Source organism: Aegilops tauschii, chromosome 6 (genome assembly GCF_002575655.3).
Source record: "Aegilops tauschii subsp. strangulata cultivar AL8/78 chromosome 6, Aet v6.0, whole genome shotgun sequence".
Classification (NCBI taxonomy): domain Eukaryota; kingdom Viridiplantae; phylum Streptophyta; class Magnoliopsida; order Poales; family Poaceae; genus Aegilops; species Aegilops tauschii.
In genome coordinates, this window is record NC_053040.3 from 10981389 (window position 1) to 11034298 (window position 52910).

The 52910-nt window shown below is 45.8% G+C and overlaps 5 protein-coding genes and 2 long non-coding RNA genes across 7 annotated transcripts; 1 reads left to right on the plus strand and 6 right to left on the minus strand.

The window, feature by feature from the left end:
* The first annotated feature begins 1857 nt into the window (after positions 1-1857).
* On the plus strand, positions 1858-15022 carry LOC141025676 (uncharacterized). Its single transcript, XM_073501588.1, has 6 exons — positions 1858-2191; positions 2283-2424; positions 2521-2701; positions 13710-13996; positions 14380-14779; positions 14813-15022. The coding sequence occupies exons 1-6, from the start codon at positions 1858-1860 to the stop codon at positions 15020-15022; spliced, it is 1554 nt and encodes a 517-aa protein (XP_073357689.1).
* Positions 15023-16264: 1242 nt separating this feature from the next.
* On the minus strand, positions 16265-17516 carry LOC109762850 (RING-H2 finger protein ATL79). Its single transcript, XM_020321731.4, has one exon. It carries the CDS (start codon positions 16957-16959, stop codon positions 16435-16437), a length of 525 nt encoding a protein of 174 aa, XP_020177320.1. The 5' UTR covers positions 16960-17516; the 3' UTR covers positions 16265-16434.
* A 2067-nt stretch (positions 17517-19583) lies between these two features.
* Positions 19584-22124, minus strand: LOC120966049 (uncharacterized). Its single transcript, XM_040391617.3, has 2 exons — positions 20909-22124; positions 19584-19849 (listed from the first exon to the last, which is right to left on the minus strand). The coding sequence occupies exons 1-2, from the start codon at positions 22045-22047 to the stop codon at positions 19804-19806; spliced, it is 1185 nt and encodes a 394-aa protein (XP_040247551.1). The 5' UTR covers positions 22048-22124; the 3' UTR covers positions 19584-19803.
* A 1641-nt stretch (positions 22125-23765) lies between these two features.
* Positions 23766-24937, minus strand: LOC123494573 (uncharacterized). Its single transcript, XR_006665793.2, has 2 exons — positions 24508-24937; positions 23766-24408 (listed from the first exon to the last, which is right to left on the minus strand). It is a non-coding gene; the product is annotated as an uncharacterized lncRNA (long non-coding RNA).
* Positions 24938-27580: 2643 nt separating this feature from the next.
* On the minus strand, positions 27581-30080 carry LOC120966050 (uncharacterized). Its single transcript, XM_040391618.3, has 2 exons — positions 28868-30080; positions 27581-27838 (listed from the first exon to the last, which is right to left on the minus strand). Exons 1-2 carry the CDS (start codon positions 30004-30006, stop codon positions 27793-27795), a joined length of 1185 nt encoding a protein of 394 aa, XP_040247552.1. The 5' UTR covers positions 30007-30080; the 3' UTR covers positions 27581-27792.
* Positions 30081-42604: 12524 nt separating this feature from the next.
* Positions 42605-44828, minus strand: LOC109762854 (uncharacterized). The gene is made up of 2 exons (XM_073501589.1): positions 43681-44828; positions 42605-42617 (listed from the first exon to the last, which is right to left on the minus strand). Exons 1-2 carry the CDS (start codon positions 44826-44828, stop codon positions 42605-42607), a joined length of 1161 nt encoding a protein of 386 aa, XP_073357690.1.
* A 3806-nt stretch (positions 44829-48634) lies between these two features.
* On the minus strand, positions 48635-51202 carry LOC120967284 (uncharacterized). The gene is made up of 2 exons (XR_012186964.1): positions 49922-51202; positions 48635-48862 (listed from the first exon to the last, which is right to left on the minus strand). It is a non-coding gene; the product is annotated as an uncharacterized lncRNA (long non-coding RNA).
* Positions 51203-52910: the final 1708 nt, after the last annotated feature.

The window sequence follows — 52910 nt, forward strand, 5'->3', positions numbered from 1 at the left end:
TCTGATGAATCAAAAAAGATATTGTGCTGATCAATGTATATGATGACCCATGCCTTTCAACGGCAATGGCTTCATTTTTAATGAGCCACCTTGAATGTCTGTAAACCTGCATATCAGCGATGGAGCCGCGTCGAGCTCGGGTGAGGAGGTGATCCGCCATTCTTTTCTTCGATGGCTGCTGTGGTGGTGCCGGATGCAGGTAGCGGGCGTTGGTGTCAAGCTCAGAGATGTTCTGCTATCTTTTCAGTTTTGTCATGTCGGTTTTTACATGACTTGTACTTTGTTCTTTATGATATGAATGAGACACGTATTACCATGGCAAAAAAAAAGATTGGCCACATGGCGGAAGCCTTGCATGGATTGGCTTTTCTTTAGATGATGGATTAGAGCAATTCCAACGGGGCGACCCAAACGGACGCGCGCTTTGTCCGCTTGGGTCGGCCAGGCGGATGTGCGCGTCCGCATTTTAAAATGGGTCGGCTTGACCGTCCAACGGGGAGGCCGACCCAAATGTGCCGCCGTGAAAAAAAATAACAAGTTGCACGAAATAAACATAAATAAAACATTAAAAAATCTGCGCCCGCCTGCCGCCGCCCCGCACGCTGCCCTAGACGTCATCGGCCTTGCTCTTGCCCTTGCCGTCGACGCCGCCGTCGTCGGTGAGGTCGATGAAGACCGGAGCAGGGTCAGCCCACCCGAACGCCGCCTGGTACGCTACCAGGGCAGCCTCCTCCGGCGTCTGCTGGGGCGGCGGCATTGCGGCAAGCCGCGCGCGCTCCTCCTCCTCCTCCTCGAGCCGGAGCGCCTCCGCGTCGCGTTGGAGCATGGCCTCGTAGCGCATCTGCTCCTCGCCGTCGGCCTGCTTCTGGCGGAGCCAATGCTCCTTCCATCGCTCGAGGTGGGCCGCCTCCTCCTCCGGCATCGTGGCGAAGTGGACGGGAGGCGCGCTCACCCACTCGCGGTACTGGCCCGTCCACGAGTAGGCCTCCTCCGGCCAAGTGGATGGAGGCGGGGAAGCGCTTACGCGTCGGCTCCGGCTTGGGCTGGACGGGAGAAGTGGATGAGGCCGACCCTGCCGCACGTGTGGTTAAAAAAGGATGCTTCCACTGGCTGACGCGTGGGCCCGCTGTCGGTGGTCGTCATAAATAAGACGACCGGTGACGGTTGGGTGGCCGCCAGGTGGGGACGCGGCAAACGGCGAGGACGCATTCATACCGGAAATACGCGGCGAACGGTGAGGACGCATTCCAAACGAACGCGGGCGGACGAAATGGGTCGTCCCATTGGAGTTGCTTTAGAACGCACACACGTCCACATCATCATCCGTCCGCCCTGTAATCGTAAAAAGGACTTGCTCTCTCTAGAAGCTTCATGACAAACGCTTCTACTGTGACGGCGTTGAATGATCCAACCATCGTCGCTCTCACGCATTCATACCGGGTGTGCTCATCAACAAACAAGGTCAAGACTTTATGAAATTTTATTTACTTGAGGCAAATCTTACGTGGGGAGTAAGAAGGAGCGCGGGGAGTAGGTGCGTACGCCCACGTGAGTGCGCCGTGGCTTGGGCCACATGGCGGAAGCCTTGCATTGCATGGATTAGCTTGTTCTGCGACCATACAAAGAACACACACACACGTCCACATCATCATCCGTCCACCCCGTAATCGATCCATCAACACCGTACGTAGGTAAAAACGACTTGCCCTCTCTAGAAGCTTCATCGCGAACACTTTTTACAGTGATGTGACGGCGTTGAATGATCCGGCCATCGTCGTCGCTCTCACGCATTCATGCCGGGCGTGCTGGTCCACTCAATCAATCATTCCCCTTTGTTGACAACACACGCATCGCATCATGGGTGGGTCGCCCGCCACAGCTAGCCCTTATCTGATTCGACTGATCGGCCGAAATCGGAACGGCGACCTGCCACTGCCGGGCCGGCACTGTGTCTGTCCGTGCGCAAGACGGCACCGCGCTGTCACTATCCTCCGACGCTCCTCCGGCGAGAACGACGGGTTTGGCGGCCGCCTTGGGGTCACCGGCCGGCGCGCGTGGCAGCGTCGCCGTCCGTGGACTCGACAACAGCAGCGCGCTCCGGCGCTCATGCGCCGCCTCCCTCCCTCCCTCCCCCAGCCACACCGTGTAAGGCCAACTCCACCGCGCGACCCTATCCTGTCCGTCCCCGTCCGTTTGGGGTAAAAGGGACAAACCGGGCGGCCCAGCGCGCGGGGGCAAACGGACTTTTGTCCGTTTCGTGTCCGCTTTTGACCCATCCCCAGCCCAAGTTTGCGCCGGTTTTGGGGTGAAACGGACAGCACGCGGACGGGCGGGACGCGCGCGCTTGTCCTCCCCTGGCCCGTCTGTCGATGGGAGAAACCAAAACCCCCCATGCCCCATTTGGCGCCATTTCCCCCAAACCCTCCCACGTCCCTCCCGCCGTCCCCTCTCTCCCCCGTTCATGGCCGACGCCCAGCCGAATTCCGGCGGCCTGGCCGTCGACCCGCCCAGAAAGGTGAAGAAGAAGGCAGCCAAGGCGGCAAGGAACTCGCGGTCGGAGTGCACGCCGAAGGAGATCGCCAGGTTGGACGCGGAAGCGGCGAAGAAGAGGAGCCGGAGAGCGGTCGTCAAGGTCAATGCCGCCGCGGCCAAGTTCGCCGCCGAGCGCGATGCGAAGGAGGCCGCTCGGCACAAGGCCGCGGCCGACGAGAAGGAGGACATCGTCACAAAGCGCACACCCTCCTCATGCTTGGCATGGGCCGTCCGGCCGGTTTCACTACAGCGGCCGTCGGCCCGGCGAGCACAGGCTCCTCGGTCGCCTGGCCTGCGCACTGCCAGTCGCCGACGTTGTTGGAAATATGCCCTAGAGGCAATAATAAAATGGTTATTATTGTATTTCCTTGTTCATGATAATTGTTTGTTGTTCATGCTATAATTGTATTAACTGAAAACCGTAATACATGTGTGAATACATAGACCACAACATGTCCCTAGTAAGCCTCTAGTTGACTAGCTCGTTGATCAATAGATGGTTATGGTTTCCTGACCATGGATATTGGATGTCATTGATAACGGGATCACATCATTAGTAGAATGATGTGATGGACAAGACCCAATCCTAAGCATGGCACAAGATCGTGTAGTTCGTTTGCTAGAGCTTTTCTAATGTCAAGTATCATTTCCTTAGACCATGAGATTTTGCAACTCCCGGATATCGTAGGAATGCTTTGGGTGTACCAAACGTCACAACGTAACTGGGTGGCTATAAAGGTGCACTACAGGTATCTCCGAAAGTGTCTGTTGGGTTGGCACGAATCGAGACTGGGATTTGTCACTCCGTATGACGGAGAGGTATCTCTGGGCCCACTCGGTAATGCATCATCATAATGAGCTCAATGTGACTAAGGAGTTAGCCACGGGATCATGCGTTACGGTACGAGTAAAGTGACTTGCCGGTAACGAGATTGAACAAGGTATTGGGATACCGATGATCGAATCTCGGGCAAGTAACGTACCGATTGACAAAGGGAATTGTATACGGGATTGATTGAATCCTCGACATCGTGGTTCATCCGATGAGATCATCGTGGAACATGTGGGAGCCAACATGGGTATCCAGATCCCGCTGTTGGTTATTGACCGGAGAGTCGTCTCGGTCATGTCTGCATGTCTCCCGAATCCGTAGGGTCTACACACTTAAGGTTCGGTGACGCTAGAGTTGTAGAGATATTAGTATGCGGTTAACCGAAAGTTGTTCAGAGTCCCGGATGAGATCCCGGACGTCACGAGGAGTTCCGGAATGGTCCGGAGGTAAAGATTTATATATGGGAAGTCCTATTTTGGCCACCGGAAAATGTTCGGGATTTTTCGGTATTGTACCGGGAAGGTTCTAGAAGGTTCCGAAGTGGGGCCCACCTGCATGGGGGGACCCACATGAACGTGGGTAGTGGGGGAAAGGCCCCACACCCCTGGTCAAGGCGCACCAAGATCCCACCTTAGAAGGAATAAGATCATATCCCGAAGGGATAAGATCAAGATCCCTAAAACAGGGGGATAACAATCGGTGGGGAAGGGAAATGATGGGATTTCTTTCCCCCAACTTTGCCAACGCCCCAATGGACTTGGAAGGCAAGAAACCAGCCCCCTCCACCCCTATATATAGTGGGGAGGCGCATGGGAGCAGCACCCCAAGCCCTGGCGCCTCCCTCCCTCCCGTGACACCTCTTCCTCCCCGCTTGCGCTTGGCGAAGCCCTGCCGGGATCCCGCTACTTCCACCATCACGCCGTCGTGCTGCTGGATCTCCATCAACTTCTCCTCCCCCCTTGCTGGATCAAGAGGGAGGAGACGTCCCCGCTCCGTACGTGTATTGAACGCGGAGGTGCCGTCCGTTCGGCGCTAGAATCATCGGTGATTTGGATCACGACGAGTACGACTCCATCAACCCCGTTCTCTTGAAAGCTTCCGCGCGCGATCTACAAGGGTATGTAGATGCACTCCCCTCTCTCTCGTTGCTAGATGACTCCATAGATTGATCTTGGTGATACGTAGAAAATTTTAAATTTCTGCTACGATCCCCAACAGTGGCATCATGAGCCAGGTTTATGCGTGGATTCTATGCACGAGTAGAACACAAAGTAGTTGTGGGCGGCGATTTGTTCAATTTGCTTACCGTTACTAGTCTTATCTTGATTCGGCGACATTGTGGGATGAAGCGGCCCGGACCGACCTTACACGTACTCTTACGTGAGACAGGTTCCACCGACTGACATGCACTTGATGCATAAGGTGGCTAGCGGGTGTCTGTCTCTCCCACTTTAGTCGGATCGGATTCGATGAAAAGGGTCCTTATGAAGGGTAAATAGCAATTGGCATATCACCGTTGTGGCTTTTGCGTAGGTAAGAAACGTTCTTGCTAGAAACCCATAGCAGCCACGTAAAACATGCAACAACAATTAGAGGACGTCTAACTTGTTTTTGCAGGGTATGCTATGTGATGTGATATGGCCAAAAGGATGTGATAAATGATATATGTGATGTATGAGATTAATCATGTTCTTGTAATAGGAATCACGACTTGCATGTCGATGAGTATGACAACCGGCAGGAGCCATAGGAGTTGTCTTAATTTATTGTATGACCTGCATGTCAATGAAAAACGCCATGTAATTACTTTACTTTATTGCTAACCGTTAGCCATATTAGTAGAAGTAATAGTTGGCGAGACAACTTCATGAAGACACGATGATGGAGATCATGATGATGGAGATCATGGTGTCATGCCGGTGACGAAGGTGATCATGCCGCGCCTCGAAGATGGAGATCAAAAGGCGTATGATGATATTGGCCATATCATGTCACTTTATGATTTGCATGTGATGTTTGTCATGTTTACATCTTATTTGCTTAGAACGACGGTAGCATAAATAAGATGATCCCTCACTAAAATTTCAAGAGATGTGTTCCCCCTAACTGTGCACCGTTGCGAAGGTTCGTTGTTTCGAAGCACCGCGTGATGATCGGGTGTGATAGATTCTAACGTTCGCATACAACGGGTGTTGACGAGCCTAGCATGTACAGACATGGCCTCGGAACACAAGCAAAACACTTAGGTTGACTTGATGAGCCTAGCATGTACAGACATGGCCTCGGAACACAAGAGACCGAAAGGTCGAACATGAGTCGTATAGTAGATACGATCAACATGGAGATGTTCACCGATGATGACTAGTCCGTCTCACGTGATGATCGGACACGGCCTAGTCGATTCGGATCATGTATCACTTAGATGACTAGAGGGATGTCTATCTAAGTGCGAGTTCATTAAATAATCAGATGAACTTAATTATCATGAACATAGTCAAAAAGGTCTTTGCAAATAATGTCGTAGCTTACGCTTTAGTTCTACTAAGATATGTTTCTAGAGAAAATTTAGTTGAATGTTGATAGTAGCAATTATGCGGACTGGGTCCGTAAACTGAGGATTGTCCTCATTGCTGCACAGAAGGCTTATGTCCTTAATGCACCGCTCGGTGTGCTGAAGCTCGAGCGTCGTCTGTAGATGTTACGAAACATCTGACATACATGTTTTGATGACTACGTGATAGTTCAGTGTGTGATGCTAACGGTTTAAAATTGTGGCACCAAAGACGTTTTTTGAAACGTCGCAGAACATATGAGATGTTCCGAAGACTGAAATTGGGATTTCGGACTAGTGCCCACGTCAAGAGGTGTGAGACCTCTGACAAGTTTCTTAAGCCTGCAAACTAAGGGAGAAAAGCTCAATCGTTGAGCATGTGCTCAGATTGTCTGAGTACTACAATCACTTGAATCGAGTGGGAGTTAATCTTCCAGATGAGATAGTGATGGTTCTCCATAGTCACTGCCACCAAGCTATTAGAGCTTCGTGATGAACTATAACATATCAGGGATAGACATGATGATCCTTGAGCAACTCGCGATGTTTGACACCGCGAAAGTAGAAATCAAGAAGGAGCATCAATTGTTGATGGTTAGTAAAACCACTAGTTTCTAGAAGGGCAAGGGCAAGAAGGGATACTTCATGAAACGGCAAATCAGTTGCTGCTCTAGTGAAGAAACCCAAGGTTGAACCCAAACCCGAGACTGAGTGCTTCTGTAATGAGGGGAACGGTCACTGAAGCAGAACTACCCTAGATACTTGGTAGATGAGAAGGCAGGCAAGGTCGACAGAAGTATATTGGATATACATTATATGAATGTGTACTTTACTAGTACTCCTAGCAGCACGAGGGTATTAGATACCGGTTCAGTTGCTAAGTGTTAGTAACTCGAAATAAAAGCTGCGGAATAAACGGAGACTAGCTAAAGGTGAGATGACGATATGTGTTGGAAGTGTTTCCAAGGTTGATGTGATCAAGCATCGTATGCTCCCTCTACCATCGAGATTGGTGTTAAACCTAAATAATTGTTATTTGGTGTTTGCGTTGAGCATAAACATGATTGGATTATGTTTATCGCAATACGGTTATTCATTTAAGGAGAATAATGGTTACTCTGTTTATTTGAATAATACCTTCAATGGTCTTGCACCTAAAATAAATGGTTTATTGAATCTCGATCGTAGTGATACACATGTTCATGCCAAAAGATATAAGATAGTAATGATAGTACCACATACTTGTGGCACTGTTATTTGAGTCATATTGGTATAGAACGCATGAAGAAGCTCCATGTAGATGGATCTTTGGACTCACTCGTTTTTGAAAGGATTGAGACATGCGAACCATGTCTATTGGTATATATGCGTGAAGAAACTCCATGCAGATGGATCGTTTGGACTCACTTGATTTTGAATCACTTGAGACATGCAAATCATACCACATGGGCAAGATGACTGAAAGGCCTCGTTTTCAGTAAGATGGAACAAGAGAGCAACTTGTTGGAAGTAATACATTTGATGTGTGCAGTCCAATGAGTGCTGACGCACGCAGTGGATATCGGTATGTTCTTACGTCACAGATGATTTGAGTAGATGCTGAGAATATTTACTTGATGAAACACAAGTCTGAATTATTGAAAGGTTCAAGTAATTTCAGAGTGAAGTTGAAGATCATCGTGACAAGAGGATAAAATGTCTGTGATATGATCATAGAGATGAATATCTGAGTTACGAGTTTGGCACACAATTAAGAAATTGTGGAAATTGTTTCACGACTAATACCGCCTGGAACACCATATTGTGATGGTGTGCCCGAACATCATAACTGCACCCTATTGGATATGGTGCATACCATGATGTCTCTTATCGAATTACAACTATCGTTTATGGGTTAGGCATTAGAGACAACCGCATTCACTTTAAATAGGGCACCACGCAATTCCGTTGAGACGACACCGTATGAACTATGGTTTAGAGAAACCTAAGCTGTCGTTTCTTAAAAGTTTGGGGTTGCGACGCTTATGTGAAAAAGTTTCAGCTGATAAGCTCGAACCCAAAGCGGATAAATGCATCTTCATAGAATACCCAAAACAGTTGGGTATACCTCCTATTTCAGATCTGGAAGCAAAAGTGATTGTTTCTAGAAATGGGTCCTTTCTCGAGGAAAAGTTTCTCTCGAAAGAATTGAGTGGGAGGATGGTGGAGACTTGATGAGGTCATTGAACCGTCACTTCAACTAATGTGTAGCAGGGCACAGGAAGTTGTTCCTGTGGCACCTACACCAATTGAAGTGGAAGCTTATGATAGTGATCATGAAACTTCAGATCAAGTCACTACCAAACCTCATGGGACGACAAGGATGCGTACTACTTCAGAGTGGTACGTAATCCTGTCTTGAAAGTCATGTTGCAAGACAACAATGAACCTACGAGCTATGGAGAAGCGATGGTGGGCCCGGATTCCGACGAATGGCTCGAGGCCATAAAATCCGAGAGGATCCATGTATGAAAACAAAGTATAGACTTTGAAAGAACTACTTGATGGTCGTAAGGCTGTTGGGTACAGATGGATTTTAAAGGGAAGACAGACAATGATGGTAAGTGTCACCATTAAGAAAGCTCGACTTGTCGTTAAGATGTTTTCCGGCAAGTTCAAGGAGTTGACTGCAATGAGACTTTCTCACTCGTAGCGATGCTAAGAGTCTGTTAGAATTATATTAGCAGTTACTGCATTATTTATGAAATCTTGCAGATAGGATGTCAAAACATTGTTTCCTCGACGATTTTCTTGAGGAAAGGTTGTATGTGATACAACCAGAAGGTTTTGTCAATCCTGAAAGATGCTAACAAGTATGCAAAGCTCCAGCAACCTTCTAAGGATTGGAGTAAGCATCTCGGAGTTGGAATGAACGCTTTGATGAGATGATCAAAGATTTTGGGTTTATACAAAGTTCATGAGAAACTTGTATTTCCAAAGAAGTGAGTGGGAGCACTATAGAATTTTTGATGAGTATATGTTGTTAACATATTGTTGATCAGAAATGATGTAGAATTTCTGGAAAGCATCCAGGGTTATTTGAAAAGTGTTTTTAATGGAAAACCTGGATTAAGCTACTTGAACATTGAGCATCAAGATCTATAAGGATAGATCAAAAATGCTTAATAGTACTTTCAAATGAATACATACCGTGACAAGATTTTGAAGGAGTTCAAAATAGATCAGCAAAGAAGGAGTTCTTGGCTGTGTTACAAGGTGTGAGTATTGAGTAAGACTCAAGACCTGACCACGGCAGAAGAAAGAGAAAGGACGAAGGTCGTCCCCTATGCTTTAGACGTAGGCTCTACAATATGCTATGCTGTGTATCGCACCTGAAGTGTGCCTTGCCATGAGTTAGTCAAGGGGTACAATAGTGATCCAGGAAGGGATCACATGACAGCGGTCGAACTTATCCTTAGTATCTAGTGGACTAAGGAATTTTCTCGATTATGGAGGTGGAAAGGGGGTTCGTCGTAAAGGGTTACGTCGATGCAAACTTTGACACTAATCCGGATGACTCTGAGTAGTGAACCGGATTCGTATAGTAGAGCAGTTATTTGGAATAGCTCCAAGTAGCGCGTGGTAGCTGCATCTACAAGATGACATAGAGATTTCTAAAGCACACACGGATCTGAATGTTGCAGACCCGGTGACTAAAACATCTCTCGTAAGCATAACATGATCAAACCCTAGAACTCATTGAGTGTTAATCACATGGTGATGTGAACTAGATTATTGACTCTAGTAAACTCTTGGGTATTAGTCACATGGCGATGTGAACTTTGAGTGTTAATCACATGGTGATGTGAACTAGATTATTGACTCTAGTGCAAGTGGGAGACTGTTGGAAATATGCCCTAGAGGCAATAATAAAATGGTTATTATTGTATTTCCTTGTTCATGATAATTGTCTGTTGTTCATGCTATAATTGTATTAACTGGAAACCGTAATACATGTGTGAATACATAGACCACAACATGTCCCTAGTAAGCCTCTAGTTGACTAGCTCGTTGATCAATAGATGGTTATGGTTTCCTGACCATGGACATTGGATGTCATTGATAACGGGATCACATCATTAGGAGAATGATGTGATGGATAAGACCCAAACCTAAGCATGGCACAAGATCGTGTAGTTCGTTTGCTAGAGCTTTTCTAATGTCAAGTATCATTTCCTTAGACCATGAGATTGTGCAACTCCCGGATACCGTAGGAATGCTTTGGGTGTACCAAACGTCACAACGTAACTGGGTGGCTATAAAGGTGCACTACAGGTATCTCCGAAAGTGTCTGTTGGGTTGGCACGAATCGAGACTGGGATTTGTCACTCCGTATGACGGAGAGGTATCTCTGGGCCCACTCGGTAATGCATCATCATAATGAGCTCAATGTGACTAAGGAGTTAGCCACGGGATCATGCGTTACGGTACGAGTAAAGTGACTTGCCGGTAACGAGATTGAACAAGGTATTGGGATACCGACGATCGAATCTCGGGCAAGTAACGTACCGATTGACAAAGGGAATTGTATACGGGATTGATTGAATCCTCGACATCGTGGTTCATCCGATGAGATCATCGTGGAACATGTGGGAGCCAACATGGGTATCCAGATCCCGCTGTTGGTTATTGACCGGAGAGTCGTCTCGGTCATGTCTGCATGTCTCCCGAATCCGTAGGGTCTACACACTTAAGGTTCGGTGACGCTAGAGTTGTAGAGATATTAGTATGCGGTTAACCGAAAGTTGTTCGGAGTCCCGGATGAGATCCCGGACGTCACGAGGAGTTCCGGAATGGTCCGGAGGTAAAGATTTATATATGGGAAGTCCTATTTTGGCCACCGAAAAATGTTCGGGATTTTTCGGTATTGTACCGGGAAGGTTCTAGAAGGTTCCGAAGTGGGGCCCACCTGCATGGGGGGACCCACATGAACGTGGGTAGTGGGGGCAAGGCCCCACACCCCTGGTCAAGGCGCACCAAGATCCCACCTTAGAAGGAATAAGATCATATCCCGAAGGGATAAGATCAAGATCCACTAGTAGAAAAGGGGGCTTTTGTCCCGGTTGGTAAGGGCCTTTAGTCCCGGTTTTTGAACCGGGACTAAAGGGTCGTTATTAATGCCTCCCCCCTGTAGTCCCGGTTCTTACACGAACCGGGACTAAAGGCCGTCCACGTGGACGTTACCAACCGGGACTAAAGGAAATTTTATGATATTTTTTTTTTTGATATTTTTTTTTGCGAATTTTTTTTATTTTCAAATTTCTGACTTATTTTAACCTCTAATCTCTAATCACCACCCCTCATCACTGCTCAATTTATCCTCTAATCTCTAATCACCCCTCATCATTCCAAATCATCTAACTTCCCGGACGGTCACCCATCCTCTCACTACTCCAGCCTGAGCACGCTTAACTTCCGGGTTCTATTCTCCCTCGTTTCCAAGTCTGCACTTGTTGTTTTCTTGACAATAGTAAGATGTCAATTCCATTAACCCTCAGGAATTTAGCTTGAGTATGAAGTGACACATTTCACTGTTTGAGTATGAAACTATTGTTTTAAAAAACAATAATTATTTAGTAACACTAATATTTCTGGAATAATTAGTTTGACCATTGTTTGACCACAGTTTGACCAGATTTGACCAAAATTCAAAAAAACTGAAATAATTATTTAGTAACACTAATATTCTAGAATAATTAGTTTGACCATTGTTTGACCACAGTTTGACCACAATTTGAAATTTTTTGAATTTTTTTGCCTCTCCAGATCTTAAAAGCCCCGTATCTTTTTTTCTGTTAGGTTTTTGAGGATTTTGAAAATGTTTAACCGGGTTTCCCCGTTAAATTCGGATGTAACTTTTCGAGTAGATGATTTTTCATATAAAAAACTTTTTCATCCGAGTTCGTATGCAAAAGTTATGCCCATTTTAAGAAATTCCAGAGAGATTTTGCAAATAAAGTCGAAATTCATATTTGTTAATTTTCCCAACAACTAGACCACATATCACATGGGAAACTATTTTCTTTTTTTTCTAAAACTGAAAAGGCGGTCCACGGGGGGGGGGGGGGGGGGGGTGGGGGGTAGAGTTTGATGGGCCCTTTAATAGCAAAAAGAATTTTCATAAAGAATGTTTTTGTTAGACATTTTAATAGCAAAAAGCATTATCATAAAGATTCTTTTGTTAGAAACTAAAATAACAAAATCTGTTTTTGAATAGAATCATAAAACACAGTAATAACAAAATCAAAAAATTCAAATTTGAAAACTAATGGCACTAACAGAAAGTTTATAATTTTTGTGACCTAAAAGCAAAAAGAATTAAAAAATAAAATTTAATAAAATAAATAAAAATAGCAACAGTAAGTATTTTGTTGTAAGTAGAAACAAAATAAAATAAATAAAGCAACAAAGAAAAAAAGTGCCATCTACTGGGCCACCACGGCCTGAATACGACTAGAAACCCAACCATGGGCCAGGATTCAGGCCTGCAGGTGGCCCAGTAGGACCACAGGCACACAGTGTACGGTTAGGCCCGAAAGCCTGCAATTGAGAGGAGCTCGAGAGGGTGGGCGCAGCAGCACTTATAAACCACTCTCGAGCTCTCTCAACTAGCGAGGTGGGACTAAACTTTGGCCGCGACGCGGGCAGCACATGTCCTTTGGTCCCGGTTGGTGGCACCAACCGGGACTAAAGGACTAACCTTTAGTCCCGGTTGGTGCCACCAACCGGTACTAATGGGCATCGCACCCTTTAGTCCCGGTTCGTGGCACCAACCGGGACTAAAGGGCCCAAGTGAACCGGGACTAATGCCTTAGCCGCACGAACCGGGACCAATGCTCACATTAGTCCCGGTTCGTGACTGAACCGGGACTAATGTGAATATTGCCCTGTGACGAAAGCCCTGTTTTGTACTAGTGATCCCTAAAAAAGGGGGATAACAATCGGTGGGGAAGGGAAATGATGGGATTTCTTTCCCCCACCTTTGCCAACGCCCCAATGGACTTGGAGGGCAAGAAACCAGCCCCCTCCACCCCTATATATAGTGGGGAGGCGCATGGGAGCAACACCCCAAGCCCTGGCGCCTCCCTCCCTCCCGTGACACCTCTTCCTCCCCGCTTGCGCTTGGCGAAGCCCTGCCGGGATCCCGCTACTTCCACCACCACGCCGTCGTGCTGCTGGATCTCCATCAACTTCTCCTCCCCCCTTGTTGGATCAAGAGGGAGGAGACGTCCCCGCTCCGTACGTGTGTTGAACACGGAGGTGCCGTCCGTTCGGCGCTAGGATCATCGGTGATTTGGATCACGACGAGTACGACTCCATCAACCCCGTTCTCTTGAACGCTTCCTCGCGCGATCTACAAGGGTATGTAGATGCACTCCCCTCTCTCTCGTTGCTAGATGACTCCATAGATTGATCTTGGTGATACGTAGAAAATTTTAAATTTCTGCTACGTTCCCCAACAGACGTCGCGGACCACACCCATGTCGCCCGGCTTTCCTCCGCCAAGGCACGACGGCCAGACCCGTTTCTCAGGGTCGCCGGACGTTGGCTTGTTCGCGCCGTCGACACCGCTCCTCGCGGCCGTCATCGACCTTAATGTCATGCCTGGGTCCAGCAGCGGCGGCCAGCCGTCCGTCGAGATGCAGAGCAAGCAAGCACGGGCACCGTTCACGGGCACCACGCCAGCCCCCCTGTGTGTTGTTTGACGGAATGCCAACAGCAACGGCACCGGTCGACGACCCCTTCTACAACCAGTACATGGAGAACGTGATCTTCGAGGCTGGGCATGGACGTGCCTACGACCCCGAGGAGACCCAAAGTCAGGATGGCCGCGCCCAGTACGTCCCCGATGAAGAGGCCGACGACAGTGCAGACTACGACCATGGTGACTCGTGGCATGAAGACGATGACATCTATGTCGAAGGTGATGGTGATGAAGAAGAAGAAGAAGGCAATGACGTTGATATTAGTGGCGCGCCATTGTTCATCGACGAGCTGACCCAAAGAGCGGAAGCACAAAAGAAGAGGAAGAGCATTCGCACGGGTTCATACACACAAGATGAGGACAAGTTGATTTGCCAAGCTTGGATGGAGATTAGCCAAGATCCGAGGACCGGCGCGCAACAAAAGGGCATTGTTTTTTGGACGAGAGTCCACAAAACATTCCATGAAAGGAAGATGTTCGAGCCCTACCAAATTTCAAGCAACTGTGGCATCGGCTCGATTCAAAAGAGATGATTGTTCATCCAACAAGAGTGCAACAAGTATCAAGCCGCATTTGAGAGCGTTGAAGCACGGCCCGTGAGTGGTCTCGGCGTTGGGGACACGGTATGCTCTCCTCTTCCTAGCCCTTTCCTTGCTACGGCCATGAGACTTCGGCCTTGTATATGTTTGCATGTTCACTTCTTGTTGATCATGTGTTGTAGGCATTTCAATCTTTGGAGGCATTCAAGGCCCGGCACAATGACAAGCCATTCACTCTTACGCATTGTTGGACGCTCATCAACAATTGCCCTAAGTTCAAGGACCAATACCGTGAACTACAAAGGAAGAGAGGACTGAAGACGACCAAGTTCGCCGGAGGTGGAGATGGCGAGGCGTTGAAGAGGCCGAGGGGCAAGACCAACTCCAAGGTTGATGACATACGTGATGCCTCATCCATGGCATTGCATGACACTTTGCATGGCATGATGTCTCAAAAGGATGTGAGGGACGAGAAGAAGCGGCAAAGCAAGGACGAGCAAATGAAGCAATACCTAGACCTTCAAAGAAAGAAGCTTGAGATGGAGGAGGCGACCAAGAAGAGGAAGATCGACATGGAGGAGGCCGCCCGGCAAAGGCAGCTCGACATGGAAGAGGCCGCCCGACAAAGGCAGCTCGACATCGAGGCCGACAACGTCAAGGCCAGGCAGAGGCAGCTCGACATCGAGGCCACCAATGCCGCCACCAAAGCGAAGGAGGTGGCCCTTGCGATCATGAGCGTGGACTTGTCGAAGATGAGTGACAAGATGAGGGCCTGGTTCGAGGCCAGGCAGAAGGAGATGCTCGACGCCGAAGGCCTGAACTAGGTCGTCCGATCGGCGTGGCCGTTCTTTTTGGAGGCTGGCATGGGTGCCGCCCGCCCGCTGGGCCGCTGGCAGTGTGCCGGCGAGAAAACATTCATTTTGGAGGCCGGCTGTGTTGCCGGTCGCTGGCTGTGTTGCCGGCGAAGACAACTATTCATTTTGGAGGCTGGCTGTGTTGTCGGCCGCTGGCCGATGCCGGCGATGGACGTGTAGGCCGCTGGCTTTGTTGCCGGCGTGATGAACTGGGGCCGTGAACTAGGGCTTGTCATTCGAAACGTTGCTCTTTTTTAAATAGATACGGACATGATGGGGCAAACGGATGCGGCCGCGCGCTGGGCGCACAGCCACCGCATCCCAGGACACGACCCCAAATCCCTACCCAAACGGATAGAATCCGGACAAAACGGACGTCCGTTTGGGATCGCGCGGTGGAATAGGGCTAACACTTTTTTTTAGAAAAGGAGGATGACCCCCGGCCTCTGCATCTGGAAGATGCATACGGCCATTTTATTGATTATTCTCGAGGACCGTACAAAGTATTACAACAATGTGCCTGAATCTACCATCTTGACAACATATGCCGCTACTCCTATCCAATATGATGAAGGGGTGCTAGCTGGGTCACTACCCAAATCACTCACCTCAGCCTAACATCAAAAATCGAAAGCCGAAACTCATTCGGAAGCCCCAGCCGAGCCACGAGTAGGGCTAACACCTGACACGATAGAAGCAACCTTCACGTGGTTCGGTCTGGTCTCCGTCCGGATGGAGGGACCGAGGGAGCTTCACCACACTTCTAGTACACTGCCAAGAAGGCTCGGTTGATCGGCTGGCCCTGCTGCCACACGGTCGCTTTCGCGCATTGTGTGCTGTGCCGTATCCGATCATGGCGTGAGGGTCCAGCAAGGACTCAATCGTGTATCCCACGACGGCATGGCCACGAGCCATATCCGAGCGGATTGGATCGGATTGGCTCGACTTGGTTGTAGCAGAATGAATGGCGGCCTACCCGTACCGGCCCGTCTTCGCAGGCCAACAAGGTAAGAATATACCAGTGGTATATTTTATAAATATAAAACCAAATCAAACAAAACGAGATTATCAGTATTATAATCAATCTCAGATAGCGCTAGTGCAAGTTCTTGGTGCTCTTAATTTGGCCTTGTCAGTGAGTGTGAGTGGGAGCGAGCTGCCAAATACGGCCGTGGATAAAAGAAAGACCTGGGGAGTATATGGAGCACTAAATTAACACAAAGATGGAGCCTGTTTCGAAAATCCAAATCCCGAACTCGACGGATATTTACACGCGGAACAAACTGAAAAAAGAAAAAGAGAAGAACTCGAGAGGGAGCAATCCAAACGGAGCGCGCTTGCCAACACAACAAGGGAATGTCTCGCGCGCGCGCGTGCCCGCGTCAGGGCGGCGCGGCCGGCGCGCGGCAGGTGGGGCAGGAGGGGCGGCGTGACCCTGCGGCGGAGGTGGGGACGGCGAGCCAGCGCTCGATGCAGCGCGCGTGGAAGCCGTGGCCGCACGCCGGCATGGCGCGCACGGCGTCGCCGTCCGCGAACTCGGCCAGGCAGATGGCGCACTCGTGCGCCGCCGCGCCCGCCAGCCGCGTCCCGGACGCCGAGTACACCAGCAGCGGCGGCAGCGGGGGCGGCGGCGCCGGCTCCGCCACGGCCGGCTTCTCCGGGTCTCCTTCAGCCGCGCCGTCGACGCCCCGCCCCTGCCGCTGCCGTTGCCGGCGGCGGCGGAGCAGGCACCTGACGCCGGCGTGGAGCGCGAGGGCGAGCGCGAGCGCGGCGAGCAGGGACGCGAGGATGATGGCCATGTTGCCCGCGAAGTCGCCCGCGCCCGAGTAGGGCCCCCACCTGTTGGTCGCGATTGCGGTGGCCGTCGCGTTGCCCCGGCCCGCGTGCGCGTGCTCCGGCGTCGCCATGGCCTGCCTCCCTCCGGTTCTTTCTCTGGCTGGCTGGCAGGCTGGCTAGCACGCGGCGGCGGGCAGTGCTCCGTGAAAGCGAGGCTCGCCCCGGTTCACTAGCTGGTGCTGGTGCTGGTGCAGCCGAGTGAGTGACTAGCTGGTGGAGTGGGGTGGAGTGGAGGTCGACTGATTGATTGATTGATTGATTGCCGTGGTGGTGCAGGTGAGATGGATGGATGGATTCGGGGGTCGGGAGCGTGACGTGCCATGCCCCTATCCTCCTCCGTCCTCGACCGGCTAGTGCTTGTCCCGGCACGATGAGCATGGGGTGTACGTAGCGTCGGGACCTGCTGTGCTGCTGTTTTCCAGCACACCGTATCACGCTCTCGACGCAACGAGAGGACGATGATCTTACTTACATGTGAGATGTGACCGCTGCAACAAAATCACGTGTTTGCTGGTCAAAAACATACATCATTGTCCCCCGCAAAAAAAAAGCATACATCAGCGAATCGTCGCGGATAGGGGCATGGCCGTCGCTTCGCACAAAGCAGCCACTGAGCGAACCTACCGAAAGGTTTTGTACGGGTTTTACTTATTTTATTATAAACATTCTAGAAGGTTCTGGCATGCTTTCGCTATTTTTAATGGTTTTTTTATTTTCTTAAAAAATCCAAAAATATTCGGAATTTCAAAGCTTTCGTCTGAGCTTTTAAAAGTCCATACTTACAATAAACATTTTTTGATTTGTTTTCAAGAAATGTTTGGAATTTCAAATATGTTCGTGTTTTAAAAAACAAAAAAATATCAAAAAATGTTCACCTTCCAAAAAAATTAGCATTTTCCAAAAAAATCTTAAACCTTTTAAAAAGGTTTACATTTGAAAGAAAATTAAAAATCTAAAAAAATGTTCACACTTTTGTAAAATATTATTATTTTTGTGATTTTTTCAATAGGCCAAATGAAAACAAAATAAGTACTCCGGCTGATTCATATTAATTGTCGCCGACTTATTAAGTCTGTGACAATTCATATGGATTAGAGGGGGTTCTAAAAAAAATCTGCTGCTATAGTGTAGATGAGCTCGAGCCCAAAAATGAATATTCGCCACTGAGAGTGGCAATTTGGCTATAGAGCTCATCTACACCCGCCATGAACCAAGTCAAAAATTTCTGGTTTTTTTTGCTTGGTAGATGTTTCAGTGCCTGAGATTCATGCAAAATTTTAGCTTGTTCAACATCTGAGGAGCTCTCAGAAAAAAGACAAATTCGGGATCTTTAAAAAAGTGTATTGTTCATGTACCCTTCGGATCGATTTTTTTTGCTGAGAGCTACTCGGATGCAATTTTGGTACGGACCTCACGCACTGAATCATCTACCATGCAATTTTTTTCGGACTTTTATGAATTTGTTTACTTTTTTATTTTATTATTCATAGGGTGCAGATGAGCTCGAGCTAAAAAATGAATATTCGCCACACCTTCACTTTTTTACTTGTCTCTCTTCTATACATAAACAAAAAGTGCCATGTAAGCAGGCTTATAGCCCACTAGTATACTTACTCTTATATTGTTAACTAGTAATGTAACACCGGTTTAAAGAGTGTGCTAGTCTATCTGGGATTGGGTGAGGATGGTGATGTGTCATGCAATCGGATCATCATCCTTCACTCATAACTGGATAGCTTCTTCTGCTTGTTTTGGCCTTGCACTTATCTTGACGTGAATAATCCACATATTACTGTCAACTCTTACTATTCGAAAGAGGCCACTTTGAAAAAGTACTTACGGGAAACTACACTGCAAATAATGGTTAATTCAATATCCAAGCCACGGCCGCAATGGCATTTATCAAAGTATCAGAATGCTGGCAATGCAATGGTTAAAAGTTTCTTTGCAAGTGAATTTTTTGTGTGGTGTGATGAAAATTTCAATCAACGGGTTGATCTTGTATAGTATTTGTGTGGTAGGGCCAATTTTCTGAAGGAAAATGGATAAGGTTGAACAGTGGTAAATCCACAGTTGTCAGAGGGCGGGGAGCTCCCGCATTGCATACTGAAGAAGAGAGTTGGTCCAATTAATTAAGGTACCTGACCCAAAAATCATACAAAACTAACAAAAACCGCGCACACAACTGCTGATTCAGCATCATCTTTAGACTTAATTGTATGGAATGCCATGTTTCATGGGAGAAGAAGATATTGAGAAATTTGCAGGTGCTTCACAATGTATATTGCTAGAAGAAAGCTATGAGCTTCAGATTAGCCACGGAGAGTATATAACAGTTGCGGCTTGGATACTGAGTAGCCCTGTGAAGGATATGGAGCATGTTCCGATGAAGGTTGAGAGTGATGTAAAACAAATTGCAGCAGATTCATGAGCTCCATTATTGAGCAGGTTGACTCAATCAGGTTTGTAGCCATCTGCATAGCACCTACCTAAAGTGGCAGCATGGATATGATTTGGGGGAAACAACAGAGTTGATGTTGTCATCTTCTCTCTCTCTCTCTCTCTCTCTCTCTCTCTCTCTCTCTCTCTCTCTCCAGTCTTCCCCCCATTCATTCTTTCCAGATACAACAGAGTAGACAGCAAGCATAAATCATGATACAAGACTAGGGCTATCAGAGGTAATAACAAGGTGAAGAAAATCATGCAAAAGATATATCATGATAATCAAGCATAATAATAGGTCTTAAACTCCAGAACAGATCGAAACCAGGTAGGTAGCTCTAGATATTAAAAACATGTGCTCATAACTTTCCAGGTTGTCACATGTCACCCATCACAAGTAAGGAGAAACTTTGGGGTGCATTTATTCTCAACTCATCTACGATGGAGCTCCAGTTTATTGGTAGTGGAGATAGCTAGTGTCCATCCATATCCTTGATCTTCAGCCTGAGCATGGCATTTCTGCTCCAAACAAAATAGGAAAACACAAAGGATCAGGGATGAAGACGATTAAGCACAAGTGGAACAAGACAAATTGACAAGGCAAGTAATTGTGCAACAACATTCGAATGTTATGTGTCAATCAAAATGCAGAATGATATAATTGACCAAGCAATGATGACTAGATGTTTCCATACCCCAAACGTGGTGTATTTTTCCTTCTACAGCGTGAAAAGTAAAGAAGCAATAGTCAATGAGGGTAAAAGTCACCAAGGGGTAGTTTTTAGACAGGATTATACACTTGACATGTAGGGCGAAAATATCATGGTGGTATATCTAAATTGAAAAACATTCAACAACACAAGTGTGCCGATGTAAATTATGCTATCCAGAACTGATAGGTGTGTGAATAATGGCATGCTTAAATAGACATACATGTAAATTTTGTTCCATGACACTACCGTATCCTTTTTCGCAAAAATAAAAACTACAGTATTCTAAAAAACTGCAAGTATCTACATCCAGAGTAACATGAGTGAGATTCACCATTCAAGCTCAGCCTACTGGTGATAAGAATTCATATAATGTGATATCAATATATGAGAAATGAAGAAGATGCAATACATGAACTTCCATTCTTCAACTGCAAATCCCTCCCTCTAATTTCCCGGATATATAACCCAAGAAAACAACAACAGTCATGACCACGTAGACAAAAAACCAACATTAGTGTTTATAAATCATGCTACAGGTACAGAAAACATCTCAATTGTTGCTTACTAGTCTTCCTAAAATGGCTCGAGGAATCAATTATGTATCTACCACCATTCCATGAATAGTACTACACCATGACTGTTGATGAACCATTAACTAAAATAATAGAGGACTACTAGTTTGGCAATGTCATTCATTCTGAACTACACCGGATATGCTGGTGTATTGATCTAAGCTACAAATTTTAGCTTTAAAGCACACAACAAGACAAAGCAACTGAATAGAAAATAGATTGATAGAGTGTACAATTCAAAAACATTATAACCTCAACAAGACAATAGATTATATGAAGGCCAAAAAACAAACCTTGTAGGATCATCTTTGAGTGCAGGAAATACGGGAGGCCAAATCATCATAAGAGGATGGATTTCACAGAAAAATTTATCACCGTCTTCCTTCTCATACACCTTATGCATTGTTCTGCGCTTGATGTCCAAGAGGAATGTGCATCGACCCATGTCCAAGAACACAAACTCGGCATTGTCTCCTGCCTGGTTTATCAGGAGAGAAGCATTGCCATCTGCCATACTCAAATCAGCACACATCTCACGCAAATAAATGGTGTCCATCAGCAACCATGTGTACCCATTGTGGAGCCAGATGCGAAGTTGAAAATTCTTGACATGGATAAGATATACACCAGCAACATCATCGACCTGTGACAATATGGTGTTTCTCTCACCATACTCCATCCCTTCTGGGAGCTCAATTATGGAGAAACTTGAGGCTGCCAAATCCAAGACAATAATGTTGCTCCAGCCAGCTGGCACATAGATTTTATTGTTGGACAACACAGATTTAAGTACTGACCATGGACGAGGGGGCTGCTGTATGATTAAGCTATGATTCATGCGCCATATGCCATGTTTCAAGATATATATGTATACCCTATGTTTTCCATCCGTTGTTTGGTGCATCAACACATACAAGTAAGACAAGGCATCACCCTCTTCTTTGGACATGATTCTAGAGTAAGCAGTACCGTCAAATAAGTACGGAGATTGGGGGCGTGGAAACGGTGGGAGGATGTCCATGCCTCTCTCAGGACACACCACGTTGTGCACTGCAAACGTGGTTCCAATTTTATCATGCTGCCTAATGAGGACGTTGCCATTCCGGCAATCAAGGATGTAGGTTGGTACCGACGGTACTCTCTGATAGGTGCCCAAGCTAGAGGTTGCGCGACGGATGACAGCAGTGAGTTCACGGGGCTGAGGCAATATCGGGATGAAGTGCGGGGTGTTCTGACCTTTGTTGATGTAGAAGCCAAGAAGGCGGGGCGGGTGGATCTCACGAAATCGATGGAGGAAGGCGCGGTCGGAGGCATGGGCGAGCCAACGTGTGCATACAAGGGCGGAGTTGAGAAGGGTGGTGGTGAAGACGGTGCGGAGGAGGATCTCACTGAGGAGGTCGTCGTCGTCGAGCACCTTGGATATTGCCGCCATTGATGTTGGGGAACGCTGGTCAAACTGGGGTTACGGGAGAAGAATTGTAGGTCGATGCCGGGGACGGGTGGGGTGAAGTCGCCGACGAAATTGCGACACTCATCCTTTAATTGCTTACGTTTCAGGCAAGTGAAGAAATGGCTTTTGGCACCTACCCCAAAAATAAATGACCACCCAGCCTGGCCAATTAAGCCAAAAATGGTAACTGTCGCAGTGTACAGCAATTGTGGTCCACCTGCTTTTATCTTCCGTTTTATTGTGGTGGCGTGTGTTGCTTGCCTTTGTGATCCCCACACCGGTCCACTACGGATAGGGAGGGGCATGGCCGTCGCTTCGCACAAAGCAGCTACTGAGCGAACCTACCGAAAGGTTTTGTACGAGTTTTACTGATTTTATGTATAAACATTTTAGAAGGTTCTGGTATATTTTCGCTATTTTTAATGGTTTTTTGTTGTCTAAAAAATGTCCATAAACATTCAGAATCTCAAAATTTTACTCTGAAATTTTAAAAGTTCATACTTACAAAAAAATATACTCCCTGCGTCTCAAAATAAGTGACTCAACTTTGCACTAAAATTAGTACAAAATTTAGTCACTTATATTGGGACAGAGGGAACATTTTTTGATTTGTTTGCAAGAAATATTTGGAATTTCAAAATATGTTCATGTTTTAAAAACAAAAAAATCTCAAAAAATGTTCACCTTTCAAAAAATGCTTGCGTCTTCCAAAAAATATCATAAACATTTTGAAAAGGTTCAAAATTTTCAAATAAAAATAAAAATCTAAAAATATGTTCACACTTTTGTATTTTTTTGTGATTTTTTAGTAGGCTGAATGAAAAAAAATAAGCACTCCTGCCGATCGATATTAATTGTCGCCGACTTAGTAAATCCACAACAATTAATATGGATTAGAGGGAGTTCTAAAAAAGTGTGTTGCTATAGTGCCCACTCCTTCACTTTTTTACTTGTCTCTCTCCTACACTTAGACAAAAGTGCCATGCAAGCGGGCTTATAGCCCACTATTATACTTCTGCTAATCTAAGACCGGTTTAAAGCGTGTTCTAGTCTATCTGGATTGAGCGAGGGTGGTGACGTGTCATGCACTCATATCATCATCCTTCACTCATAACTGGATAGCTTCTTCTACTTGTTTTGGCTTTGCACTTATCTTGACATGAATAATCTACATAGTACTGTCAACTCTGACTATTCGAAAGACGCCAATTAGAAAAAGTACATACAGCAAAATTACACCGCAAAATAATGGTTAATTCGATATACAAGCCACGTCCGCAATGGCATTTAGCAAAGTATCAGAATGCTGGCAATGCAATGGTTAAAAGTTTCTTTCCAAGTGAATTTTTTGTGTCGTCTGATCAAAATTTCAATCAACGGGGTTGATCTTGTATGGTTTGCGTGGTAGGGTCAATTTTCTCAAGGAAAATGGATAAGGTTGAACAGTGGTAAATCCACATTTGTTTTCTCACCAATAATTCGACCGATCAGATCATGGGCACCACCATCAGTTGCAAGAAAAAATGATGCAAAATCGAAAACACAATTTCTTGTCTCACAACGAGCAACTGAGTTAATTGTAAGAAACCACCACAACCACATTGAAGGCTAGATTAGCAGAAAACACGAATTTACATTGTTTTTGGACAAACAACACCATGTCTAGTGTAATCGTTTGGCAAATAACATCGATCGGCGGATTAGGCTTATTTGAGCGCGTTTATGGCAGGTGGGTCCCGCATTTCGGTCACATGGCATAACAGTTCACGGAGACAGGGTTGGTTGAAATGTACCAACAATAGTCCCTGGAATTTTACATAGACATCCTTTAATAAAAAACAAAAGCGATCAGCCCCCGTGCACTGTGGCCATGTGCTGCCGGAATCCCGCCCGTCGCCGCTAGGTGGTCGCAGCCGCTCCGCGTGCCAGTCGTTGCACTGTCGCCGCGCCTGAAGGCATGGAGACAATGGCGACGAACCGCACGCCGCCGGGAGCAGCCGCCCTGCAGGACACCCTCCGCCACCACCGAGGCGGTCAACGCCGACAGTCGGGGCCCTCCCTCAGCTTCAAGTAGGCGACCGCCGTATATGGTATGTCTAGCCGGTGGCTAGAGTCGATTCAACAACTAGCTCCTGTGCTTGTACGTCCGCATTCAACCGGGAAGAATCGATCAACGCACGCCTAGATCCGCAGTAGACAAAGTACTTCTTGCAACACCGAGCACTGTGCATGCGTGCTAGTTGTTGCTACTGCTTGCGGGAGATGCGGCGGCCACCTTGTTCGCGAGGCAGAGGAGGCGCCATTGGGTTCTTGGTGGGCAGTGGCGGCGCCAGGAAATGAAGGCTGGGTATTCATTTAAATATATTTTTTGCTCTAAATATAGTATATGAACCAAACAACGTACTACTAGCAATATAGATGAACAAAACAACACTAGCATACTAGATGGATGCAGAATGTCTAGGGCGGAGCCGTGGAGGTGAGCCGGGAGGGGCTGGGCGCCTACTTGGGCCGAGGAGCCGCCAACCGGGAGGTCGGAGGCGGACCGGCGCCTGGCGAAGCCGCACCGCCGCAGAGGTCGGCGCAGAGCGGCAGAGGGTCGGAGGGCGTCTGGGCAAGGGCGGGCCCCAGCAAGGGAGGGAGAGGGAGAGGGTGGCAGGAGGGGAGGGGACCGAGGGGTGAGGCGAGGGAGGAAGGAGAGAGCCGACCTGGCCGCCGGAGCCGGACCTGATTCCAGGGTAGGCTGAATCGGGGGAGCTAGCTAGGTTTGGCAAAAGGGGATCGATTGAAATTGGGGCTTGGCCGCTCGGGGCAGTACGTAATCGAGGGAGGGAGACGAGCCACTCGCGCGCCTAGCCACTTAGCCAGACGCTGACTCGGTCGTGTCTGCTCCCCTGCGTAGCTTTTTTGCCGTGGCCCTATTCCTTCTATCGTATATGTACTAATTTTTTTACGCGAAATACTTGGGTATTCCAGGGAAGTCCCAGGAAGACCCCTAGCGCCGCCACTTTTGGTGGGGAGACCGGGCTGAGAGCGGCGTGGCGGCGGAGACCACCATACACTGCACTGCGAGCATGCTAGGAGGTTTTGAGGCACCGGCCGCGGATCCGGCATGGGGCATGGCGTTAGAAGGGCGGGGGCTATCTGGTCTGCGGCGGGGGAAGGTTTGGGGACGGCTGGCGGCCCGGGGAGAAAGTTTGGCACATTTTTGCAAAAGACCCGCCGTCTCTTACGAACTGTTACGCCACCTATGCAAAAGGGGCCCACCTGTCATAAACGCGCTCAAATGAGACTAATCCACCTGTCATATTGGTTCCTACATATTCCACGAAGGCCATTTATCGTTTGAACCATGTTGTCAAGGATTCGTTTAATCCCGTATGCAATTCCCTTTGTCTGGGAATATGTTACTTGCCTGAGATTGAATCGTCGGTATCTCCATATATACCTAGTTCTATCTCGTTATCGACAAGTCTCTTTACTTGTTCCGTAATACAAGATCTCGTGACTAACTCATTAGCCACATTGCTTGCAAGCTCTTTACGATGTTGTATTACCGAGAGGGCCCAAAGATACCTCTCCTCACACGAAGTGACAAATCCCAGTCTCGATCCATGCCAACCCAACAGACACCTTCGGAGATATCTGTAGAGCAACTTTATAATCACCCAGTTATGAAGTGACGTTTGATAGCACACAAGGTATTCCTCCGGTATCCGGGAGTTGCATGATCTCATGGTCTTAGGAATAGATAGTTGACATGAAGAAAACTATAGCAATAAACTCAAGTGATATGATCAAATGTTAAGCTTACGGTTGGGTCTTGTCCATCACATCATTCTCCTAATAATGTGATCCCGTTATCAAATGACAACTCATGTCTATGGTTAGAAAACCTTAACCATCTTTGATCAACGAGCTAGTCTACTAGAGGCTCACTAGGGACATAGTATTTGTGTATGTATTCACACTTGTATTTAAGTTTCCGGTCAATACAATTCTAACATGAATAATAACCTTTATCATTAATAAGGAAATATGATAATAACCAATTTATTATTGCCTCTAGGGCATATTTCCAACAGGTATCTTCCCGGGACCGACCCTGGAGAATCGGCCAGACAAATGCGCAAGCGGGCATCAATGCAATGGACTAATTTCCGCGGCCAATTGCACTGCAAAACCACCAACAAACAACAATCCATGCATCAGCTCACTAGAGGACATGTAAAATCAGTGTGCAGGAAATGAAACACAGGGAGAACGGAAATTATATTGCCGTTTGGGAAGAGAAGAGCTCACATCAACCAATTGACGTGAGGCTGGAAGAGGAAGTGTCTTTCGCCGTCGGGGACGGGCGAGGTCAGGCCGCCGCCGCCGCCGCCCCCTCCTTAATTTCTTTCGGCGGGGCTGAACTGCGTTTTTTTGAGAAAGCTGAAGTATTTGAGTGGAAGTCGGTGGCTGGTTTTGGGAAGCTTCTTGAAGCTTCCAGTCCTTTTTTCCTTGGCCTTTTTTGTTTGGTTTTTCTTATTTTCCCCTTTTATGTTTTTCATATTTCCATTTTTTCTCAAAATGCATGAACTCCTTTCAAACTCAAGAACTTTTTTCAAATTCGTGAGTGTTTTCGAATTTTTTTTAAAATCGTGGACGTTTTCCAAATCTGTGATTTTTTCACATTTGTGAAGTTTTCGCCTAAAATTCCTGAACATTTTTTAATTTTATTTTTCCGTAAATCATGGACCTTTTCCAAATTCATGAATTTTTTTGTCCGTGACCTTTTTCAAACTCGTGAACTTTTAAAAATCCACAAACTTTAAAAAAAATCAGTGATTCTTTTCCCAAATTCGTGAATTTTTCTCAAATCTATAAACCTTTTATTAAACTATTTTTTATGAAACCTTGTCAGAGGGCGGGGAGCTCCCACGTTGCATATTGAAGAAGAGAGTTGGTCCAATTAATTAAGGTACCCGACCCAAAAATAATAAAAAACTAACAAAAACCACGCACGCAACTGTTGATTCAGCATCATCTACAGACTTCGTATGGAATGCCATGTTTCATGGGAGAAGCAGATATTGAGAAATTTGCAGGTGCTTCACAATGTATATTGCCAGAAGAAAGCTATGAGCTTCAGATTAGGCACCGAGAGTATATAGCAGTTGCGGCTTGGATCCTGAGTAGAGATGTGAAGGATAGGGAGCAGGTTCCGATGAAGGTTGAGAGTGATGTACAACAAATTGCAGCAGATTCATGGGCTCCAGTATTGAGCAGGTTAACTCAATCAGGTTTGCAGACATCTGCATAGCACCTACCTAAAGTGGCAGCATGCATATGATTTGGGGGAAACAACAATTTGGGGCAAACAACAGAGTTGATGTTGTCATCTTCTCTCTCTTTCTCTCTCTCTCCAGTCTTCCCCCATTTCTTCTTTCCAGATACAACAGAGTAGATAGCAAGCATAAATCATGATACAAGACTAGGGCTATCAAAGGTAATAACAAGGTGAAGAAAATCATGCAAAAGATATATCATGATAATCAAGCATAATAATAGGTATTAAACTCCAGAAAGGATCGAAACCAGGTAGGTAGCTCTAGATATTAAAAACAGGTGCTCATAACTTTTCAGGTTGCACATGTCACCCATCACAACTAAGGAGAAACTTTGGGGTGCATTTATTCTCAACTCATCTATGATGGAGCTCCAGTTTATTGGTAGTAGAGATAGCTAGTGTCCATCTATATCCTTGATCTTTAGCCTGAGCATGGCATTTCTGTTCCAAACAAAATAGGAAAACACAAAGGGTCAGGGTTGAAGATGATTAAGCACAAGTGGAACAAGACAAATTGGCAAGTAATTTTGCAACAACATTCAAATGTTATGTGTCACTCAAAATGCATAATGATATAATTGACCAAGCAACGATGACTAGATGCTTCCATACCCCAAACATGTTGTATTTTTCCTTCTACAACATGAAAAGTAAAGAAAACAATAGTCAATGAGGGTATAAGTCACCAAGGGGGAGTTTTTAGACTGGATTATACACTTGACATGTAGGGCGAAAATATCATGGTGGTATATCTAAACTGAAAAACATTCAATAACACAAGTGTGCCGATGATAGGTGTGGGAATAATGGCATGCTTAAATAGACATACATGGAAATTTTATTCCATGACACTACCGTATCCTTTCTCGCAAAAAGAAAAACGACATTATTCTAAAAAAAACTGCAAGTATGTACATCCAAAGTAACATGACTGAGGTTCACCATTCAAGGTCAGCTTACTGGTGATAAGAATTCATATAATGTGATATCAATATATGAGAAATGAAGAAGATGCAATACATGAACTTTCATTCTTCAACTGCTAATCCCTCTCTCTAATTTCCTGGATATATAACCCAAGACAACAACAACAGTCATGACCACATAGAAAAAAAAACAACTGTTGTGAAATCATGCTACAGGTACAGAAAACATCTCAATTGTTGCTTACTAGTCTTCCTAAAATGGCTCGAGGAATCAATTATGTACCTACCACCATTCCATGAATGTACTACACCATGACTGTTGATGAACCATTAATTAAAATAATAGAGGACTAATAGTTTGGCAATGCCATTCATTCTTAACTACACTGGATATGTTAGTGTATTGATCTAAGCTACAGATTTTAGCTTTAAAGCACACAACAAGACAAAGCAACTGAATAGAAAATAGATTGATAGAGTGAACAATTCAAAAACATTATAACCTCAACAAGACAATAGATTACATGAAGGCCAAAAAACAAACCTTGTAGGATCATCCTTGAGTGCAGGAAATACGGGAGGCCAAATCATCATAAGAGGATGGATTTCACAGAAAAATTTATCACCGTCTTCCTTCTCATACACCTTATGCATTGTTCTGCGCTTGATGTCCAAGAGGAATGTGCATTGACCCCTGTCCAAGAACACAAACTCGGCATTGTCTCCTGCCTGGTTTATCAGGAGAGAAGCATTGCCATCTGCCATACTCAAATCAGCACACATCTCACGCAAATAAATGGTGTCCATCAGCAACCATGTGTACCCATTGTGGAGCCAGATGCGAAGTTGAAACTTCTTGACATGGATAAGATATACACCAGCAACATCATCAGCCTGTGACAATATGGTGTTTCTCTCACCATACTCCATCCCTTCTGGGAGCTCAATTATGGAGAAACTCGAGGCCGCCAAATCCAAGACAATAATGTTGCTCCAGCCAGCTGGCACGTAGATTTTATTGTTGGACAACACAGATTTAAGTACCGACCATGGACGAGGGGGCCGCTGTATGATCAAGCTATGATTCATGCGCCATATGCCATGTTTCAAGATATATATGTATACCCTATGTTTTCCATCCGTTGTTTGGTGCATCAACACATACAAGTAAGACAAGGCATCGCCCTCTTCTTTGGACATGATTCTAGAGTAAGCAGTACCGTCAAATAAGTACGGAGATTGGGGGCGTGGAAATGGTGGGAGGATGTCCATGCCTCTCTCAGGACACACCACGTTGTGCACTGCAAACGTGGTTCCAATTTTATCATGCTGCCTAATGAGGACGTTGCCATTCCGACAACCAAGGATGTAGGTTGGTACCGACGGTACTCTCTGATAGGTGCCCAAGCTAGAGGTTGCGCGACGGATGACAGCAGTGAGTTCACGGGGCTGAGGCAATATTGGGATGAAGTGCGGGGTGTTCTGACCTTTGTTGATGTAGAAGCCAAGAAGGCGGGGCGGGTGGATCTCACGAAATCGATGGAGGAAGGCGCGGTTGGAGGCATGGGCGAGCCAACGTGTGCATACGAGGGCGGAGTTGAGAAGGGTGGTGGTGAAGATGGTGCGGATGAGGATCTCACTGAGGAGGTCGTCGTCCTCGAGCACCTTGGATATCGCCGCCATTGATGTTGGGGAACGCTGGTCAAACTGGGGTTAGGGGAGAAGAATTGCAGGTCGATGCCGGGGACGGGTGAGGCGAAATCGCTGACGAAATTGTGACACTCATCCTTTAATTGCTTACGTTTCAGGCAAGTGAAGAAACGGCTTTTGGCACCTACCCCAAAAATAAATGACCACCCAGCCTGGCCAATTAAGCCAAAAATGGTAGCTGTCGCAGCAACTGTGGGCCACCTGCTTTTATCTTCCGTTTTATTGCGGTGGCGTGTGTTGCTTGCCTTTGTGATCCCCACATCGGTCCACTACGGTCATCATTCAGGTGCTGACCCATTCCAAGCTGCTCATGACATGACCGTGCTCCCCTTCAAACTAAAAGAGCACACTTTGTTATGATATTTTTATGTATTAGCGGTGGCCATGTACAATTTGCAAAGTAAAACAAATGACCATGGAAGTATTAAATTACTTATGTGTTTTATTTTATAATGCAAAATTTTATTGTTTCTTACTGGGAAGTTTATATTTTCTGAGTAGGAAGTGCGGTCACCTAAGTGAAAAGATATTTGTATTTGAGTAAAAAAATGTGTGGGTTTGGTAGAAAGTTTATAGTCCCCGATTAGAAAGTCTATATTAATTGCTGAATAGAATATACTATGTAAGCCCGTTTGTTTCCGAGTAGAAAGTTTATCATTCAAGTAGAAAATTTGTAATTAAAAAATATGGAATTTCTATATTGCCTGGTAAAAAGGTATCATCTCAGTCAAAACTTTAATGTTTTTGTATATAATGCGTTTTGAAAGTTTGTGTTTATAAGTAGAAAGTCTATATTGCATGGCAGGAAGGTATTATCTACTTCAAATGCTCATGGTCTTTTATTTAAATAAAAGTTTTTCCAACATAAACATAAAGTTTGTGCTTCTGAAGTAGAAAGTCCAACCAATAGAGCTCAACATTATGTGTAAACTTTCATCCAACAAACACCAATAGAGCTCAACACTGAATAGCAGTTCGGAAGCTTGCATTTAGAAAACTTTGTCTTGTACAAACTCTAGATTAGAGCAGTGGAGCACTACCCGGTCTAAATAAATTTGAATCAACAATGCTTTCATGTTCAGTGATAACACAAGATCAAAATTGCATTCAAATTTTTTGTCTCCACATGACACGCTTCCAAAACAAAACAGCAAAATTCAGGTGGAAGGAGGCACGGTAGAATGAAGCTTCAAAGGAGCAACAACCCATTCCCCCACCGGTGTCGCTGGTGCGCGTGTCATCACCCACAGAGTCCTGCTGCCCCACCGCATAGTCGGCGTCGTCGGGGAGGCTGCCTTGGCTGACATCCTTGCCTACCCCATGAGCAGCGCGCATAGTCACCCACGCAGTCCTGCGCGGTGGACGCCAACCTCGGCGCCGTAGATGGTCCCTTGTTCTTCTTGCTCCAATACTCTGTAATTTCTTTATAATGGATCTCTGGTGAACTTAAATTTTCCTTTAGGCTGCAACATTCATTCAGCTAAGGAACTGAATATGAACAGCTAACCAAAAGCTAGCCCAATTGTCTGCACTAGAATTTGGACGACATCAAATACAGACCAATATCTTAGAAGGGTGAGCAGCGCCAAGGTTGGGCGGCTGCCATCGCACTGGGTTGGGATGGGCAGCCCCAAGGCCGTCGGCTCGTTGTCGCGTCAGAGCAGCCCCGAGGGCGCTAGGTGATCGTTGCCTGAGGCAGCGCTGAGGCCGCCGGCTCGCCGTTGCGCGCCGAGGCAGCAGGATCACCGTTGCGTGCTGCAGCACCCGCCATTGCGTGGGGGCTCACCGGGTCGCCGTCCGATAGGTCAGATGAGGCGGCGGCGAGATTTGGGTTAGAACTTGGAAGGATAGGAACAGGGTACAATAACTTGACAGGGAGTTACCTAATTACTGAGAGAGGGGGTTTTGTGAAAAATGGAGTTAAGTGGCTGGTTAGTACTCCCGCCATTGATATCTGCCGCTCGCTATTGATCCAAGGTCCCACGATGGAAGTTTCCAGATTTGCACTGAATTCCAGTTTTCACTTGATACTTCGCCCAGTTTTAATGTCTCTAAATTCATTGAGAGGGAGTGATCTTACATGCCCATGGAGGGGCTGATATAGCCTAGGGGTTCTTTGACATAATTTTTGATTGAAGAAAAAAGATTTTTGATAGATGACCAAGGCTACCGTTGAAGTAAGGAGTTGGGAGGGTAGAACTAGATAATTGTTCGTCATTTGGCCCATGTGCTCCTAATTGGGCTAGGAGGTGGTTTATCCCATTTGGAGAGAGATCCCCTCCACCATACATGGGCCTTCTTTAATTCTTGGACTTGGGCTTCTTTGATCCAGTGTTTCATCTTTGTCTTATTCTCTTATATGCGGTCTCCTTCCTTTGATTTGTTTATCACTAGTAAGTCTGCACGTGCAACGCACGTTATAATCTTCGCAAGAAAATTTCTCATTACCATCTTAATATATATGATTTCTGATCTTCCTTATATACTTCCAATTTTGAACAAATGATGGGCAGGAATTATGTTTCAAAAACAATTTGTAACACAGGACAATACAATGTGATAATCACGCTTCAGTCGTAAGGGGTGAAGAATGATTACCAGTATATCTACATCTCAGGACTAATAAGAAACAACGAAAATGTAGTCAAGATGGTCAACAAGCTAACCTTCTTTTCCATTGAATCTTTGATATAATCACATCAATGCGAACCAATGACTTTGAGCTTTTCAAATGGACGCTTCTCCCTTAGTTCTTTATGTTAATTCAATACTTGAATTGTTGCCTTTGCTACCTGCACATAAGAGCTGTTTAGATACCGAAGACTGGGGGGAGTAACATCCTCCTCAATATGATTTTTCCATACTTCATACACTTGTCATAACTTTGATATATAATAATTGACAGCTTTGCGTCTGCGTTTGATGTTGAAACAAACTTAAAATTAGCAAGACACACTGGTGTTCATTTGAAAAGGTTCATACTTTTTTCCTGGAAAACTTATTTTCATAATATCATTTGATGTCCATCTCATTTTTGAGACGGCAGATAGGCCCCATTGCTACATAGTAGTTTAAAAAGGTTCAAGAGCAATTATGCAAGGGAGGGTGGATTAAACAGAACACCTCCATTTGTTATGCTTCCTTTGTCTTCCAAGCTACATTTGCATACATAGCACCGATACGGCTTCTGTCAACCGAAAACAACATAATGTTCAGCCGTGTTGCAGAGCAGACCTACACAAACATCCTGATGGCCGCAAGAAAAATTAAAACTGGCCTCCATGGTTGATATTTATGCAACCAGAAAATCATCTGATTTTGTCAGACACATTAGAGTATTGTAAAAAAAGTGCATGAAAGGACTCATCATATATGCTTGAACTAAAAGAAAGAAAGTGCATAAACACATTGACAGAAAAATACTAATCCACCGAACAAGGGACAAGGGAGGAATGAGGTTGACAGAGGATCGCTCACCATTTGTTTCCTGGTAGATCCATGCACACATAAGAAAAGAAAAAGGAATGAATTTCACAGAAAAAAGAAATAAAACAAATAAGAGAATCTAGAATAGTTGGAACGAAGAAAAAGTATATATCTGAACTTGGTTATGTGGCAACACCACTAAACACCAAATTATCAAAGAAAAAAAAAATGATATTGTGATCTATACCTCAAACGCCTTGAACTTATCAGTCATGACACACACTGCCTGTTCCCTGTTGGGTCTTCTGCTTCAATAAGATTGGTGACTAATCCTATTGGGTCTTCCACAGTACCAACAGTTCCACATACGTCTGTCTGCTCTCTCGATACTCTCTAGCTGCAAAGCCTCGTGCGTATGAGGTATGAGATGATCAGCACTTGCTAATATGACGGCAGCGAATTAGATGATCAAGATCCACACCTGTGATCAGCACTTCCTAATAAGTTAAGCTAGCAGTACTAAATCAATATCTAAGTCAGAAATATAGTCAAGCCACTGTACGCGGTCTTCGATGATGGCTCCGATGAGAGGGCGAGTGGAGTCTGCTCATTGGCCTCCGTGAGGACGCCGTTGTGGGGTTGTAGACCTCTCAGTCAGCCGCTGGAAGCTGTCTCAGAGCGAGGTGATGTCCCGTAGATCAAAGCAGTTACCGCCCCCGTAGGCTCGCGTCGGCGCCGTGCGCCGCCTCTCGCCAGAGACTGTAGCCACCGGAGGTTGACCGTCGAGGCTGCCGGCTGCGCCCCTGCCCTTCCTCATCTCCCTTCCTTCTGTTCTTCTCTAGCTCCTCACCTTCGAAGCTCTCTCTCCCTAGAACCGCAGCTAGCCAGGGAGGAGGTCAGCTGTCACCAGCGTCCCTCCGACTCGCCGGAGCCGCCCGTCGTCGACCCATCCGGCTACCATCCTCCAGATCCATGCCAGCCCCGCCGGAGCTGCCCGTCGTCGACCATCCGACTGACATCCGCCAGATTCACGCCAGCCCCGCCGGAGTCCACGCTCATCACCGTTCCCTGCATCGAGCTGCCGCCGCCGCTCGGCGTTGACCGCATCGCTCGCTTGGTAGTAGTATCTGTTTGCGATCGGGTTGTGTTTTTTCCCTTGGATTAAGGAAGCGATGTATTGGGGTGGACGCGGGGCGCGGAACGATTTGGTCCGAATCGTACCGAATCTTGACGATGTAATTTGCTAAACGCACTTTTGGATGAGGGTTAACATAATCTTGACGATTAGATCAAGTTAAGTGGTCCTAATCGTACCGTCAAAAAAAAGTGGTCCTGATCGTAAGGTTGTAATTGATCTGTGTTGTTACCTGTACATTAGGCTGAGTGCACTTAGCGATTAATATGTTTAATTGTTTAATAGTAATAGAGATGAAGGTTTAATTAGACTTTTGTTGACCGAAGTGGTTTGCTTGAACGCATAGAAGCTTGCTTGGACTATTGTTGACCATCTTGACTCATGTTGACTATCCTTCACTTCCCTTTACTAGCCTTGACTTCCGTTGAATGGCCAGTTTCGGTGATTACCTAGGTGGCGTTCCACATTTCATGTAGGATAGCGGATGAGACCTTAAGGCTGCTCATAGTGGGGGTAACATAAATAGTAACATGCATGCGGCATAGGAAAAAAATATGACGTGGCAAGTAATTAATAGGGAGAGATGCAAATGGACTAACATAATATGTTAATAGCGATTCTCAATGTAAAATGGGTCTACAAAGTAATAAATAAAGCTTTCAATGTTATCACATCTATGACAATGTTAGGATTAATTTAATTCTGTAATTAAGGATAGTCCTCCCTTGTACAACCGTTCGGGCGGATTGCTGCCAACCGACGCGGCGGTTCTCCCACGCCCCCACGACGGACGCGTCCTTTCAATCGCGTCTGTTCTGCTTCTATATAAACTGTGATTTTTAATGGAATAGTAACAATTCGATCAATTCGTTCTTTCACATGTTATCAACACTTCGACTCTGCCCGAGAGCACGAATAGGCAAATCACGCCGGCGACAATCGCCGGAGAAAGAAAACTGAAGGGAAGATAGGAGAAGGTGAGAGGATGCCTCGTGGTCTCCTGTCCTTCTTCCCGCACCTTGTTCATAGTGACAGTGGTCCTCGGACTGGCGTATGGCCACTCCAATGGAGTCGCGCCCGGGACACACCTTCCTGGTGGATCTTCTTCAGAGGAGGAGGATGCTGCACATCACGTAAGCACCCAATCCCCAGGGTAATACACTACATTCGGATTAAAATCTGAAAACGTTACCTGTCCTGAATCAAATGTGTCTTTTTTTAAAATATTTTTAGCTAAGCAAATGAATGCTGGTCAGCAAATGTATGAAAAAATGTCATCTTAAACTCTTCACTATAATGCATGGAATGACCACATCTTCCGAAGCCCATATAAATATGCGATTCATCCCGCAAATGAATAAAACGGCGAGGTCATACTATCCTTTTTACAAATAATAATGCCATAGCTTCTAAATTGTAAATAACCAGTGATTGGAAATGGCTATTAACTTTTGGTTCAATACAAGTTTTTCTAGTCAATTCACGTCTCACACTTTCATCCAAGAGTAGATAGTTCCGCCAGGTAGAAGGTATCAGGCTACCAGCTATATAAAAGGGGACAAAGATAACTATATAGACGTAGGGGAACACTCACCAAACTCAGCATGACCAGAGCAACTTCTCCTCAGTGCTTGAAGATGCAGTTGACAACCTCTTGTATTTACGATGGTCTGCTCCAGCGTCACCGCCAGCCACCTCCTTGAGGCGTTCCTCCGCACGCCCTTGTCACACAACTACTTCTAGGACTCCATATAAGATACACCATATTTTCTTGACTCCTGATGCAACAAACAAAATTTCACCTCAAAATAAGTAAGATGCATATTCTCCTGAAAATGAAATGACCAAATGCAAGCTAAGGGCAAACACAAGCTTTATATCTTCTAAAAGATTGGTGCAGAAATAGCTATTGTGTGCAACAGAGCAAAGTGCTTTCTGAACAAATCAACAAAGTGTATTAAACTTAACTATCTATACACAACCATATAGGCAATTAAGCAAAGAAGAAACATTAGAATGGATTTCAATAAGAAATGCTCATTGTTCACTTGCATCAGCAACATAATGATTTAAGTATGTGGAGCAGGAAAAAACAACATTTTCTCTATACAGTCCCAAAGTACCTTTCAAATCTGAGCTGATGCAGCCGCACAAAAATTTGAAATCAGCTATATCACGCTCATTTAGCTAGACAATTGTACACCGGTCCATCGGCTGACATGTAGGACAACACCCCAAATCAATCCTGATTGCCATTGTGTAATCTGCACAAAAGTAGTAGCAGTGATATGATGAGAGCTCGTGAAACAGAAACCTGATTGCCATTGCATCTGATGACAATATATTTTTGAGTGAAAATAAAATATTTGCAATCATTGTAAATACCACTCGAACAAAATATGCTAAGTTAAACAAGGATAAATGAACTGAAGATTTTGGCAGAGGGTATATATGAGCTAAACAGAATGAAGATGATATACATAGCCCACAGGGGAAAATCATCTTGATTGTAGAAAATACAGTGGAGCAACGTATTCAGAAAAATGATACGTACCCCACAGAGGAAAATCCCCCATGGCCCAGGTCATATACCAGACACCAGTACTCCTCTCCTCCCGCTCCTCTTCTGCCTGGATCCAAGCCGCAGCAAACAGACCATGCCAAGGCGGCGGCGGCCCAGCAGCACCGGCGAGATGGTGCACTCACTGTGTGATGTGGAGTCGGTAGGCGGCGGTGCAGCAATGCAGTCCTCCTCCCAGTCCCAGGCCATCACGTCGGCGACATCCTCATTGCGTTGGGAGTCATGGGGCGCGTGTAAGACGGCCGCAAGGAGGGAAGCCGCTGGTAGCGGGGAGCCGATGTGGAGACAGGGAGGCGAAGTCCACGACGGCGGCATGGAGGGCAATCCCTATTTGACGCGCGTGAGCGTCAAAACGACCTGGCTTCGCTGAGGCGACGCCCCAGTTTGGGCGAGCCCATGTCGCTCTACTGTTTCTTTCTCTTTTCTGTTTCTGTTTCCTTTCTTTTTTCTGTTTCTTTTTCGATTTATTTTCTTTTCCGCTTTTCTGTTATCTTTTTTTGTTTATCTTCTTTTCGTGTATTATACAAAGTTCATTGCATGTTTGTTTACAAAAATATTCAACGTATATTTTAGGAAATGTTCACTCTATATTAAGAAAATGGTCAGCATATTTAAAAAAATGTTCATTGTATATTTCAAAACTGTTTAGCTTATATCACAAAAAAATAATGTGTATTTAAATATTTGTCCAGCGTGTATCAAAAAAATGTTCAGTGTGTATTTTAAAAATTGTTCGTTCTATATAAGAAACTCAATAAATGTTTCGAATTTCAAAAGTTTGTGCACTTTTTCCAAAAATGTTCATGTTTAATTTGTTTTTGAATCCGAATATTTTCACAATTTTTAATCTCTTATTCACATTTTTAAGAAAAAAATTCACAATTTTTTCTAAGCTATGTCAACAAAACTGAAATAAAACCAAACTGGTGTTGTGCTTAGTACTTTAGGAGTAGGGGTGCGCTTTAGCAAAAATCTGTCGCTGCCTCTACTGGCTAGCAACACAGGTATCTATAGGGTAGTCATGAGTTCGGCTCCCACCCGTACTACTTTCCTTTTTCAGCGCTGGGTGGGCTACTGGGCCAGCACGCCTATATATCCTATTCATCGCAAAAATTAACTGGGCGAAAATAAACCGGCGGGACGCGGAACAGAGGGACGAAGAACAAGCGGAACTCGGTCTGTTGGCAAGAAAGGGAACCTTCCGTATTTTTAAGTAGTACTAGGACAATGCCGGGCAATGCATATTTTAGGCTCAAAAACTAACCGTGTATAACATATACCTTAGAATTCCCATACATATTAGCCGGCGTTGTTAGCTTATTACCTTCTTCTGCTTTCACCCATTATCTTTGTCTCTCTAAAATGGAAATCAAAGCTCGTAACATCTATCAATGGCTCATCCGGCTTGCAATCCCCCTTCCACTCCCACCTACACACTTTAAATTTCAAACACATCCTATGAACGTGGCGCTGATTGAAATAAGCATTTAAAAACTGCAATAAATCGAATGCCTAAAAATGGTCCATAGCTGGTAGCATGGCACACACCGTGCAACTACGAACCTCACCACCAAAAATGTGTCGTGGTCGTGTACCATACGAAAGAAAGCCGTAACAGTAGTTCATACGTGCCACACCATTGAGGCCGCACATGGATCCCCGACTATCTTGCATGTGGTCCGAGGAGCTAGTGTAGTTGTGGCCCGTGTCCTAGAGAGAGAAATTAAGCAGATGCAACCCCAAACTTCATCATCGAATTGGTTTCAGCTTCTCCACTAATGAGATCATCATGCTCATAACTTCATGTTGACACTCGGGAAGGTTTTGTTGGCAACATTATTAGTTGGCTTTCCTGAATTCTTGGCATGATTTGTTTATACATTGCAAAAAGAAAAAACAGAAATCCCCGAATTTCCACATGACCACTCAAGCAGCACTAAAATCTTATCGTCCCAAGCTCTCAGATTTTCTTGTAGTAATAAAAAGTATCAACATGAGATGATGGATTACATGGATGCTAATGCCATTCACGCTACAAAAAAGGAGGTTTGGAAGGTCGTAAGGGACAGTACCTTTCCATGTAGCATGTCGTCGAGGTGAGCATTGTAGTCGTGACCCGTCAAGCCGTGTGCCATATAGTTTCCTACAACAAGCACCTGGCGAGCACAGGCAACTCGGCCGGAACGCCGCCGCGCTCACTCCGCAGCATCCGGCCTCCCCTGCTTCCGCAAGTCTGGCCGCGCCACGCCTCGTTGTGCCGCCGCCAACACATCTCTGTAGTTTTTTTTGTGCGGGTCTCTGTAGTAGTTGGACGAAGTAAACATTTCGCTCTCAAACATGGACTCATCCTTTTGTTTCTCTTCTACTGTATGATTCCCTAACTTTAAATCAAATTGTGTGCTCTCAGTATGTTTATAATCTGTCCACTAATTTGTTTCCAGGCGACAAGCTGTTTGAGCTTCCAGTTACCACTCTAGAAATCAAAGAGTAAGCGTCTTGGTGTTATCAACACGTTCCAAGAGCAAGTAGATGCAAATAATTCTGTTCACCAAGAGCATCAGGTGTAGATGAGAACCCATATAGCTTAAACCACAGGCTCAATCGGGGCCCCACTATGAAGAACCTACCACCCACTTAATTTGTGGTTTACTATGTAGCATTTTTCTCTACGACAGACGCTTCCAGACCTATCACTACCTACTCGGTCCCGGGTACACCCTTGGCTCATGCGGTCAAATCCATTCTTCCCTCCGAGGTCCGAGCTCATCATCGTCGCAGTGGAGCTGCATGCCTTGCCACTTGAATAAGGAAGACTCCATCCATCTAACCCATATCCGTTCGAACCGGAAGCGAGTGGTAAAGTCACCCTTTGGCTAAAAAAATGATTTGTATGCGTGACGCAACACACAACTCTGCAAAAGAAGAGAAAGCCAAAAGGAAGGTTTGTAACAACCTCCATTGCTGCAAGAACAACCAACAGAGAAAATACAGTAAGCATTTTTTTGCGAGAAAATGTCTGATCTATTAATTTTCAATCATGATAGTACAACAAACATCGGAAATAATAAAAATTACATCCAAATCCCTACACCACCAAGCGACGACTACAAGCACTGAAGTGAGCCAAAGACGATCCACCGTCATCGCCCCTCCCTCGCCGGAGCCGGGTAAACTTGTCGTAGTAGACAATCGGGAAGTCGACGTGCTAAGGTATCATACGACCAGCACACCAGAACAACAACCGCCGCCAATGAAGAGTAGCGTAGAACAAAAGGATCCAATGTGAAAACATGCGAACATAGACGAACGAAGACCAGGTCTGAGTAGAACCATCAAAGATAGATCCACCGGAAACACACGTTCACACCATGCATCGATGATGCTAGAGGCGCCATCTAGACGGGTGCTAGGCGGGGAGAACCTTATTCCATCTTCAGGGAGGCGCCGCCACATTTTAACATAGTTGCACATGTAAACAAGCTATAAAGTACATGGACTATACGACAAAAAATGCATATGTGCCTGGTTTCCTTGCACTTGAAGTGACCTCGGACCCAAATCGGAATAAGATAAGGATGAAGCGGCGGCACGACACCCCCCAAATCGACTCCTGTTGAAAATCCTCAAGTCGGAATGAGAGGACAGGGGGCGAGCTGCATTTGACCAACTCAAGAAGTCAGTTATGTTTCCCCTCGCCGGGACCTGATCCTTACAGTCGAGGCCCACTGCGGGAAGAAGTGTTGAACTTCTCCCAGGCTTCCATTTCCTGGGAGCTTAGAACTGTAGTGATTCTGCTACGATCAAATATAAGAAGCATAGATGCCGGTATGAACTCTCGGTTTGAAAAAATCAACTCTACCACAAAGACTGGGAGCTTAGAAACCGTAGTGATTCTGCTACGAGCAAATATAAGAAGCATAGATGCTGGTATGAACTCTTGGTTCAAAAAAAGCAACTCTACCACAAAGACATTTTTTCGCGTATTAATATGCAAATAATTACGTATCGTTCCATTGATAGGTAAGAGAGAATTTCTACAACATAGAGGAGAGGGGGGGGGGGGGGGGGTGTCACACCAACAAGCAACACATCCAAAAACTCACCTAGCCCGAACTCTTGCCAAAGACAACGAAGAGAAGGGACATAGGGCACGCAGACCAACGCACTAAACCTCCGTCTCGCCGCCACCACTCCATCACAGACCAAATCAACATACCCCAACCTTATGCACCTAGGAGATGGCAAGCGGGATGCACGACCCGTCCGGGCTGGAGGAGGAAAGCCTATAGAAGGCACCATTTTGATTTTATCGGTTTCAATGTTCTCAAATAACTACACCTTGCTAAAAAAACTGCTCCCGGTATTATATTGGCTTTTTTGTGACGGTGATGTTATATTGTTAACTGTTACTGTAAGTTGGACTTCAACGTGTTCTGGTCTATCTAGGATTAGAGGTGAGGATGGCAGTGGCGGAGCTTGGCCCAGAAATCTTGGGGGGGGGGGGGGGGGGGGGGGGCTGTAGGAAATTACTCTAGGGGTTGTGTTTCATTGGCCAAAAATACGTATATACTGCAGGAAAATTGTATGGGCTGGGCGGGCCACGGCCAATTCGGCCTTGCCGTAGCTCCGCCACTGTAGGATGGTGATGTGTCATGCACTCGAATCAGCATCCGTCACCAATAACTGTCTAGCTGCTTCTGCTTGTCTTCCTTACATCTTGGTATGAACGATCCAAACACTATCAACTCTGACCATTTATGGCAATATTACGCTGTAAATAATTCTTAATTCAATATACAGGCCATGGCAGAAGTGGCATCTATTGAAATGTTCCAATGTTGGCAAGGCAATGGTTAAAAGTTTCTAAGTGGATTTTTTTGACTATGTGGCCTCTATTTTTTGTTTTGTTTCTCCCTCTCACCAGTCATCACTCTGATGAACAAGGTATGCATCATGACAACTTTGATCAATGGTTAATTTTCCAGAGGAATTTTTCAAGCAATGATTTGATCTTGTGGTATTTTGTGTCGTAGGATCAATATTCTAAAGGAAAATGGGTAGGGTTAACCGAGACAAATCCTCGGTTGTCACCCCGCAATAATTTGGCCGATCAAATAATGGGCACCATCATTAGTTGCAAGAAAAATTGATGCAAAATCAGAAATGCACATTCTTGTGGCTGACAAGGAGGAGCTAAATCAAGCATGCATGCAAAGCGGCAGAATTCAGATGCAAGTGTTGAGTGATGGTTTAACTGAATTAGGATGTACTGAACTACTTATGCTGCAATCAGTAGTACTTGTCTGTAGCAGTGGGGAGACTAAGCAGGTGCAGCTCACTCAGTACTGCTCATCCTTGACAGCACCAGAGTCTACCACTGGCATACATAAATACCATCCAACAACTCCCTCGTATATATATGCTTGTCTTCAGATGGCATTTCTGTTCAAAGTAAAAAAGGGAGGAGAAAATAACAGATTAAAGATCAGTCAGGAACTCAGGATGGATGTAATTAGTTATGAATAAATGGATAGAGAATTCGACAAGATAAGTATAGTTGTATAACCACAATCCAATGTTACGAGGCACTGAAGAAGAAAAATAAAAACTACAATTTTTCTATCATCAATAGACTAAATTATCAGATACCCCGAAAGTAGAATTTTTTTCGTGTACCTCCTTAGATTGGATTATACATACACAGATACACTTGAATTTTTAGTGGACAACTAATCTTCATTGTGCTACATCTGAATTGGGAAGCATGCACCAACCCTAAGTGTTAATACTACAAGCGCACAACATACGACTACACAATCCAAAGCTGAATTATGTGCGTGCAATAGCATGATGCTTCAGCATACCGAGATGAAAAATAGACTACATACTACAACAACTTTCTAAAAAAGAGTATTGACGATTTCATAAAGTGTAGCTTGAGTCGAGGTTCACAGTTCTAAGGTAGCTTACTCGTAATGAAGGTTTTCTTTTTGAGGAATGAGATTTCAATAATAAAATATGGCTACTCAAGAAATGGAGGTGGAGGACATAAAAATTCCATTCTTCCAAGTCCTGAGTCCTAACCCCTGCATCTTTAATCTTTCACATACATAAAACCAAATTGTAGCGCTTACAAATCATGTTACAGGTACCAAAAACATCTCAAATGCCCCATAACAAGTATTCCTATCTCCTAAAAATGGCCTTAACAAAATCAATCATGTACCTACCACCATTCAGTAGCTAAACAGTGTGGCGGGTTAATGAACCATTAACAAAAGTAATGGACTGCATGAGTTGCAAAGCAGATTGTTTCCACAACTAACTTATTGTGATGATGTATTGATCCAAGCTACATATTTGGTATTCTCAGTTTTGAAACATATGTCCTCGCAACAAGAAAAGTTGAAAGCACATTGTAAAAGAAGAAACAAAAAATAGAGCGTGATTAACACGATGCACAGTCCAAGTCTTTGTGAATTCAACTAAGGTGTAGGGGGCAAACCTTGCAGAGCCGTTCTTTAGCGCAGGGAATACAGGTGGCCAAGGCATCATAAAAGGCTGGATATAACCCAAACTACTTCGATCCTCATTTGCCAACTCATACACTCTACGTAGTGTCCTGTACTTGACATCCAAGTATAGTATGGACCGACCCATCTCCAATAACACAAATTCCACATTGTCCCCCACCATGCTTATTTGTGGAAGATCATTGCAGTCTGACATACCCAAACTAGCACGCATGTCATGCAAACATATGTTGTCCAAAAGCGACCAGGTGCCCCCCTTGTGGAGCCAGATGCGAAGTTGAAGCTCCTTGAGATGGAGGAGGTACACACTGTTGGAATCATTGGCCCTTGACAACCTGGTGCTTCCCTCGAAATGCTCCACCCCTTTGGGCAGCCGAATTGTGGAGAAACTCGAGGCCGTCAAATCCAAGACAGTAATATCGGTCTGACCAGCTGCCATATAGATTTTATCTTGGACCATCACAACTTCTTGTTGTGATGGTGGGCGAGGGATCTGGTCTATGGCCAAATTATGTACCAACCAGGCACCGTCTTGCAACATATACACGTGCACAGTAAATGTTTCCTCCATGGTAGAATGCATAAAGAAATACCAGTAAGACATCAAACGACCTTCTTCTTCTTCTTTGGAAAGGAGTGCCCTGTAAGTATAGAAAGCACCTTCCGGGAGATTGGGGAGTGGGTTTGGTGGGAACATGGTCGTGCACATCGTCGCAGGAGGACACAGCATGTTGTACACTCCCAATCTATCATGTTCGCTGAGGAGGATGCGGCCGTTCCGGCAGCCAAAGATGTAGGACGGCACCCGCAGTACCCTCCGGTAGGCGTCGAAGTTGGACTTTACTTGGCGTACGACGGCGGCAAGCTCTTGAGGCTGAGGCAGCATCGGCACGAAGCGTGTGGTCTGCACTGAACAGTCATAGCCCAAGACGTAGAAGCCGAGGAGGCGGGAAGGGTGGCGGTCGCGGAAACGGCGGAGGAACCTGCGATCGGATGCGTGGAGGTACCAGCGCGTGCAGACCGTGGCGGTGCGGACGAGGGTGGTAGGGAAGCCAACGCGGACGAGGATCTCGATGAGGAGGTCGTCGTCGCCGAGCACCCTCGATGCGGCGTCCTCCATGGTCGCCGGCGGCGGCCGCGACTCGCCGTCCATTGTGGAGCTAGTTGGGGTTTCCGTGCGTCTGAGACTTGCGCTGGGGGCACGAAGAGAAAACTGCCGCCCCGTCTTCTGGGCCTGGTCCGGCCGTCAAAGGCCGAGCTAATAAGAAGGGCCCAGTACCTCTCCGTTCATAAACATATACAGTATTAGGTTTGTCTAAAAACTTTCATGTTCCGATGCATTCACTGTTATCTAGTAACTAGTTGCATCTATCAGGATTATCAGACAAAATCACATTACATCAGACTAACAGATCCGTTAAAGTTCTCTGCACTGAAGAAACTGTTCGTGACTGAAAGCTTTTCCAAAACTGAGAAGGGTGACTATCCCCTCCCCTCGCGTCGCCCCTGCTCGGGCGACTCGGGGGCCCCAAACCCTAGCTCCGCCGCTTCCCCTTTCTTCTCCCCTCCTCCTCGCCGCCGCCTGAGGCCGCCGCCGGGCAAGCCCGGGGTGTCGCCAAGGAAGGTGGCGGCGGGGCCCTGGCGCCCCTGCCTCTGCTGCGGGGGGCCGTGTTCCCTAGGGCGGCGGCCCTGGTCGGAGAGGCGTCACCGGCCCGGCGGCAGGCGGTGGCGCGGGCGTGGGCCGGCGTTCCTGGCCTTGTGGATGGCGGGTGCCCCGGTGGACGGGAGCCCTGGTGGCTCGCGGTGGCGCCAGATCTGGCCGCCCCTGCCCCCCTGTTTCGAGTGCTCCGCCCCGGCCAGATCTGCCCGGCTCCTTTGCGGGCCGCCGGATCTTGCGTCGTGGGGGTGGTGGAGGCGAGGATTCGCAGACCGGGAGAAATTCCAGGCCGGCCTCGTCGGTCTTGGCGGCGGCGACGCTCGTGGCGCCGTTCCCCTCCCTGGAGGCGCCGTTCAGGTCAGATCCGTCGCCCCCATCCCTCTAGTCTCCTGGGTGAAAACCTCAACTCTGTTGGGCGGCGGCGCCGCCCTCGGCGTCGCGTCCTTCCTGAAGGCGCCGTTTTTGGGAGCTAGGTGGGCAGTGGGCTCCTCGGCGAAGTGGTGGGTGTGCAGCGGCGGCAGTAGCTGGTCTTCTTTGTCGGCGGCGAGTTCGTCAGCGGCTCAACGCCTACAGGGACACTGTGCTACTGCTCCTCCGTCCGTCCCGGCAGTTCTTCCTCATCCGTGTCCAGTCCGTGGGTGTTGGGTGGTGCTCTGCTCCTTGAGATCATTGCGTGGCTAGTCGGGTGAGCTAGGTTCCTTTCCAAATGCAGCCTGCCGGTGTCTTTCCTCCCAGGTTCTAGGGTGAACTGCTACACTGTCAACGGTTCGGCGCCTTCGAGCCAGGCGAGGAGACAGGGGTCTTCTTTGACAGTGGAGCTGGGAGGACATGGCAATCCGGGGCCGCTGGTGATTTGGCGACGGCGTGCCCTTCCTCGCCGTTCGTAATGCTGCTCCTGTGCTGACATTCTCCTTCTCCCTGGTGATTTGTATGCGATTGAGGACCTACATATCCCCGTGCTGCGTGCTTCCTTGTTCGATCCTTTAGCTGGGTGTGTGTGAGGCTTGTGTGCTGTTGTCCAGCGCCTCTGTATCTTGTCGTTTTTTCGCTTTCTTGTGTTGGTTTCGAGTTTGTAATCCTGGCCGGTTGATGGCTTTGTTAATTCAAAGCCGGGCTCTTCTGGAGCCTTCGTTCTAATAAAAAAAAACTGTTCGTGCAAATTTCCATTCAGCTTCAGACTCCGGCAACCTTTAGTAAAAAGTTCATTTACAGATTACAGTGATGTCTTGACCAAGAGCAATATAGTACAACTTAGCAAGTATAATACTAAAAGCTACATCCCCACCAAGGTTCTTTCCGCAAACCTAGTCCTTTTATCACCTTCTGCAAGTCTAGTACAGAATTTTGCAAACAAAATTTAAACCTGAAAAGTCCATTACAGAAATGTGGCTGCCCTGTTTGTCACAACATTACCTGTTCATCTCTCCCTACCTTATACAAGTAAATACCTGAGCAAACTCATCATGTTTCACGACTGCGCCTCCCAAAACAGTTTTCCCTCACTTTTATGAAAATTTATATTCAAGGTAGTCATATGCTGACACATATACAATAAAAACTCTCTCACTCCCTCTAGATCTTCTTCATACAAGAAAATCATATCATTGGCATACTTTAACATAATTAATGCCCCATCAACTACTCCCTCAATTCCTTTATGTAAGGTGTATTATTTTCAGCACGGTGACCAAGGCACATAATTATTGATAATTTAGGCCGAAATTACCCTTGTCTAATTCATGGATTAGCGGCAAGTAAATCATTTAGGCTAGGAAAAGGAAGAGATACACGTAATCGGGAGAGAGATAGTTTTTTTTTCTTTAAAAGAAGAGATACATGCAATCAGGGGAGAGATACTTATATTTTTACTGCAGGACCAAGATCGGAATTATGAGAAATTAGAACAAATGCACCTTACATTATGGATTTTTATCAAAAAATAAATACACCTTATATAAAGGAACGGAGCGAGTATATTTGTAACCATGCCGTTAATAGGTCCTCATGCATGAGCTCTTCCCACTACAACATTAAGTATCGATTTCTCACCATATTGATTTGGTAAACCAAAGGTGTACGCTGGGACCTACAGTCTTTTTTCCAGCCCATCATCACACTCTCGATGGGGAAGATGATCTTCTATGTATGTATGGTGCTGGTGTGGAATAATTATTCTTCTATGAGGAAATGAATATGTTCATTCATCAGCAGAGAAAAGCATCGACCAAATCAGGAGCGTGTGTTCTGGACCGTGACGACAAGCAGCTAATAAGCAAGCGGGCAATGCAGCAAAGTTCAGATATAGTGTTGCGCGAGTGTTTAGCTGAATCCCGGCGCGATGAACTACTGGTGCTGCGGTCAGGAGCAGAGTGGAGTGGAGCCTGACATGCATGGCCAAGGGTCCAGGCAGCAGTCCCCGCCACCTGAGCCTCACGAGCCCACGGCAGGCCCGGGTGAGACCAGATCGGGCTTGTCCCGCCCGCATCCGCAGCCGTGTGCCCACCGGAGGGAGGCAGAGGCGGCACGGCTTCGAGCTCCAGTGCCCAACCTCGGCCAACCACCACCGCCACCGACCTCAGCTGAAGCCATCCTCAAATCCACCCGCCCGCCGTCGAGGGAGGTCATTCCTCCAAGATCCGCCATGCAGCCAGAGAAAACGCCCCGCCGCCGCCATCCCTGGAGCCGGCCGAGCTTCGCCGGCGAGCCCCTTAGGCGGCGGCAAGGGAAGGGAAGGAGGAAGCGGGCGGCGAGAGTTTCTCCTCCCGAATCGACAACGCGGGGTGGGTTCGTCTCTCCTTTCTAATAGCTGCCCCAGGACCATGTGTTTCTCAACATCTTTAGACTTAATTGTATGGAACGCCATGTTTCATGGAAGAAGCAGGCATTGAGAATTTTGCAGGTGCTTGACAGCCACCGAGAGCAGTTGCGGCTTGAATGCTGAGTAGCCCCGTGAAGTAAAATCAACCCTTGTTCATACATGGGCTTTTCTGGTACGAAATGGCAGTAGATTGGTGGGCTCCATTGTTGAGCAGGTTTACTCAATCAGGTTTGCAGCCATCTACCTAAAGTGGCAGCATGCAGATGAATTGGGGGAGACAGCAATTTGGGGCAAACAACAGAGTTGATGTTGTCATCTTTTCTCTCCCTCTCCAGTCTTCCCCCATTTCTTTCTTTCCAGATACAACAGAGTAGACAGCAAGCATAAATCATGGTACAAGACTAGGGCTATCAGAGGTAATAACCAGGTGAAGAAAATCATGCAAAAGATATATCATGATAATCAAGCATAATAATAATAGGTCTTAAACTCCAGAAAGGATCGAAACTTTCCAGGTGCTCATAACTTTCCAAGTTGTCACATGTCATCCATCACAACTAAGGAGAAACTTTGGTTTGCATTTATTCTCAACTCATCTACGATGGAGCTCCAGTTTATTGGTAGTGGAGATAGCTAGTGTCCATCCATATCCTTGATCTTCAGCCTGAGCATGCCATTTCTGTTCCAAACAAAATAGGAAAACACAAAGGATCAGGGATGAAGACGATTAAGCACAAGTGGCACCAGAAAAATTTACAAGGCAAGTAATTGTGCAACAACATTCAAATGTTATGTGTCACTCAAAATGCAGAATGATATAATTGACCAAGCAATGATGACTAGATGCTTCCATACCCCAAACGTGGTGTATTTTTCTTTCTACTGTGTGAAAAGTAAAGAAACAACAGTCAATGAGGGTAAAAGTCACCAAGGGGGAGTTTTTAGACTGGATTATACACTTGACATGTAGGGCAAAAATATCATGGTGGTATATCTAAATGGAAAAACATTCAACAACACAAGTGTGCCGGTGTAAACTATGCTATCCAGAACAGATAGGTGTCTGAATAACGGCATGCTTAAATAGGCATACATGGAAATTTTATTCCATTACACTATTGTATCCTTTCTCGCAAAAAGAAAATCTACAGTATTCTAAAAAACTGCAAGTATCTACATCCAGAGTAACATGGCCGAGGTTCACCGTTCAAGGTCAGCTTACTGGTGATAAGAATTCATATAATGTGATATCAATATATGAGAAATGAATAAGATGCACTACATGAACTTCCATTCTTCAACTGCTAATCCCTCCCTCTAATTTCCCGGATAAATAACCCAAGACAACAACAACAGTCATGACCACATAGACAGAAAAGCAACTGTAGCGTTTATAAATCATGCTACAGGTACAAAAAACATCTCAATTGTTGCTTACTAGTGTTCCTAAAATGGCCCGAGGAATCAATTATGTATCTACCACCATTCCATGAATGTACTACACCATGACTGTTGATGAGCCATTTACTAAAATAATAGAGGACTAATAGTTTGGCAATGCCATTCATTCCGCAACTACACCGGATATGTTGGTGTATTGATCTAAGCTACAGATTTTAGCTTTAAAGCACACAACAAGACAAAGAAACAGAATAGAAAATAGATTGATAAAGTGTACAATTCAAAAACATTATAACCTCAACAAGACAATAGATTATATGAAGGCCAAAAAACAAACCTTGTAGGATCACCCTTGTGTGCAGGAAATACGGGAGGCCAGATCATCATAAGAGGATGGATTTCACAGAAAAATTTATCACCGTCTTCCTTCTCATACACCTTATGCATTGTTCTACGCTTGATGTCCAAGAGGAATGTGCATCGACCCATGTCCAAGAACACAAACTCAGCATTGTCTCCTGCCTGGTTTATCAGGAGAGAAGCATTGCTATCTGACACACTAAAATCAGCAAACATCTCACGCAAATAAATGGTGTCCATCAGTAACCATGTGTACCCATTGTGGAGCCAGATGCGAAGTTGAAACTTCTTGACATGGATAAGATATACACCAACAACATCATCGGCCTGTGACAATATGGTGTTTCTCTCACCATACTCCATCCCTTCTGGGAGCTCAATTATGAGAAACTTGAGGCCGCCAAATCCAAGACAATAATGTTGCTCCAGCCAGCTGGCACATAGATTTTATTGTTGGACAACACAGATTTAAGTACTGACCATGGACGAGGGGGCTGCTGTATGATCAAGCTATGATTCATGCGTCATATGCCATGTTTCAAGATATATATGTATACCCTGTGTTTTCCATCCGTTGTTTGGTGCATCAACACATACAAGTAAGACAAGGCATCACCCTCTTCTTTGGACATGATTCTAGAGTAAGCAGTACCGTCAAATAAGTACGGAGATTGGGGGCGTGGAAACGGTGGGAGGATGTCCATGCCTCTCTCAGGACACACCATGTTGTGTACCGCAAACGTGGTTCCAATTTTATCATGCTGCCTAATGAGGACGTTGCCATTCCGGCAACCAAGGATGTAGGTTGGTACCGACGGTACTCTTTGATAGGTGCCCAAGCTAGAGGTTGCGTGACGGATGACAGCAGTGAGTTCACGGGGCTGAGGCAATATTGGGATGAAGTGCGGGGTGTTCTGACCTTTGTTGATGTAGAAGCCAAGAAGGCGGGGCGGGTGGATCTCACGAAATCGATGGAGGAAGGCGCGGTTGGAAGCATGGGCGAGCCAGCGTGTGCATACGAGGGCGGAGTTGAGAAGGGTGGTGGTGAAGACGGTGCGGAGGAGGATCTCACTGAGGAGGTCATCGTCCTCGAGCACCTTGGATATCGCCGCCATTGATGTTGGGGAACGCTGGTCAAACTGGGGTTAGGGGAGAAGAATTGCAGGTCGATGCTGGGGATGGGTGAGGTGAAGTCGCCGACAAAATTGCGACACTCATCCTTTAATTGCTTACGTTTCAGGCAATTGAAGAAACGACTTTTGGCACCTACCCCAAAAATAAATGACCAGCCAGTCTGGCCAATTAAATAAAAAATGGTAACTCTCGTAGTGTGCAACAACTATGGGCCACCTGCTTTTACCTTCCGTTTTATGGCGGTGGCATGCGTTGCTTGCCTTTGTGATGCCCACATCGGTCCACTACGCTCACCATTCACGTGCTGACCCATTCCAAGCTGCTCATGACATGAACGTGCTCCCCTTCAAACAAAAAGTGCACACTTTGTTATGATATTTTTATGTGTTAGTGGCGGCCATGTACAATTTGCAAAGTAAAACAAATGACCATGGAAGTATTAAAATTACTTATGTGTTTTATTTTATAATGCAAAAGTTTATTGTTTCTTACTGGAAAGTTTATATTTTTCTGAGTAGGAAGTGCGGTCACCTAAGTGAAAAGATATTTGTATTTGAGTAAAAATGTGTGGGTTTGGTAGAAAGTTTGTAGTCCCCGATTAGAAAGTCTATATTGCTGAATAGAATATACTATGTAAGCCAACCGTTTGTTTCCCAGTAGAAAGTTTTATCATTCAAGTAGAAATTTGTAATTAAAAAATATGGAATTTCTATAGTGCCTGGTAAAAAGGTATCATCTCAGTCAAAACTTTAATTTTTTTATAAAGTTTTTCTAATACATTTTGAAAGTTTGTGTTTATAAGTAGAAAGTCTACATTGCATGGCAGGTAGGTATTATCTACTTCAAATGCTCATGGTCTTTTAGCTAAATAGAAGTTTTTCCAACATAAACATAAAGTTTGTGCTTCTGAACTGGAAAGTCCATTTTAACAAGCAAGATATCCCTTGGGTGAAGTACATTTCTAAATTAGCCAATAAATACCGTCAGTTAGAACAGATGAGCTGAATTCTGGGGGGCTCCTTTGGCTTGTGGTCGACAACTGGAAAGTTGGTGATTCCTCAAGACCGCTTCGGTCACGTTTCCCTCGGCTGATTTCTGATGTCATTGATGACAAGCTTTTTGTTCAAGAACATCTTGTGTGATATTACCAGCTTTCACTTGCCTCTATCTTCTCAAGCCCAAGAAGAATTGGAACTTTTGGAGTTGATCCTGCTGGATTGTGCCATTCAACATGACTGATATGTCTCCATAATATCTACTTTTACTAACGCTTTTGCTCTTGTTTTTTACTCTAATTTGCATAATTTGAATGAAACTAACCCGGACTGACGCTATTTTCAGCAGAACTACCATGGTGTTGTTTTTGTGCAGAAATAAAAGTTCTCGGAATGGAACGAAACTTTTTGGAGATTTATTTTACAATAGAATAAAAATACTGGAGCCAAGAACCACCGGAGGGGGACCCCTTGGTGAGCACAACCCAACAGGGCGCGACCCCCTCCAGACCCGCCCAGGTGGGTTGTGCCCACCTGGTGGCACCGCAGACCCTGACTCCGACTCGTTAAATACCTAAATTTGGAGAGAAAAATCAGGAAGAAATAATTATTGTGTTTCACGATATGGAGCCGCCGCCACCTCCTGTTCTTCGTCGGGAGGCCAGATCTGGAGCTCGTTTGGGGCTCTGGAGAGGGGGATCTTCGGTCTTCATGATCACCAACCCTTCTCCATCGCCAATTCCATGATGCTCCACACCGGGAGTGAGTAATTCCTTCATAGGCTCGTTGGTCGGTGAGGAGTTGGATGAGATTCATCATGTAATCGTGTTAGTTTTG

What these genes read in the sequence shown, in the direction of transcription:
- LOC120966050 (XM_040391618.3), bottom strand. Translation starts at nt 30,006, where the DNA reads ATGGCGGCGATATCCAAGGTGCTCGAGGACGACGACCTCCTCAGTGAG. An exon ending in CTCAAGGATGATCCTACAAG is followed by an intron (nt 27,839 to 28,867) that starts GTTTGTTTTTTG and finishes TGTTTGGAACAG; the next exon opens with AAATGCCATGCTCAGGCTAA.
- LOC120966049 (XM_040391617.3), bottom strand. Translation starts at nt 22,047, where the DNA reads ATGGCGGCAATATCCAAGGTGCTCGACGACGACGACCTCCTCAGTGAG. An exon ending in CTCAAAGATGATCCTACAAG is followed by an intron (nt 19,850 to 20,908) that starts GTTTGTTTTTTG and finishes TGTTTGGAGCAG; the next exon opens with AAATGCCATGCTCAGGCTGA.
- LOC109762854 (XM_073501589.1), bottom strand. Translation starts at nt 44,828, where the DNA reads ATGGAGGACGCCGCATCGAGGGTGCTCGGCGACGACGACCTCCTCATC.
- LOC109762850 (XM_020321731.4), bottom strand. Translation starts at nt 16,959, where the DNA reads ATGGCGACGCCGGAGCACGCGCACGCGGGCCGGGGCAACGCGACGGCC.
- LOC141025676 (XM_073501588.1), top strand. Translation starts at nt 1,858, where the DNA reads ATGGGTGGGTCGCCCGCCACAGCTAGCCCTTATCTGATTCGACTGATC. An exon ending in AAGAGGAAGAGCATTCGCAC is followed by an intron (nt 13,997 to 14,379) that starts GGGTTCATACAC and finishes TCATGTGTTGTA; the next exon opens with GGCATTTCAATCTTTGGAGG. An exon ending in GGAAGATCGACATGGAGGAG is followed by an intron (nt 14,780 to 14,812) that starts GCCGCCCGGCAA and finishes GACATGGAAGAG; the next exon opens with GCCGCCCGACAAAGGCAGCT.